General features: G+C 42.3%; 6 protein-coding genes across 6 annotated transcripts; 4 read left to right on the forward strand and 2 right to left on the reverse strand.

Annotated features, from left to right (window-relative positions):
- Positions 1-8,137: 8,137 nt before the first annotated feature.
- Positions 8,138-22,633, forward strand: LOC138625597 (putative helicase mov-10-B.2). Its single transcript, XM_069706616.1, has 21 exons — positions 8,138-8,141; positions 10,446-10,571; positions 12,723-12,933; positions 13,302-13,388; positions 14,114-14,276; positions 14,392-14,540; positions 15,068-15,235; positions 15,407-15,516; positions 15,620-15,819; positions 16,118-16,221; positions 16,842-16,939; positions 17,026-17,124; positions 17,579-17,684; positions 18,175-18,289; positions 18,376-18,567; positions 18,988-19,056; positions 19,147-19,272; positions 19,497-19,585; positions 19,695-19,793; positions 21,988-22,056; positions 22,544-22,633. The coding sequence occupies exons 1-20, from the start codon at positions 8,138-8,140 to the stop codon at positions 22,013-22,015; spliced, it is 2,343 nt and encodes a 780-aa protein (XP_069562717.1). The 3' UTR covers positions 22,016-22,056; positions 22,544-22,633.
- A 1,400-nt stretch (positions 22,634-24,033) lies between these two features.
- LOC138624151 (syntaxin-2-like) lies at positions 24,034-26,495 on the forward strand. The gene is made up of 4 exons (XM_069704122.1): positions 24,034-24,356; positions 25,320-25,393; positions 25,501-25,638; positions 25,737-26,495. Exons 1-4 carry the CDS (start codon positions 24,281-24,283, stop codon positions 25,941-25,943), a joined length of 495 nt encoding a protein of 164 aa, XP_069560223.1. The 5' UTR covers positions 24,034-24,280; the 3' UTR covers positions 25,944-26,495.
- Positions 26,496-27,756: 1,261 nt separating this feature from the next.
- On the reverse strand, positions 27,757-29,737 carry pgam2 (phosphoglycerate mutase 2 (muscle)). Its single transcript, XM_069704110.1, has 3 exons — positions 29,191-29,737; positions 28,797-28,977; positions 27,757-28,241 (listed from the first exon to the last, which is right to left on the reverse strand). Exons 1-3 carry the CDS (start codon positions 29,608-29,610, stop codon positions 28,072-28,074), a joined length of 771 nt encoding a protein of 256 aa, XP_069560211.1. The 5' UTR covers positions 29,611-29,737; the 3' UTR covers positions 27,757-28,071.
- Positions 29,738-34,235: 4,498 nt separating this feature from the next.
- LOC138624160 (neurofilament light polypeptide-like) lies at positions 34,236-37,239 on the forward strand. The gene is made up of 3 exons (XM_069704134.1): positions 34,236-35,493; positions 35,662-35,786; positions 36,329-37,239. The coding sequence occupies exons 1-3, from the start codon at positions 34,450-34,452 to the stop codon at positions 36,801-36,803; spliced, it is 1,644 nt and encodes a 547-aa protein (XP_069560235.1). The 5' UTR covers positions 34,236-34,449; the 3' UTR covers positions 36,804-37,239.
- Positions 36,810-37,239, forward strand: LOC138624167 (nucleolar protein 58-like). The gene has a single exon (XM_069704149.1). It carries the CDS (start codon positions 36,822-36,824, stop codon positions 37,227-37,229), a length of 408 nt encoding a protein of 135 aa, XP_069560250.1. The 5' UTR covers positions 36,810-36,821; the 3' UTR covers positions 37,230-37,239.
- A 4,557-nt stretch (positions 37,240-41,796) lies between these two features.
- On the reverse strand, positions 41,797-45,905 carry nefma (neurofilament medium chain a). The gene is made up of 3 exons (XM_069704159.1): positions 44,698-45,905; positions 43,719-43,843; positions 41,797-43,622 (listed from the first exon to the last, which is right to left on the reverse strand). The coding sequence occupies exons 1-3, from the start codon at positions 45,754-45,756 to the stop codon at positions 41,825-41,827; spliced, it is 2,982 nt and encodes a 993-aa protein (XP_069560260.1). The 5' UTR covers positions 45,757-45,905; the 3' UTR covers positions 41,797-41,824.
- Positions 45,906-60,948: the final 15,043 nt, after the last annotated feature.

Raw genomic sequence — 60,948 nt, forward strand, 5'->3', positions numbered from 1 at the left:
GGGAGGCGAGAATGGGCTGCAGTAAATAACAGCAAATTGTGGATGCACGTCATGCAGTCAGTCAAGAAATCTGAAATTGAAAAGAAGCAGGCTTCTACAACAAAAATATGATCCAAACTCCACCATAGACCACTTCAAGAAACGCAAGCTGATGAAATCTGTGAGTAGAGTTTAAAAGTGGTGCGGCTGTAAAACAGTCGAAAATATCACACAGCTTCAAGTAATTTGGGGAGAATGGGTGAAAATTCTGAAAACAAGAATAGAAAGGGCTTTTAGCTGGCTCCACAAAGCAGTTGCATCAGCCAAAGTCATTAATAAGTACTGACTCAGTAGGGTTCCCAAATGTTTGCACATCCCACAGTTACTGTATTTATACTTTCTTAAATTTCTAGTATAATAACCTATAAGACTTTATATATTTCATTTATTTTTATTGCAGGGGTGTATTTACTTCTCTTTTGTATTTTAAGCTTCCGTCCACTTCCGTTTCTCACATCCAGTCCTTCTTACTCCCCTCTCTGCGCTGTCATGGTTGTGATCAGTGATGCTTCCAGGAGTCGGTGAGGTTCATCTGCTCCAAACTTATCTTGTCAGTGTCCCATCAGTCTTGAATACCACAGGAGCCTTGATCCACACTTCATGGCTTTCTGTAATCATTTGCCTCAGCTGAAAATGTTAGACTGCGCTTAAAGCCAACGGTCACTCCTGGAGCAACTGAAAGAATGACTAAGCATAAAGACAGGAAGTTGTCGATTTATTGTTGTCAATTATCAAATTAGGGCACAATATATCTCACAGGGCTGCCATTATAATTAATATATTTTGGGTGGACATCCCTCCACCAATATTCACCAATATATGTCTTTATTTCATTACTTAGTAACTTCATAACTACAAATGTATAAAAAAAAAAAAAATGGGAAAACTGGAAAGTAATGTGTTAAGTGTAGACTCTTCTAACATTGATTGTGGTCATTTTTGTAAAGAGATATATTAAAATAATAATTGAATGAATCGTCTCGTAGCAAATTCCTGACTGAACTTTTGCTAGGTAGCATAAGAGGGTGAATCAATAAATTCCAAGACTGCTCCTGTTGAGCGTGAACGGAATGCAACATCATGAAATACACAGAACAGAGAGAAGAGGTACCCTTTGTGAGTAAGTACTCCAAGTTTCGTCTCTTGACCAAAATCAGAACCTGAGTTACACATGCCACTGTCAGTGGTCCGGGTGCGTCGGGGATATGTTGATCCTTGAGCAGAGAGTGCACATCAAAGTTGTTGTGCGTTTCAATTCGCTGTTAACAGGTGCATTGTCATGTTGGAGAATCAAAGTGCCATCGCGCCACCGTTCAGGTCATTTGCTACGAATGTTTTCCCTCAGACGTTGACAGTCTGACTCTGAGGGACAAATTCACGGTACACCGTTTGCATTTTTCCAGAGTTTGACAAAATGTGCGCTCTCTGGTCATGTCCACAGAGAAATCGATGTGCACATAGGTGAGCGCTCACAAAAACGTGTGTAACTCGGGAGCTGATGATGATCAAGTAACAACATTTTCAACAGTTCCTCATTAGGGTTATAATTTCCTCCTGTTCTGTGCACGTCACAGTGCTGTGCATCGTTCATGGGCAATAGGAGCATTCTCTCTTATTTATCCTCCCTCGTACATTTCACACAATAGTAAACTGTCCGTATATTATGGCATTTTCCACTAGCCAGCTTTGCGTAAAATTAGCTTCCATTAATGTACCCATCAGTTGTTGATGGGCCATTTAGTATTCACCGTGCCAATAACACTTCACTTCACACCCCGCAGGAGATTTGGTACCCAGCAATATTCACTCCATGGCTTGATTTCTCATAATCAGAGACTTACTTTGAATGATAAGATTTAAGGTCAGAATGTCCTGAGAGGGTTCATCAGCTAGAAGTTTAAGTCTTCAGAGTGTGTTAGTCTGTCAGGCAGCGATTTAAAACTTAAATCTGTTCATGTATAATTAATTTGTGAACAATGTTTTTTCTGCAAAAGCAGCTTAACAGCTGCTGTTCATTACCAGCTCTTTTTTTTACACTCCCCATGTTCAGATTGAGAGGGTTTGCTGTCTGTGGGGCTCTTAAACATATTTCAAATGAAATGTGTCCCTTAAAAAAAAATTAAACCGTATTTATTTATTTATATTCATTCAGAATATATAATTTTGACAAACTTTGTGATTCGTTTTATGTCATTGCATAATGTAACACTGCAAACAGCCTACACAATTTTATTTCTAGTTTGAGAGACATGTGATTCTGCAGCTTTTGGGTATACGATATATAGACCAAATCACTTAATTAAAAAGGGGGAAAAAAATGGCAGTTGTTGATTACACTAGTTGTATGATAAGGAATGCAATCTATGGTAACAATAAAATGAGAAAATAAATTGATAAAATGTGTTAGGAATTGCCCCAAAACAAAACTTTTGTAGAACTGGTCTTTGTAAGGTTCTTGTCTGCACCTCTGAATGGCTTTTATTTTTATTTTCACTTTTTCTCCCTGAAGTTCATCTTGTCTTCTTTGAAATTAAGATGTCAGTATCTTGATACGCTTTCAGATTTTTCTTTAACTGAATAAAATTGTAACATCAGCAGAGAAAGTCACATATCAGTGTTTTGTAGCTTTGTGATGGAAAATAACTGAGGTTGCGTCATTCCTCTTCATTTCCTTCCGAATCCTCCTCCTCCAGGTTTCTTCTGCTACGTATATATTCGTCGTTTGGAGGCTTTAACTACAATCTATTCTAATAAATGATGTAATCCATTTATGTTGAGCTCAGATGGTAGAAAAGCAGCTGCATCGTCCCCTGTTTGTCCCTCTGAAACTAAAGTGAAGCACAGAAATTCTGCAGTTTTGTGCTAAATATGAAATACCCTCCATTTACATGAATGGCATTCGCAGCTCTTTATAAAAGGTAATGGAAGTGTGAACGCCAGATTGACTCAGAGAAAACACTAAATGTTAGAAGCAGCTTTCAGAAACAAAGCCGTAGTGATCCAACGCGCCTCTCTCTTGTGATGCGTGCAACAACTTCTCGCAGCCAAGAACATTTCAGAATATTTTTTTAATTACTAATCATAAATAAATTATAAAGTAGATTGCAACACATGTAAGACAAGCATGGTTGTTTTAATCAGTGATTTATTTGCTGATATTTTTTGTGGTTAATTGTGACTAAACATTCATTTATTCTCTAAAAATTAAAGAAAAAATTATCAACTGATGCTGTCAACAGTTACAGACAGTAAAATAGATGGAGAGGCCACTAACAGCCATCATCTCCTTCTGACAGGTAAACATCAAGGCTGTCGTTATCTGCCTTTGCCCTCCAGCGTGGCTGCGAGACTCTGACCAACATAACATTTTACTGATTTATTTGCCTGTGTACAGCATCACGGGGTAGATTTGGCCCCATGCTTGCAGCCAGACTCCATTGACATTCACATCACATTCTGATAGAGCAGATAGAAAGCAGAGACTTTGTGATGTGGCCATGCTTTGGCAATCTAGACTGTATATCTCCTTTAACAGGAAGTGATTAAGGACAAGAGCTTAGGCTTCAGTTGCATGTCATTAAGGTGGTTGGTTAGTTATCTTGCATCCGAAACCCACATAGAGTAAGTCGATCTTACATGTAAGATCTCAGACTGGTTTCCTTTTTTCAACAGGCTGTACAGTCTGAAGATAACTGCATGAGCTGCAGTGCTTTATATTCAGCATGACAAGGTTTTTATTTATGGGGAGGAGTTTTGAGAAATATTCATCTCAAATTTGAGGACTTAAAAATAAAAGGCAGACTGGAGTTTAACAAGAATGTCTTTTTAAACCAGAGTAACTGTTATTTTCACTTTTTTTTTTAATGTGTCTGGAACAAAAGCTTCACGCTTTATGTCTGCCTGTGTCTCTACAACCTTAATTTCCTGTGTGTCAGTTATTTTGTGCCCCACAGTGCATGCAATTTAATCCACAAAACACACAATTACAGCAGCGACAAGAGAAGTTAATGAACTGCGTTGTGCTCTTGGGACTCCCAGGGGTAGATCCTTTAAGTGTTCACAGCAGTTACAGTTTTGTCTATCTATGCCATCAAGAGACAATTAATGTGTGGGTAAATGTGGCTCACGTGGGAGAAACAGTTTGACAGTCCGGTTCATACCACGGTTGTGGTCATGGTTTTTGGTTCGGTTTTACATTTTTGGTAAAGTCTGTTTCCCTTTTCTTGGCAAAACAAGTTAACAACTGTTTTCCCGAACAAAATTCAGGCTAAGAACATGAGGAACATAAATATTTTTTATTATCAAATATCAATCAAAAATAGTAGTGCAAACACAAAATACAACGCTGTTCTCTTTAGATAAAGTGGCCACATTAAAGACATAAAGGCCAGAGCCTGAACTTTATTCATGCTGCACAGAAGCAAACTGTGCACCTAAAATGCTCATATGTTTGATATTGACAGTCATTGGAAATCAATCCATTGTTTTGTTTCGGTATGTGGATGTGTTGATTTTTAAGTAACAAGCACAGCACTGATTACTGAGCATGTGAAAAGTCCTAACTGGTTCTGTTGAGTGAAAACAGCCTCTAAACGCTTCACATGACCAGGCCAGCAGATTAGCTTCTGTGCAAAATGTGCAAGTGTAGATGGGTTAAAGTAATTATCTGTAAGAATGTGATCAGACAACATGTCTCCCTCTTCCCTCCTTCACAAACTAACTAAGTTTATATTTAAAATTTGTAATGTAGGCAAAATCAAGATTTAAAAAAAAGTCCATCTGATGACTATTTATGCTATTAATTGCTATTTAAGTATCACAGATTAACAATTACACATTTAAAATTGTTTTATATTGAATTAATGATCTTAGACAATGAAAACATATAATCATTTTCATTACCTGTGCCATTTAGCAATTATTTTCCTTTTGTCTGATTTAAGAAGACTGGATTTATTTATTCTTGAAAAATAACCAAATTATTACTTTTATTACTAATTATTATTATTTGTCTTTTGGCAGCATATTTTTTTCTGTATAGAAGATCAAATCGTATGCCTTGCTCATTGTTTCCTGTTACATTGCTGATATTTAATGGTCACACAGTGAGAAATTCCCTCATAAAGGAAAAATATATTCAGTCCTCCATCTCTAATCCATTACGTCTGTAAAAGGTTGTGTTTAGGGGCGTGACATGCTTTATCTTAACTGGAAATGATCACTCTTACGTCTGGGCATGTTCTGATGTCAATAACTGAGGAAGAAGTAGAAAATGAATAAAAAAATAAAAAATACACATATATTTCCCACCTATACTCTGGACATCCTTGATTTATCATATTTACCAGTAGAAGACACACCCTGGACTTTTTCATTTCCAGTACAGCCTTGGAGGAGTGTGTGCTTTTGGATCGGGGACTCGCTGCAACTCACTCAGGCAGTGTTGTTGCTGCAGTCCACCAACTGAGCATTGCATGATTATATCAGATTCAGCTTTTAATCATCAAAATGAAAACAATTAAGATTGATTGCACCGAACACAAACCTCGACACCTGCCTGGTTAATTAGATGGTTCATGTGCAGGGGCTTAAATTCACTGACTGTAAACTCCCACCTCGGACAAAATCACCATGTACGGTTTGTCTTGTGATGGTGTTTGAAATGATAATGCAATTTCTAATTTAAAAATAGCAAAGCGGAGACAGGAGGCGCCAGGAGTGTGAGCAGCAGAGGTGTGGATATATTAAATTATGTAAGCATGTGTATGTGTGAAAGAGAGCGAGCGAGTGAGCAATTATAGATAATTATTTTATATTTACTTATTATATTTTCATGCCAGGTGATAGTCACACCCAATCCATGTATTTTAATTCTAGTCATCGCTGCTTTGACAAGATTACACAAAGGGGTAGCCTGACACATATTACAGCTGGACTTTTCCTCACTGGTTTCCTGCTGCTGCTTTCACCAGGGACTCATCATCAGCGATGTAGCAAAATTGCTTCCCAGCTGCCTGCCTGCCTACTCCTGGGTGTACTAGTCCGCGAAATCACTGCTAAGCACTACTGAGCCTGCCAGCAAGCATGCATTATTGATTTACATTGAAAACTGTTAACAAGAAAAAGTGTGGGCCTGTATCGCTCCGCCGGCAGATCATGGCATCAAAACTATCAGGTTTGGGTGGTATGATCCCTCGGGGGTCACTGCTGGTTAATAACAACAATAAAAGTACCTGATTTTCAGTGAGCGACTGTTCAGGTTACACCATTAATAGGCAGAATACCGTGTACATTTTTTTCTAATTAAAAGCCTTCTAGCGTTTTGTACACGTTCAAGTCATATACAAGGTTTTGACCAAGTCCAGTTAAACTGTAAATTACAACTCAAATCAACTCCTCCACTGATGTGTAAACAGTTCACGAGTTCTTGATAGTAACCTACTGTCTAACATAGTTGCAATGTGTGAACAAATCTTACAGCATTTACATATTAACTTTTATAAACAAATGATATGATGTTTATCGAGGAGTTATAGTTTTTGAGAGATGCAGTGCATTGAAAATCACTCAATAATATAATATACATCTGCATGTAATTACATTGTACGATGTTGTGTTGGGAGTAAATAAGCATTTGATTGTGACTTCATTCCTCTTTTTGAGAAGTCCACCTACCTTTTTCAGCGACTACACTGTCTCTGCTTGCCGAAACAAGCATACAACCACTCCGCTTACTGAGCTAATTCAGTGTGACACTACTAAGGTCTCTGCGAAGGAGTCCCAGCAGCCGCAGCAACAATGGCATGTTACAACATCTTAAGCTCCATCACTGTTATCCCACAGAGCCATACTGTCTTCGATGTAGAGGCTGGGAGGAGAATGTTGGCAGACCGAGTTGCCTGGTACATCTATTTTAGCTTTGCAATGGGCAGACTGCTAATTAGTAATTACCAGCTCATTATTGCCTCAGCAGGACACTCGCTAAAAACAACAGAATTAACTATGCAAGGCATTGCAGGTGTTGCCAGGGATTGTAGGAGAATGCGTCCAGTGGCCATGAAAACCCCATTTATGATCCTTTCTTCATGTAATTTGTTCTTCTAAACTGGGTGTCCCTTGCTGACTCAAAACACAAAATAAATTGCACCTTGATTTGCCACCATCAGATGTTTTATCTATGCCTGAGTTGGGTCTGCTAAAAATGAGAAAAAAAAGAAAAGAAAAAAAAAGAATTGCTATTTGTAGTGAAATGTGGATTCAGGACTTGGAAGACACGATTATGGTGAGGAGCTAATTCAAGCATCATTTCTCACGCTTTGAGGCCAAAGAGAAAAAGTACTTTCCATCTTTAGATTGTTATGCTGAAGCTACCTCTAGTGGTCAAAAGACATAGTAAAACAACATTAACTTGAATTAATATCAAAACTATATCATATCCTATCAATACCACAGTGGATACAATGCTGCTGAACAAAAAATGTTTCCAGGTCTCTCCAAAGGACAAATCTGATTTATAAAATATAGTCTGAAGGGCAGCAGCAGTGACTGAAGGTTGTTGTTTTTTTATGTTGAATTCCTGCATGCAAGCCCATATGAGCATGAATATTCTCCCTTTATTTGGACAGAAATATGTTGTAGTCTGTCCTAAATAATATAAGAGTAATAGGCACTTACAAGTTCAATAATATACTGTGTAAATTAAAGGACAGATTTTCATATTTGCTACAAATAGAAGCTGCAGCATAACTGGAATTGACCCACTAAATTATGGCTTTATGTTTTTGTTTTGTCTGTTGTTTTAGATATTGAAATGCTTTAATTTTATTTTTTATTTTTAAAAGAACAAACAAATGTTTCTTATTAAAATATTAAACTAATGAAATAACTACATGTTTTGAGACATTTTAGTCTTTCCTGAAATCACATCACTTTTTTTGGTCCAAGTTTGGATCATTTTTACAACTTTATGAGCTGGATAATTAAGAAAGGGAATATTGACTTTGAACAGGTGTTTGACAACGAGATACTGATGAGCAAACATCCCTTTCCCAACTTTATTAGTGCAATGGGACATACTGTAGGATGTAGTACGAGACACATGGGTGAGACAAAAAAAACCCAGTAACAGCCAGAGGTTATGAGTTTCTATTTTTTGTTTAGCTTAGTTATGTTGATGGGTATCTCATACTTTCTGTGTTCATGTATGGAAACGTGTCACCAGGGTTTGTTGCAAATATGTGCAAGTAAAACTAATATAATTTTTTTTTTTTATGGATAGTTAAAAGTAAGTGACTTTCAGACTTTGCAGCAAGACACCTGCCCTGATGACCTTTGGTAAAATGATGGAAAATATTCCACCAAGAAATTAAGCAGCCCGTCAGTATTCACGAGCACTTGCCGCACTTCTGGTTGGTGACAGAAGCTTTTCACTGTGTGCCGCTTACATGAACAGGTCAGCCTGTAGGTCTCTGAAGCAGGGTTTTGTCTGAAGTGGCAGATATTGCCATTGTCTCATTTCCCCAAGGGTCTTCGTGAAAGGACAGAACAAGGCTCGGGTCATGTTCAGTCACTGTTTTGAACAGAAACTGCAGCAGAAGATACTACCATAGAAAAAAATGTACGGCTTTGATCTGTGATTCATTGGCCAAGCATTAACAATGGGTAGGATTTCCAGTGCATGCAAATTTTTACGCCACAGTCAAGTGTATTTTATTGGCTGCAGCTGTCCCCCCCCTGCTGTGATAAAGGGTTTGCAGAATGCATCGTGACACGGAAGTGTAGGAATGGTACATTTAATGAGTCAGCGTGTAGAAAGCAAACCTGCTTGCCTTCATTTTGGCAGAATGTGGTTGTTTTTTGTCAATGCACGTGAAATTTCAGGGCAATGTAATTAACTTTGAATTGGACCTGGAGAAAGTCTGATTCCTTTAGCAATTTTCCTCCCTATATTTGATATTGCAATTGGCATATTGTAAACCAGCCGCATAGAGTGCGGTTGAGCTCTACCATCATGTTAATTAAAAGTGTCAGTCTTGCCGTTGGGCATATAAAATTAGAATATACACAACAGGCACTCCAATAAATTTCTAGTACATCATATGTGAAAGTGCTGTTGTTATAAAGCTGCACCTGTGCAGACTGAGTTATAAGAGCGCTGCAGTTACAGCTCAGGCAACAGCAGTGCACGAAGGACTGTTTGACTTGGATGTTTACCATTAAACAAACAGTATAAATAAGGGCTGGGAGAGCCTTTGGTTGCCACTAGTGCAGTTATTATCATAGAGGTGTGGAGGGCGGGGGGGATAAAAAAGGAGAGATAATTACTGTTGAGGTAAAATGTGTTGAAGTCTAAAAATATACTCCAGAAAAACCCAACCCTCTGAGGTTTTGATTTAGTGTACTTTAATTTGATATATATATATATACTTTTTTTTTTTTTTTCAGGGACATTTCCAACTGATCAATTGAAAGCTCTGCTCACAACCAGAAGCTGAACTATTGTCGGGGATCCGCCTTTTAAACATGAACGAGCACTAAATGCATCAACTTGTCACATCGTCTCTAGTTCCCGCAGTATCTGAGTGTTACAGCCGACATGGACCAACACACCGCCGGAGAAGGAAAGTAACGGGACGGAACGCAAAAGTCGTCCTGAAATAAATAAAAAAAACAAAACAACCTTCGTTTGAGCCATTCGAGCTTCCGTACATTAGTTGCCAGGATGTTGGGAATTTTCAAATCAAAACTCAACGATGAATTCACCTTGTCGAGCTCGTTTTTCCATCTGTAACGTAAGTATATCTGAAATAAATAGATTAGATTAAAAAAATAATAATAATAATAATTAAATAGGTGTCACATGACTGCTGTTTGTTGTGGTGGTTAAGATTTGTTGAGATGACGTGTAGCGACGGGCCGGCGTCTTTGGCTAGTTAGCAAAGCTAGCACGTATTCAGAAGCATCGTTTGGTAGATTGTTGTAAATAAAACACAGACTGAACATTTAGTCTCCGACCGGCTGGTTGGATTTGTTTTTATTTGCGCAGTTAGTTTAAAAAAAAAGTAAATAAATAATGCAAAATGTTTTACTTTTTTTTTTTTTCCTGCCAAGTTCAAATGCAACTCAATTGAAGCTAACGAGCTAACGAGCCTCCCAGCGGATAAAATGATAATAAATCTTTTAAGATGATCAAATCAAATAAAAAAAAAAAAACAGATGACTGCACCCTGAAAGTTAATTCTGATAAGGCTGTGATAGAAATGATATAAAGTTCAGTCATCTCGTGTTCAAGATTCAGTGAACTCGGGCCTCTTTTTATTTTTGATTGAATCTTTCACCTGAAATTAAATCCGAGTGTTTTTTTTGTTTTTTTTTAATATAAAAATCTGTTGTCCAATGTGTTTCAGTTCTGTCGGGTCCAGATGAGCTCACCACAGAGATGGAGGCCTCAGATGTCGCCTGCAGCGGAGTCTGTCCCAAAGAGAGGAGCGGGAACATCTGGCTGCATGAATGGGCCACAAAACACACCCACCGTGAAAATACGGGTGGCTCAACACGCCCACACAAACATTCAAGCCCGTCTGAAGATGGCAAATTTATTTCAGCAATACAAGTAAGAGAGCTCTGAAACCGGACGAGTGCAATCAGACGTAACGCGCCGTGACATTCAAGCACTCTAAACCAGGGGTGTCAAACTCATCTGAGTTAAGGGGCCACATACGGCCCACTTTGATCTCAAGTGGGCCAGACCAGTAAAATCACAGCATAATAACGCATACGTAACGACAATATTTCTCTATGTTTAAATCATTGGTGAAGGTTTTTGGACGATAAACCCCTATTTTAAGGTCTTTCTACGATAAACTAGAAACATAAAGAGCAAAAACTCAGACATCAGCCCGCTGTTTATCTGCCTGGGCTCTCCTCGGCAGATTCCCTCGCAGCGAGCGCTTCTTCCTCCGAAGCAGACGTCGCATTTACGCTGTTTTTGAAGCAATTACTGGATCGATTAAAAAAATTACAAAACGTTTGTACTCATAAACCTCCATATTCTCGTAGAAATGCAATTTACGTCTTTCTGTAATTTTCACACTTCGCAAAGTCATTCGGCGGGCCGAGCTGGACCCCCTGGCGGGCCGGATCCGGCCCATGTTTGACACCCCTGCTCTACGGCGTAGACTGAGTATGAGTATATAGATATATATAGATATATACTGTACTGTATATACTGTGCATTTTATATTTTTTACTGCTATTTTATTGCTTTCTATTATTCTATTATTATCTTATTGCTTCCTGTATGCTGCTGTAGCGGAAAAAAAAATTCCCCTCGGGGATTAATAAAGTAACTACCTAACCTAACCTAAATAACCTCTTAGAAAATATATCAAATGAACTCGCAGGCTGAACTTCACAACACTGAAACCTGATTGATTGAAATCTTTTTAAAAAATCTCTTCAGTTTATGAGCCTTGATGGAAACATGAATACGAGTAGAAGTGGTATAACCTCAGCTTTGCAACTGAAGTGATGCTTTTGTTTGGCAGTGCATTTGAAATCATTTTAAGCAAATTTTGTTTTGTTACTTGTCATCCAAAAACACAGGGCTCAGTTAATCCCCAATAAACATGGTGTCACTGTAACATCAGTCCCTGCCTCGATAGAAGAGAAGATCTGCCTCACTGTCAATGAAAAGAAGGTGAGACAGACTGTGACGACTGCTAATTCATGCTTTTTAAATGACCAAGGTGAGAAACCTATGAGATTATTAAGTAATAATCCTGATGTTCTATTTGCATTACATCTGAATACAAGCGTATAGTGTTGGTTAAATTAATGTTGGTCAAGTTTCACCATTGCAAATGCGAGCGCATACTGACGTAAGATCTTGTCTGAGTTCACAAATACTCTGCCGTGCTACACAGGCCCGGTGTTCTGAAATTAATTTACTGTGATGAAAACACACCATCTATGGTCTTAACTCTTTTTTTCAGTTTTTTTTTTCCCGTGTATGTGTATATCCGTTTCCCAATCACTGCTGTGATAATTCTGACATTTTACATTTAACTCGTTTCCACCCCCCAACAGATAGTTGTGCCGTTTACAGTGAAAAACTCTGGTATCAGAACAGTTTCTTTAACTTTTGAGGCTTCAGACCTCGTAAAGGACATTTTCACTGTCAGAAACTGCTGTGGAAACATTATCAGGAGTATCAGGCAACATACTCTTGGCCCAGGTATGAAGAATACACACAAAGCTGCCAGTTGGTTCTTGGATGTTGACGTAGTGACAAATTTGCAGTTTACAGCACCGTTCTTAATTATAGATTCAAATAGACAAAAGAATTACAAACACCGCAGGTAGCAGTTGTGCATCGTCTACCTGGACCTAGTAAAACCAAAATGTGCAAAATTGATTAAGGATGTGATAGGGAAGTACTTTTTGCCATTTGTATAATTAAAATTTAGTATGTGTCGATTCTGTCCAGCTCATAACCCTTTTATAGGCTTTGCACAGATGTTACAACACACAGTAGGTGGTTGGACTATGAAAACACTGAAACTAACAGAAAACATGAACTGTTTTTGTGATTCCATGTGGTGTAAAATACTGTTTAATTTACATGTCACGGTAACATCCTCCCACGTATTCCTCATTTCTTCACCTCTCTGTGTTGTTCCTAGGAGAAGTCTATAGATTCAAGGTCCATTTTGACTCTGACCATGCAGGCTTCTACGAACAGCTACTAATCTTTAAGTTTGAAACAAGCCAGCAGTCCTCGGATAAGTTTGAGATCATGCGCCTCTTGGAAGTCATTCATCGGACATCCTGTAATGAGGAGCACCTCCCGCCATCCACGGACTCTTCATGTATCCTCGACAAACTTGCTAACAGGTATATTATTATATACAATTAAGCGCATAACATCTACCCACTTTGTTGCAAAAAAAGAAAAAAAAAGACTACAAGCCTGGGATCATTCTGTTCCCTGGACTCTTATTTAGTACAACAGAAGTAAGTGACTAGTGTTGCTGTGGTATAGGTATCTTAACATGCTGTGCTTTCAAGCGATGTATAATTTGATTCAGAATGAGCCTGTGTCATTCAAAATATATGGCAGAATGTTCACTCTGCCTGACAGTCTCCAATCACTCAGACAACATCCACATGTACGTACTGCAGACTTCAACATATATTGATTACTAAGTGTTATGAGTCATTTGAGTAATGGTTGTTCTGTTTTCCTTTTTTCACTTCCACAGGGGTGGAGAGGTGTTGCTGGAGGATGTGGTGTCTTTGAAGATGTATTCAATTCCCAACAACATGGAAAACCTCCGTAAACCAGAAACGTATGTCTTTTGTTTATTTATTTATATTTGTTTGATTCCGCGGGGCTTATTTTCAGAGTCTGTTCTGTTGTTTTATTGCTTTCCTGAACCTATAATGCTGCTGTAGCGGAAAAAATGTCCCCTTGTGGGATTAATAAAGTAACTCTATCTATCTCTAGGGAGGCTGTAGCTCAGTCGGTAGAGTGGGTTGCACACTAATCAGAAGGCTGGTGGCTCAATCCCCAGCTCCTCCTGTCCACATGCCTAAGCGTCCTTGAGCAAGACACTGAACCCTAAAATTGCTCCCGATGTTGTACCACCGGTGTGTTGTAAGTCGCTTTGGATAAAAGCGTCAGCTAAATGTAATGTAATCTATCGATCTACACCAGTTCAGATTTTGGGGCAGATGTATGTTTCAGCTTCATAAAGACCCAAACAAATGTCAATGCAGAATATTACAGAAAACTTTACAGGAAAGGAAAATGAATCTGTCATTTAATCAGGACTCATCTTTGAAACAGTCTCGCTCGAGTCGACCCCGAAAAATGAGCTGTTTATCACAAAACATTGAGCGAAACCTCTCAAGCTAATCTGACATGCTGTAGTGAGTTGCGTGTTTGTTTTGCTCTCGGTGTAAAGGGAACTCGTATGTAGGTTGCACGCAAGATTGGAGCTGTATTCTTTCAGGGCAGAAAACAGTGTTTGTTGGGGCGAGTGCTTCTTTCACATCTCCGGTGTCTCTGTAGGAGCCTGCTGTGGAGACCTCTGAACTGGAACAACTACGACAAGAAATTCCACTTACTGCTTCATGTCGAGGAGCTCTATTGGAAGACAGAGATTGACAAATACAACCAGGATAATGCGGCAATGTTCAGACACAAGAGCAGCAAAGACATTCTCATTCTGAAGGTGACACGTCTCGTACAGACGCAACAAAACATGAAACCTGACAGCAGAACCTGACGCACTTCAACAACTCGGAATGAAACCACAAGTTACGCAGAAATGTTTTTTTTGTCATCAGATTCCAGGTATCGCCGGCATCTCGCCGTTGATGCTGGCCGGGAACCAGGTGAAAGTGACTCCCTTAAACCAGGCAGAAGAAGATAAATTGTACCACGGCTGGGTTCTTCATGTGGACGTGGAGCAAGTCTACTTAAGATTCAAAGAAAAGTAAGAACAAAAGATTTTAACACAGCACCAGTTTTGTTGTTTGGTAATTGTTCATTTGGATTAAATCTGTCTGCACCATCATCTGTATTGCTGCAGAATAAAATCATCTGCGAGGTCTATAAAGAGACCTATTTAATTGCATGTTGCTCCACGGGATGACATGAAGGAATATTTTTACAGCCACAAAAGAGTTTAATTTCCAACTACATAATACAGTACTATGGAAACTAAGCAGAGAGGAATCCAGCATGAAGGAAGAAGCTACTTTGCGTCGGGGTTCTGTGGTTAGACTGACTTTGTAGACAAATGGAAGACAATGACACCAACGATGCCCATGATTATTGGGTCTCTTCAAAAGCATCATTTGAAAAATGGAAAAAATGTTGTGGTCCTATTTTTTTTTTTTTTTTGTGCTACATTGACAGGGCATTAAAGTCATTTTTGTTTTCCGGGTTACTTTTATTTTTCGTTTGTCGAATTTGTTCAGTGTGCGCTACGACTCCTGCGTCTGTGACTTGAATTTGCAGTTTCCCGAGACATTTCAGGAAGGACACGAAGTTCCGTGTAAACTTCGGTATCAACCGCACGCCCCTGCGTATGCAGCACAGAGCAGCTGAGCTGGCGTACAAGTACAGGCTAAAGGAGGTGCTGTTCCCGACCGGGCAGTTTTCATCCCACCATTCACATCTGCACAGGTCAGACTTCCCTTAAGGTCACAACTCCAGGAAAACCAATCAAAATGTGAAATGCAGACGGGGTCATACTTACTGATGCGGTCCACCTGTCTCTACAAATTTAAATATACTTTGACTGACTTAAATGTAACTTACCTCTGATATTCATTTGCACCTCTGTGTCTCTATTAGTAGGATGCCAGACCTTGAGAATAACCCGGAGCAGTGCAAGGCCGTTCAACATATTGTAGCTTCTACTGCCAAACCTGCCCCGTACCTGGTATTTGGACCACCTGGCACCGGTACTGTACAAGCATGTCTGTGTCAATGCCCTCTAATGGTGAATTGTTTTTATGATTCTTTTTTTACATCTGAAATAATGACTTTTACTTGTATTTTGTTCAGGCAAAACAATGACTTTGGTGGAAGCCATCAAGCGCATTGTGAAAACTCAAAGTGCGTGCAACGTCCTGGTTTGCGCTCCTTCCAACAGCGCAACTGATCACCTATGTGAGAAGATCCTGGAAGGAAAGATCGACAGCAACAAAGTGTATCGCTTCTACGCCTTAAACTTCCCTGTGGCAAATATTCCCCAAAATCTAAAGGTCTGTTTTCTTCTTTATTTGGACCCAAACACAATATGAACATTTATGAACTCGCATAAACCACAATTTCTTACAAGGATTATGAGCACGTAGTACATTAGTGAGTAGATCCAGACCATATTAAGTCCTGCTCTCACATCCGTGCGTCAGCAGGGAATCAAATTAGCGAAGCAGGACGTTTTATTCTGAATGACGTATTCATTCGCTCTGTTTAGCGCTATCGAACTTCATTCTGTTCTTTGCATGTTAACTGCACTGTATGTTTTTATGTTTATATGTGCTTTGTCCTTATTCATAGTCTTGCTGCAACCTGAACAGGGAAACAAACACACTTGAAATCCCCCCTAAAGAGGAGCTGATGACTTATCAGATCATGGCCGCCACCCTCATAACTGTGGGCAGGTACGGTGGTCTTACTGTTTGAATTTGATGTAATGTTATTAAATCTACAGGGGAAATTTGTCTTTTCACCTTTAGTTTTTACTCTTGCCTATGAGCATTTTTCAAAAGTAACACATTTGACTTATTTTGACATGCCACAGCAGGAAAAAGGCAGATGTGTATTATTAACAATATAATTAATGGTTGCATTCCAATTAGGTGTGCCAGCGGCAGGTATTGTGGTAACATGCATATCAGGTCAATAGCTGAGAATCATCTAATGACAGACACAGTGTTCTTTATATGATCCCCTGGCTAACACAAGCAGACACCGAGCTATAGCCGGGCGTAGTTTACAGTAACACTCTTCCTCTGTCCTTCGATGTGGACTCTCACAATCTCCACTTGTGCACTTATTATCAGAGCACCTTGTTTTGGGTCTTATCTGCAGATTCATACACCCACATAACACTCATACAGTCAGTAAGTAGGTACAAAAAGTTGCACTTTAACCTTCGGAGTTTTTAAATTAATTGAGAAATGAATTACAAACAGTTATTACCACAATTGCAATTTCTTTATGACACTGAGTGAATAATACTGAACACAAAGATGAGCTCTCTCTCTCTCTGTCGCGTCAGGCTGGTGAGCGGAGGGATTCCTCCAGGTCATTACACATATATCTTTTTGGATGAGGCAGGCCAGGCTACAGAAACGGAGTCTATAATCCCTATAGCAGGTGACGACAACACTCGGCTCGTTTGACAAACAGTATTTGATATCCCGCTTGTATGTTGCTTTAATGTTTCTGCGGTTGCTCGGCAGGTTTACTGAGACCGCAGACGTGCCAGGTGGTGCTGGCTGGAGATCCTAAACAACTCGGCCCGTCCATCACATCGAGGATAGCAGAGAAACATGGCTTGGGTGAGCACCGCGTATACATATAGGGACACACTCTATGTATCAATATACAGCATGTGTACAGATGTACATATATATATTTGTATGTATGTATGCTGTATGCATGTGTACAGGCTTCTAAACGACCAATACGTTTTCTACTTCTCAAGTGTTTGATGTATCAAAACTTTATCGAATGCAACGTGTGAAAGTAATGACGAAAGCTGAAGATCTGTTCAGCTACTAATTCATCATCATTTCCTATATCTCATAAGTATTTGTAAATTTGTTCATGTCGTATGCACTTTTTTTTTTGTCTTTCTCTACGCTGCTGTGACGAATAAATTCCCCCCACCGCGTGATTAATAAAGTGAAAATCTAATCCGATCTAAATCTAAAGAGATCATGAGTTTACTGTTCAAATGCTGTTTATTAATGCCCGTACCAGAGGAGGTTTGAAGCAGTTGACTCTGTGCAGGTGTGTCCTTGTTGGAGAGACTCATGAGGGATATCAGCCTGTACAAGTACCATGAGACGTACGGGTTCAACAACCGCTTCGTCACCAAACTGCTGAAGAACTACAGGTCTGCTATTGCTTTTCTTTGTTGCTTTATCCTGTTACGATGTTATTTCTAAACCAGTTTTTGAAATGTCTATTTAGCCACGCCCATGTGGCTGAACTTGTCCAGCGTTTTCCATACGTTTGTGGAAAACATTAGTGCACCTGTCTGGTGGGGGATTTTTCAACAAAAAATATACAATTTCACATTTTGATTATGATTTCCATTTTTGGATCAAATTTCCCCCCAAATTTGGAAAAGTTAAATAAAGATATTAAACAAACAGCAACCAAAGAGCCTAACTATACAACTCGCTTAAGAGAGTCATAAATACAAACATTGAATCTGATGAAAATAATTTAGCTTGTTTTGATGCTCTCCAAAATAATTCAGATAAAGTGATGCCCAAAATGGCGTGGGTGCCACGCCGAAGCCTTATACTTGTTGGGAGAACCCTGTTGTCCCTGCGTCACGTTTTTTCGGTGGTCTTCTTCTCCTCTTCGTTCCCTCTCAGGTCCCATCCCGCGATCCTGAAAATTCCCAACGAGCTCTTCTACAGAGGAGAACTTCAGCCTTGTGCCCATCAAAAGAAAAGTTTATACAGAAAATGGGAACTCCTGCCCAACAAAGTAATGTAGACACACATACACGTTATGCACTTTTTCTCCGTCTCTCTCTCTCCACCCCTGTTCTCATTTCTCTCTCCGGGTCTCAGGGTTTTCCAATGATCTTCCATGGAGTGGCAGGAACGTATGAACGTGAACCCGATAGCCCGTCTGGTTACAACATGGCAGAGGTGGAGGTATTGAAGGAATACTTAAAATCCCTCATTGACACCCTTCACAAAAAGGGTGTGGACACAATTGAAACAGGAGAGATTGGCATCATTGCCCCCTACAGGAAACAAGTGAGTATGTTAATATGATATTCTGTGACAGACCTGAATGACATTTCTGCCATTTCTACCCAGTAGCCAAGCACCATTCAACACAGTAACTCAGAGTAAGAGATGCTAGACAGACAAATTTTGTCATATGTGCTGGGTGAGGAACTAACATTGGACTGAATGGGTGTCATCTTGAAGTCCAGCATTTAGTTCCACTAAATAAATATCCATATAATGCTTCCCTTCAGCAATACTGTTTTTACTAAAGTAAAAATCTCTTTAGGAAAATGATTTTGCTACGATGTAAGTTATAGACAAAGGAGTACGTGTTTTTGTAAACACTGCAATGCCCAACAATAATAATGATTATTATAATTATCACAAAAGCACACGTGAAAAGGGTAATTCTGTTCACATCGTCCTGTTTTTGCGTGCCGACAGGTTGAGAAAATCCAAACAGCCCTTCAGACGGACAAAGATCTCATTAAGGAGAACTTGAAGAACATAACTGTATGAAGACAGACAGTGACTGTACATTTGTCATAAAACATGTTTGAGAAAGATTTTGTAATATTATATTTGCATTTATTTTTTTTGCAGGTCGGCACAGTAGAGAAATTTCAGGGAAAAGAGTTCAATGTGATCTTGGTGTCTGCAGTGCGCAGCAATCCCAAACTGACTGAACATGATCAACGATTCACTCTCGGCTTCGTTAGTGATGAGAAGGTGAGAAAAACGACTCAAAAAATGATAATAATTTGGGCTAGACAGCCGCAGTAAATGTCATAAGCCTTCGAGAGTTTCAAGTATATTTTTTGCCAATATTTGCATATTCATGAGGATGAATTGGATTTCTATAAAACTACTGCTGGCAAATGTGGTAGCACTAATTGACCACGTCCCAATCACACATGAATACTTGCACGCTAACTGAAACTAAACGGTTTTAGAGATTCAACGTGGCAATAACTCGAGCCCGAGCTCTACTGATTGTGGTGGGAGATCCGAGGGTCTTGAAAATTAACCAAACCTGGAACAAGTAAGGCTCTTCATCAGACGACATCAGTTTAATTCTCTTTCTGTGGAGGAGAACGGGTGAGATAAATATATAACTCCGACATGCCCGATAAGCTGACCTTTTCTTTTAGGTTTATCGACTACTGCTCAAAAGAAGGAGGTTACCGTGGCATTACAGTCTCTGATGCAGAGGAAGATACACTGACTACTGTCTACTCACCAGCCCTCTGGTAATAAAGACATTCACACATACTCACGCAATTTGGCACTGTATGTCTTTCTAATGTCTAAAGATGGCCTTGACGACTGTCCTATTCATCTGTCCACCTTTGTGCTACACCCCGCAGAGAAGAGGGATCCTGCAACAGTTGGAGCCTGTTGGAGGAAATCACACACTCATCTTTCGCTCCAGTAATTGACATCAAAATAAATGACTTAACCAACATATCACATTTTTTAATTCTATCATTTTTGTACAGGTTAAATAACAACTGTCACCATCTGCTGCTAGCTGCAGATTTGAGGTGTGTGATAACGTTGTGCAGCTCTTCACCATTCAGACGTTATAATTTCTACAGGAAATCCTTAACATGAATTAACATCTTTGTCTTTTTTTACTATCAACTTATAAATGTTTTAATGAAAAATGCATTTACATAATCCTTTCAAAAAAAAAAAAAAAATCAACTTTAGAAAAGTATTTGACATAAAATCAATGGTTTTAATCTGTAACATCCTCATCACTTGAATCAAGCCAGAGCTAGACTGCATTATCTTACTTCATTTCCTATAGACTCAGTGGAGTGCAGTAAGACACCCCCTGCATCTTCTACACAATGAGTTCAAGATGCTTCCATCAGGGTGGAGGTTTAACCTCCGCAGTTGCAATGATTGGCACATGAGGGAGTTTATGCCGTAATCAGCATCAGAAGATCCCCGGGGGACCTGTGCCATGAATCAAGTTTAACTTAGTATGGTTCTCTTGGGGTTCACAGGGTTGTCCTAGATAATCAGTATCACCAAGCTGGCCATCCAACTGGCTCTGGAAACTCTGGGTTCACTTACAATTATAAGCAACATTGTCAGAACCACGAGTGTACATAATATTATACGAGATGCAGCAGTGATACCTGCATGTATAATCGATTATACTGACAGTAAGAAGCGATTGTCCACCAGATCATATGTAAACCATATAATCACACAACTAGAATTGAATAAGAAACTGTTGAAACCCCAGAAATATAATGAAAGTAAATATTTAAGACTAATGATGAACTGTATGAGTCTTCAGACTGTTTGACCACAATATTGCATTTATAATAATAGGGAACATTTTACAGTGTGTGGATTATTTTTCAAACAAAAGCAAAAGAGTTTTTAAAAAAATATATACATTTTCTAATTATCGCCCCTTTTTTTCCTCGCGCAGTCACAGTTACAGCTATTATTACAATTACGTTGTAAATGAATGCGGTAAACAATCCCTCAGTTTATTCGATTTCGTTTCTAAAACCAGTGACAGACGGAAAACTCGTTGAACGGAAACTCTTTTGTCCCTGACGGGATCCAGTAAGAATGACGACTTGTGTTCCCGGTGATCTGATTGGTCAGTTAGTTTGTAGCTTATTTGTTGCCCTCGGAAATCAGCTGCGAGCACGTGTTACCATGGTGATTTATACCGGTTCCAAGCGTGCTAAATTTTGAGGGACAGCTGTCGACGTAAGTGAGTAAAAGCTACATAACCCGCTCGTGTCGCTCCGTTGAACAGGCCGTAAGGGTTGTTGTTGTTGTTGTTGTTGTTTTTTTTATTGCTCGGAGCAGGTTCATTTCCTGCTTTTGAGTTATTGCGTAAATAACACGAAACATTTTCCAAATTAGCTGCCGGGCTCTTATTACCTACCCATTATATTGTTAACAGAATATGAAGTCAAAGTAAGGTTGAGTTAACTCGCTTTAAGTCGCCCCAGGTGTGTCGGCGTACCTGCGCCGCCGCTCTTCCGTTTGGTCCGTGAAGGCGGCGCGCCTGCGTGCACGCGCTCTTTATTCCACAGGTGCTCGGCGGACAAGAAGACGCAGACTGCAGGTAAAGTCGAGCGTCATAGCGAAAGTAACCGCGATATAAAGCACGTCTTCTTTTTTTTTGTCTTTGCTGGGACGGATAACGGGCACGTGGTAGACGCAAGACTGCATCATTAACAGCGATTAAAAATTAAAAAGACTGAAAATAGCCAATACATCCAGCTGGTTTTACTTCACGGCAGATGCGGTGCATGAAAGCGGCGTTTTACTTTTTGAATAGGCGATGTTAAAGCCAAAAAAAACAACACAAAAAAAAACGTTCAAGAGACTTTATCTGGAGTGACGAGTGTAATTTTGTAAAGTAGGGTGATTATTTCCCTCTTATTTTTTTCCCCCCAGCAGCAGCAGCAGCAGCAGCAGGGTAATATGACAGCAGAGAGCACAGTCAACATGGAGGACTTGTTCAAAACGGTAATCACCACGGATGCGTTAAGGAGCAAGGGACGTGTGTAAACACGAATCACCTGGAGCAGTAAAAACCCACTGCTGTGCTCACCTGCTGCACCTGTTGCTCAGTCTAAAACCATGTCCCGCATCCTGTCCCGTCTCCTACACTCCTCTATAGATCGCTGTTTCTGATGCTTCACTACAAACAACTCAAATTTGTATTATTTAATTCATTCAAATTTTTGTTTTTACCTTTTGTGTGCTTGCAAAGGTAACGCTATAAATTGTACAGTTACAGTTAACGGTGTCACTTCATTTAATTTTGGATGCCAGAAACAAAGTGCCTGCTTGAAGAACTCGTGTTCAGTTTGCAGAAAATGCACAAGGTACAGAAACAAGTGTTTGTGACGTCGAACCAGTTCCCACCACAGCTTTACCGCAAGCAGATGCTGTTTATTGTCATTTTGTCATTTCAAGCTCCCCTTATGCGAATACTTTTATCCATGCGTAGGTGGGGGAGGTGAGAAGCCTCATTGAAAACATCTCCTGTCAAGCAGAGGAGGTGAAGAGGAGACATGGCGCCGTCCTCTCCGGTCCAAACCAGGACAAGAGTAAGTGAGGGTTTTTTTTTATAATTAAAAGTGCAGTTTATTGGAGGTAGGGAAAAACTTGATCTTGTCACTGTTATGCAGATGCTTTGAGGCGTCTGTCAACTCCTTAAGGGCAAGTGACACCAGGTAAACAAACAGAACAACACAAAGGGTAAACAGATTTGACAAACACCTTCATCAGTTTGTAGAGGAATGCACAGCAACAGAAATGTTTCAGCAGTTTAGGACTAAAATGAACGTTTAACTTCGTGTCGAGACACAGACATGGCTACAGAATCTGAATACACATACACGCTCCCAGATAATACGTTTCACATCCACTTCACACCATGTTATTAAGATATGTTGGACTTGATTTCCTAACTTCTACCTAAGTGGTCTGCCATATTTTGATGTCAAATAATATTGATGGGATTAGCAAATTATCACAAGACTAAATTTGTTAAATATATAAATTAGAGACACATGAAAAAAAAAAAATGAAAAAAAAACACATTTTTGTAACAATCATTTTATTTAATGGAGTGTCAACAAAAATGTTCAGATACAACACGAATGAAAATGTCCCTTCATATTTGAGTATTTTCACGCTACAGCCCTCCTCCCCAACGCTCTTCCAGTGATGATAAATACCTGGATGTTAATGTCACTTTTAACAATTAAATGCAAACGCGATTTGTGCCAGACCTTAAAGTTGAACACTGTATGATCCAAACAAGATGTATCCAGTTATCTCCTAAAAAAAAAAAAACTCGGAACAATCCTTCTTGAGGTCACATTAATCTTTCACAGCACGCAGCTTAATGAAACTCACCACAACGTAAGCTGAAATTCTTCTGTGATGTGAACTTGTATTTTTCTCAGGAAACAAAGATGAACTGGAGTTGCTGAACAATGAGACCAAGAAGAACGCCAACTTGGTGCGAGCCAAGTTAAAATGTAGGTGCAGACAATAGTTTTTTTTTTTTTTTTTTTTTTTTATCCTTGCAAAATGGGCTCTTTTTTTTTTGTCAGTTATTGAAATGAAATGACGGGGAGGAGGAACAGTGCAGCATGTCAGACTTCCTCAAATACTGAAATGGGTCATAACACAGGATTGGACTTGCAAATAGATAAATGAGGAAGTGTAGTTTATATCCCACTCTACTGCTCCTCATCAGTTGAGCGCTGTCAGCTTAAGACCAGACTTTATACTGTAAATGGAGAAAAGGGTCATAACAGTCAGCAACACACTTTATGTAGTTTTAACAGAGTTTCTAACTTGATCCTTTGTTTGTATTTATATTAGCGCTGTCTCGTGTTTTTTCAGCGATGCAGACGAACTGGCCTGTGGATGAGGACAGTACGAGTGCCTCAGTGATCCAACGTATTCAGAAGAACCAGGTCTGGATGTACTTTTGTTGTGTGTAATAAGCCAGGTGCGTAATGATGCTCGGCTGCGAGAGGATTGCGTCGTTAGACATCTCAAAGAAGCCTCGGTCTATACACACCTGACAAAATGACTCTCCACAATGGTTTCTTGATAGGAGTGATGTCTTTATCGATTTATTTTCATCTCTGGCTCAATAATCTGATTTTAAGTCCTGCTGCCTCCCTGTCACCAGAACTCATACCTCACTCGGTGCTTTGCTGAAGTAATGCGGGACCACCATAAGGCCCAAATCTCCTTCAGGGAGAAATGCAAAGCACAAATTCAGAGACAGCTGGAGATTGGTGAGTTGCCACTGCGAGGCAGAATATTAGCTCTTGCTTCTCCCCCCCCACACTCATGTTGGTGTTGTTGTAAATGGATTTCATTTCAAACAGCAGGTTCATATTATATCAGCACAGTTACTGTAGTTCATGGAGGATGAAGCTTCTGCCAACTATTTACTTGCAAGACAACTTGCAGTGGTCTGAACACCTGTGTTTTTATAGAAATGGAACTTCAGATAATCTGATAGTGTATAGTTGGGATGGTAATATTATTTCTTCTTTTCATTTACATCAGTACCTTGAGTAAGGAGCTAAGGATTACATGTTGTTGAGCCATTTTAAAACAGATTGTCCCTCATCTGTGTTTTAGGGTCTTTGTTTTGTTTCCCATACCTGACCACAATTTGATCAACTTATCATATTTGATATAACAACCAACATAATTGACGGTTCTCCTTTGTTTTCCTTGTGTATTATAGAGTCATAATCTTAATCGTTTAAAACGGCACAGGTCAATTAATACCTAACTATCATTTCAAGTCGGAGCTGCTATTGAACTGTGTTCATGTGTCCTTTGTAAATTGTGTGTGTGATTGTTTTGATTCTTTCCAGTCCCTTAAATAGATTGGTGTAGCGCTTTACCAACTTCTCTTCATCTTCTTCACACATTGTGGTTTAAATGTACAGTATACTATCAGTTTCGGAGACCGTTGCTTGTCATGGAGCAGCAGAGAGGAGGAGAGTTGCAATTGCGCCATCCTGTGGTTAACATCTAAAGCTGCACGTAATCTCAGTTTTAGCAGAATAAAAATACTGACTTTGTAATTTATGACATCTGAAAATGGTTCTGCCACAGTCACCTGATATATGTATGCATTTGTCTATTATCTGATGTGGTAACTAATGCCTGTGCACTTTATGGTGTTTTTGAGACGAACGATGTTAAACATCTTTAATCTTTTTCCCTTTTGTCTCTTTCAGTGGATAAAGCGGCGACAGATGAGGAGTTGGAGGAGATGCTGCATCTGGACAATATTGCCATCTTCATATCTAATGTCAATAGAGTTTCTTTTCTGTGCCACAATACATAGTTTTTTAATAGTCGGTAACATCTGCTAGAGTTTGTTTTTTTGTTGTTGATCACTGATATTTTCTTTCACAGATCAACTCTGAGGCTAAGATTTCTAGCCAGGCTCTGACTGAGATTGAATGTCGTCATCAGGACATCATCTGCCTCGAGTCCAGCATTAAAGAGCTGCACGAGATATTCGCTGACACTGCCATGCTGTTGGAGATTCAGGTAAAATTTCACATGGAAATGCTTTCTGAAGACGGCTACGAAGGAATATACTCGTGGGTGAAACCTGACCGCTGTCAATCGTGTTTTTCATCTAACAGGGGGAGTTAATCAACAACATAGAAAAGAATGTGACAAGTGCTGCAGAGTATGTAGATGTGTCCAAAGCAGAAACCAGTAAGGCAGTCGCGTACAAGAAAAATCCTCACAAGATAGCATCTCTCCCAAACTTTTTAAAGCCCTTCAAGAGACAAACCGCAGCCCAAACTACTACTGATCAAAACACCTCCGACTTGCATCACAACTGAGCTCCTCCACCTGTTTGAACTTTTGACTGCCCCAAATCTCCTGATCAGGATCAAAGCCTTTACCCGACAGAAAACACTTTCATCTGATTTCTGTTGCCTGTCTGCTCCTCAGACTCTGTTCTACAGGATATTGATGAAGCTGTTTTTTTTTTTTTTTTTTAAACCGTAATAGTGAATTTGAGCTTTTGCGGAAATTACACGTCAAAAATTATATTGAAACTGTATTATGGCAAAATCGTTCAATTTGCAGTACAGTAGCTAAATTGGATAAAACAATAATGCCTGAGTTAATTTGTTCATCCGTTCCCTCAGTCAGATAGCCAGTAGGGGGCACTGTAACATTACTGTAGCTTTGACTCCAACCAGGAAATACCTTCCCTCCTCTCTGCAGTCCTGTTCAACTCTGCTGTGTTTATGTCTGTGATACTCAGTGTTGTCTTTTTTTTTTTTTTACCAATTCAATATAATGTAATGTGACATTGTGTTAAACTAAGTTAAGTAATGTCTGTCTGAAGTTGATGCCTTTCCTAAATAAACCTGTAATGAATGTTACAGCACATTTATTGGTGCTTTATTGCAACACGAATGAAAAAGGAGAAAGGATTGCTGGGACAGTGGAAGATAGACGACACGTACTAGAATCATAATGATGATATATGACGAACAAGAAGACGTCTAAAAGTCTTTTGTTTTTGAAGATGTACTTTTTCTTTAATGTTCGTAGTAAATGAAAGCGGTGTTCACACATTAGCATAGCTGTGTGTGTAAATCCAGCCTCCGAGAGTTTCTAGGGAGGGTTTAAACTTTAAAATGTATGTATTTCAGTTTGTATTTAAAAGTTGTGGGTTCATGCCTAAAAAAAAAAAAAAAAAAAAAAGACATTTTTAGGATTTGACACGTGTCTTAGGCTTGTCAGTTTTTAAGGAAATTTCTCTGACTGAGTGCCACACAAAAGCCCTTCAAGTCCTGGGAAGGCATGTTGACGTACGCACAGGCAGATGACCAAAGTGTCTGAATGCGTCAAGTCACCAGAACGATCTCTGCAGGGATGGGAATATCTCATTTGGGGTTTTGATGTTGATAGTGGAGAGGTTCGACATCTCCCCGTGGTGTTAAACTGTGCAGAGATCTGGTGACTGGAAAAAAAAATATATATATATATATATAATGGACAGCACACTTAAACTCACCAAAATGTTGGGTGATCCTCTTTAGATGGAGGCATTATCATCCTGGAAGATGTCGCTCCCATCAGACAAGATTAAGGCAATTACTCAGAATAAATTTACACCCTTCTGTAGCGACACTTTGTTTTCCAGGACGAGCGCACCCACACCGTGCCAGAAAAGAAACGCCACCTGCATGGAAGCATCTGCATTCTCCACGTTTGTCACCCGTCTGTCGGCCCGAACAGACGTGGATCGGCTGCTGCTCCCGTCATGTGTGATTGTAGCTGTTTAAAATGAGTCTGTCTGCATGTTTCTGATGGTTTGGGTGATTCTGGAGTGGAGGATAGGAAAGCTTTTTCCTGCATCGTTGGAGTGCTGCCAAGATGAACCCATTGATTTATCTCTTACACTGTGTTTCACCGGCCCCGCTCCCCTCCTCCTCCTCCTCCTCCCATCTCTCTCTACCTCCCGGATTAGATTTCACACCACCTTTGCACTTCGCTGAAACCACGGATTTCCAAATGGAAACTGAGGAAGAATTAGTGTAAGAGATCAGATGACAATGTAATCTGAGCACAGGAAAAGGGAGGGGAAAGACACGTGAGCGGATAAGGAGGAAAGTTAAACAAGACAAAAAGCCTACATAAAAACATGGTTTCTTTATTGGTTGTGCCAGGGTGGGTGGGACCCTCAAAATAGGGCTTGACCACAATTTAAAAGGGCCGAGTGGCGATTGGCTGCATAAATGTGGGGCCCGACTGTCTCCTTGGATTGGCAGGTCATCCGTCTGTCTGTCATTTTAAGCAAACGGGAGGCTAAATGTGCTGAAAGTGGCCCGTCTCCAAAAGAACCATTAAACATTTCCCCAGTTGGAATGGACTACGAGGATGATGGGACGAACAGGTCGAAGGGGTAGCAGTCTCTGATTTTGCCTCCTCGTGGAGCCCCCCCCCCGTAGCTTACTTCTTGGCTTTGCCCTGGGCAGCCACAGCCTCCATGGCCTTCTTCACAGTTTCCTCATCGCCCAGGAAAGACATGGGCTTCACGGGCTTCAGGTCTGCGTCCAGCTCGTACACGATCGGGATTCCTGTGGGAAGGTTCAGCTCCATGATGGCTGCATCGGACATCCCTTGAAAGACAGAGCGACAGATACGGAGTTCGGGTGACGCAACAGAGGAAATGTTATTGATGCAACATACGGCTGTCTGGAGTCCAGCTACTTGGGAGTGGAAGGACAATGGCCTCGCATAATAAAAGTAGAAAGCGGAGCAGGACTTCATAATCTCAGATACTTGATCTGCCTTTCCGCCCACCACTTGTATGTGACATTTACTTTCGCCTTTCTAAAACTCCCTCATCCGTGTGTCCGGCCGCTCCTCGAAAAAGTACAACCTTTCTACGTAAAGGTCGTGACTGTAACGGGATCCGAGCTCACGACCCTCTACCCTGTCCCCGAGCTCCGGAGTGAGAGTCCCTGCATGCTATTTATATGCAGTGTGTGTGTGTGTAAAGATAACTGTCTGACTGACTATTCAAATGCAGTGAAAGCTTCTTCTTTTTTTTCAAACCAAAATCTTTGTGTAATTTGTTGGATTTTTTTTTTTGTTGCCGTTTTGCAATGTTGAATTCGATATCTGCATTCACCTCTATCCATTGTATCTTCTGGTTATTGTGTAACGCTCACCCTCTAAGTGCTTGACGATGCCACGGAGGCTGTTGCCGTGGGCGGCGATGATAACGTTCTTCCCAGCCTTGATTTGAGGGGCGATGACGTCGTTCCAGAAAGGCAGGGCGCGGGCGATGGTGTCCTTCAGTGACTCGCATGTGGGCAGCTCACCAGCCTTCAGGTCCTTGTAGCGCCGAGACTGGAGGTAGAAAGAACAGCAGAAGGTACTTTACTCCCACAAAACTGTTGAGAAAACACTGGAGATCTTTTGAAGTGAATTTGTGCCGGTTGCCGCGTCATGAGTTCCGTGGAAGTTGCATTTAAGGAATGATTCGTAGGTAAGAAAAGTCATCGCGTCTCGCTTCTCCCAGATGAACCGCCATCTCTCCTTCCCGACTGCCGGCCGTCTTACCTCACTGATGAGTTTGTGGTAAGGGTGGTCCTTCTCCATGGGTGGAGGCGGGGTGTCGAAGGAGCGACGCCAGATCTTCACCTGCTCCTCGCCGTGCTTTTCCGCCGTCTCGGCCTTGTTGAGCCCGGTGAGGCCTCTGTAGTGACGCTCGTTCAGACGCCAGGTACGAATCACGGGCAGCCACATCTGGTCTGTGCCCTCCGTGATGGTCCACAGGGTCTTGACTGCACGTTTCAGCACAGAGGTGTAACACACGTCGAACTTCAGGCCCGCGTCCTTGACGGCCTGAGCCCCGCGCTTGGCCTCCTCCAAACCCTTCTCACTGAGGTCGGCGTCGAACCAGCCGCAGAAGCGGTTCTCCTGGTTCCAGGAGCTCTCACCGTGGCGGACGATAACCAAACGATGGGCGGCGGCGGCCATGTTTAACAGTGTTTCTCCTGGGTTTACCTTAAACCAGACACAGTATCCTCAGCCCCTCTAAGTTGCAGACACACACACACACACACACGCACACACACACTGGCTGACCAACAGTGAGCCCAAGCCAGCATACCACACTCTTTTTATAGCAACTTGGATAGTGGCAGTGCACAGCAGGCGGGTCCTCTTTAGTTTCCACCTGTGAGAGGCTTTCATGCTCTGATGGACACGCAAGGCAGACCAATAGAAGCAGACCTTTGCTGGGCTGGGGGGGGGGACATGTGGTGGCTGGGAAGGCCAAAGGTCAGATAATAGGCCAAAATAGCAACATGACTTTTAAACTGAGATCAGTGGAACAAAAGTGTAAAGATCAGAGTTGGCTGCAGAGAGGCGCCTCAAGCTGAGGCTGACATCAGGAACACAGAACATATTTCTACGGAGAAGAGTTCATATGTTCTGTAAATATGTTGTTATTATTATAATAATAATATCGTGCACAGGGCATTTGATGTGTGGTATAACAATGGAAATACAGGTCCACTCAGTAACACTGTGGTCCAGGGATATGACACAGTCAGCATGTTGCTTAAGAGCTGCATGCAATCTGAAGTGGTGCATCTTTCTTAATGTAAAATGATGCAGCTGACTGTCAACAATGCATCTACTATTACTGCTACAATGATAATTACTGAGGTAAAAAATTAAGAACAAGGTGAAGTGGCAGAAACAACAAAAAAGTGTTAAAGGAGAGTACAAATGTCTGACAGTTAAAGGAACATGTTGTACATGTACTCAACCTGGTCCATCATGAAACAATCATAAAGTTCATGTTAACTCTTAAACATATAAAGTGTTATGTGTATCCATCACCTGTAGGAGCTGCTCTCGTATCGAGTAAATGAGTCACTTTTTAATGCAATGTTCCACGCTGCGGTCCATGACACCGATTCAACTTGTATTTATGAGATAAAAACACCTAGAAAATGCATTTTTAAACTTTGAGTGAGCAAATTATGACATAATGACTTAATGTCATAAGTCTTTACATTAGTACATATAGTACAGATACGGTGAACTGAAAACACAAGATCAAATAACTGCCTTTGATTAAAAAATTTTTTTTTAAAAATGGGCACTATCACTACAACATATTTGCATTAAACGTAGTTATTCTTTGTTCTTAGCCTTGGGATGAAAAACGGCATGTATTCCACCCAGGTGGAAATATAATACAAAAAAAAAGACCACCAGGACACACAATTGAAGCCAGATATTCTGCTTTTTTGAAAATGTAATGCTGGGAAGCAGAAATTCATTTGAACTTACAGGACAAAGAAGAAAGAGCTGATGAAGCCTGGAAACTGAGACACTGAGGGAAAGCAGAGCTGTCAGGCAAAGTGGGAGTTTAATTCCCCTCAGAATCAAATTCTGATCCATGGGAAATACAATAGTCCAAAAATATAATATTAATGAGATTCCTGCTGCAACGCCGGCCTGCATCATGTGATCAGGACACTGGGTAGTTGTACTGAACAGAGTAGGGACTGATGCTAAGGATGCTCGAGGAGAAAAAAATGTCCTCTCACTTGATAGTGATGATAAACCATGTCCCTGCAAAAATATATTCCGATAAACTAGTTGTCTGCTGACCGCCCAGCACCGAACAGCTGTTGAACAAGCTGCTGTCACACATTTAACAGCTCAAGCGCAGAGTTAGCTGACACAAAATCAAAGCTTAAATTAATTACCGTGAAAACTGGACTCTTACTCACCAAATGCACAAAATCACAAGTGATAGTGAGTGCTAAGTTTGTTGTGTCTGATGGTGGCTGTGCATCGGTTTATGTGCTTTTTTTGGGGGGGGTTCTCAGAAATGGATTAATGCATCTTCATACATTCTATTTACGAAGCAAAATATGTAACCTTACCACTTTTGCCACCAAGAGAGGAAATCCCAGAGTAAAGTTCAAATGCAATACAAAACTGCTATTTTGAAAGGACGGTGATACCGTCATTAGTTTATTCCCAGTGGCGCAAACGTGGCTTTAGGTGCCGTACCACTGAAGGTCATTAAGGGCAGACTCCAAAAACTCTCTGGCTCCGATAGAGTCACATTTAAGAAGCGTCGACTTCTCTCACAAAATACAAATTCAGTAGGTTTTTTTGCACAAGTCATTATTATGTGTTTATCTTAATTCACTCCTTCTGATCAGTGTTCTGGTGGATTTAACAAGAAATAATTCAACAATAAATGAGATAATACGCATTAAAGAGAGGTATGTTTGATGGACATTTCTGGTCTGGTGTGATTGACAAGCCATTAGCGCACGGCAGGCCAGGAGGGTCATTCACTGTTGAACCTGAGTCACACGGACATTGTTTTGATTCAATTATCATATAATGAATGTTATTTTTTGGGGGGTAATTTCTCTGAAGAGTAGGCAATGTATGTTTCACAGATAGTTTTGCTGTTTGTTTGGTCGTTTTAATCTGTATACGGTTTATCAAAATTATGGCTTCTTCGTTTTCAGGTCATTGTAAAAACGGATCCTCGAGAGATTCCACGACGTCGCTTTTTTTTGGTAAGTAAATGTTTTTTTGTTGTTTTTTTTTAATGATTAGTGCACTTTACATGCAGTTTGAGTGATTAGAAGTATGTGTACGAAGCACCTTGCCTGTTGGCTACCATACCGACGATGCTGTATGTGTTTGCTCTGTTCTCCAGTCAGGTTTTACGCGTCACTCAGCTGCGCCACCTGGCCTCCCATACTCGGAAAGTCTTGGCTCCAACCAGAAAAGATGTGCGACTATAAAGCCATTCTCTATGCAAACCAATGGGTGGAGAAGTCATCTTTAGATCCAGTTTTATCGTTTGTACACATGATATTGGAAATTACCAGGAGTGATAACTAATAATTTGATACTTAAGATGAGTTTTATGTTGAAGCTCCGCAGAGAGAACAAGTAACAACCTGGAAATTAGCACTTTCAGTGATTTAATTAGGTCGGGAGGAGAAGTTAACGATCTACTTTTCTCCGTTTCATTTCCCTAGGTCCTGTAAGCATCTTGTCTGCCAAAAATCGCCCTGGTGCAGATTGTTAGACTGCTGTTAGGGTGGGAAAAAGTGTACACGGGGGACTTTGTGTGATCACAACTGTTACGATGACTCAGCCTGCAGCAGACTCCACGCAGCTCCCGGTAAAGCCCCCCACCTCTCACGGCCCGCCTCACTCCTGTTTGGGCACAGCATTGCCTAAAAGTAATAAGGGCCTCTGCTGCAGAGGAATATTACACAAGCGGCACACATTACAGTTAAGTCACATACCCAGAGATGCACACAAATACACATCCTGCACACCTCGCCATACACTTCATTTATGCACAGAGCTGGAACGCAAGACAAATCTTCAAACATAAACTTTGACTGAGCCGCTGCATACACACACACACACACACGCACGCACGCACGCACGCACGCACACACACACACACACACACACACACACACACACACACACACACACACACACACACACACACACACACACACACACACACACACACACACACACACACACACACACACACACACACACACAGACACAGACCCACAGACAGCAGTCACACAAGAAAAGAAAATGCCCATCAGCAGCTAGGTATAATTGACCTTCCAGTATATCTGTGCTGTAGATGAGAGGGACTGTTTGTCTTTTACAGAACTGAAGACAACAATCTGACACTAAACAAGATTACTTTTCTTTCACTGATGAAATTATCTCAAAGATTTCTTGTTTTGAGAAATGGTACAATGTGAACTGTTGGTTTGATGAGCAATGACTTTTTTCTTTGACAAATCACAAGGACAACATCGCATGCAGGTATTCATGAAATGAAAAAAGTTGAAAATGGTAAGTAAACATGAACAAAAAGAGGAATGAAGCAGCATGTACTTACATTTCATAGCAAACATTGGAGATTATTGATATAAATAGATATAACTGGTTCTGTATCATTTGAATTACACACTTTCCTGCCTTGTATTGTGTCTCCAACATGTGATCACATACTGTACCATCTGTTTAGGTGGGAGTTTATCATTGCAGGTCTTTTGATGTCATGGATGTAGTTCTGCTCTCCACCAGAGGGAGAGATGCTGTGTCACGATTGTTAAATCAGGATACCCCCCCTCCCTCCCTCCTTCTTGCAGTGAGAAGATCACAGCAGGTATGTTTGAGCTATGTATTTGCCCTTTATGAAATATTAAGGTTGATATTTGGTTGATACAAATTTTGCAGCATTGCTTTGGGCCACAGGCTGCTGTTGTATGTTGAAACTGGTGGTGTGCTGACTTTTTTGTTGTTTTGCATTTATTTATGTTTCTGCTGCACTGTGATGAATCTGTTTTTATAAATGCAGTTGAATTAAAAACTCGGTTTGCTTGAACATTACTGTCAATGCTAAAAGTCAATACAAAGACAAATAGAAGCATTCGGCTTTTTAACACGTCGTATCTGCAACCTCTTCCTTCCTGTCTGTAGCCCGTCACTCGTTTCCCTCCTACACTTATTCCCATGGTCCCTCTCTCATTTCTGTGCGTTGCAGTGTAAGCCTATCGAGCCTCCCTTGTCAGAGATTGGGGGAAGTGCTGACGTCAGACCCCCATCGTCCTGCTATAAAAGCACAGGCTGCTGCAGCAGCAAGCAGTCGTGGCTTAAACCTGAGCCCTTGGTGTACCTCCACACACACACACACACACACACACACACACACACACACACATATATATATATACACACAAAGAGGAGAAGGGGAGCAGCCAATCCTCCCAGAACTCAGCCATGAGTAGCATCGGATATGACCCCTACTACTCCACCTCGTCATACAGACGCTGGTATGCCGAGGCCCCCCCTCGTCCGGTGGTGACCAGAGGGAGGACCCACTCCGCCTATTCCTCCCACGCATCCCCGCTGTCCTCCTCCCGTCTGCAGTACTCCTCTCCCGGTCGGGTGCTGTTCTCCTCTTCCTCTCCGGCCTCTTCCCTGGAGCTGGAGCTCAGCCAGGCGGCCCAGATCAGCTCTGAGTTCCGAGCCGTGCGCACACAGGAGCGCAGCCAGCTGCAGGGTCTCAACGACCGCTTCGCTGGCTTCATCGAGAGAGTGCGTGAGCTGGAGCAGCAGAACCGAGCTCTGGAGGCAGAACTGCTGCTGCTGAGGCAGAGGTACACCGAGCCGTCCCGCCTGAGAGCACTGTACGAGCAAGAGGCCCGGGCCCTGAGGGCGGCCGTGGATGAAGCCAGGGCAGAACAGCAGGCTGTCCTGGGCCAGAGAGAGCGGCTGGAACAGACCCTGAGCGCCCTGCAGGGTCGATATGAGGAAGAAGTGTTGGCTCGTGAAGAAGCTGAGGGCCGGCTGATGGAGGCCCGTCGCGAGGGCGACCAGGCTGCCCTGTCGAAGGCGGAGCTGGAGAAAAGTATTGAAACTCTGCTGGAGGAGCTGGCCTTCCTCAAGAGGATTCACGAGGGCGAGGTGGCCGAGCTGCAGGCCCAGGTCCAGCTGGGTGTCCAGGTGGCTGTAGAGTCCGAAGCCGCCACTCCGGATCTCTCGGGGGCCCTCAGGGACATTCGGTCCCAGTACGAGAGGCTGGCAGCGAGGAACATGCAGGCAGCCGAGGAGTGGTTCAGAGGGAAGGTGGGCTCCCTCACTGAAACCGTGGCCCAGCGCAGCGACGCCGTGAGAAGCTCCAAGGACGAAGCAGGGGAGTACCGACGCCAGCTGCAGTCCCGCATACTGGAGATCGATGCCTGCAGAGGCCTCAATGAATCCCTGCAGAAACAGCTGCACGAGATGGACGAGAAGCAGAGCGCTGAGATCGCCGCTATGCAGGTCAGTAGAGGGGATGGAGCTCTCGCTATTCATTTATAATGTGCTTTTACTTATTCACTATGTTCATCTTTAAATATATTACTTAGTTTTATTTTTATCATGTCACATATTATATGTCCTTATGTCTTGCAAAAAAAAAACAACAACTTGACTTTGGCTTCTATTTAGGACACTATTTCAGAGTTGGAGAATGAGCTGGGGGGCACCAAACAGGAGATGGCACGCTACCTGAAGGAGTACCAGGACCTTCTGAATGTCAAGATGGCTCTTGACATCGAAATTGCTGCATACAGGTGAGAGGTCAAATCAGAAAGGCTGAGAGATCAGTCAACAGACAAAAGACATTATATTTATTTACTTATTAGTGATGATTTTAGCAGGTGGTAGAGGTACATAACACTTGATTGGAGGCAACAGAGGAACACAAGACATATTTTTAAGTAATTTAGGTTTAAAATAAGTCAGGCGGACTGGCCAGTTCAAAAAGCTCTGTTGTATTTCTCGTTTTCGTTTGGTAAAAAAATAATGATGATTATTCGTTAATCAGGATTTTAATTGATTTAACCTGCATGCAATATGAAAGTTGCATGAAAATGCTCTTGTGACCGGATAGAAAAGAAGAAGACTTCAATCTGCCAATTTCATTTGGGCTTCATCAGGTAAACATTTTGGCATAAATAAATCCATAAATTCATAATTCGAATAAACGTGTTTCGCTTTCTGCACATTTTCTCGCACACTGTAGTCCCGAGCGTAAAATAAATGACCACTAATTAAAAACCTGCACTTTTAAATCTACCGTTGTCCTCATCGCTTGTGTTTTTCCCGGGTGCAGGAAGCTTTTGGAAGGGGAGGAGTCTCGCTTCAGCGTGGGAGTGCCGGGGGGAGTGTCCTCTCTGTACAGCCACAGTTTCTCAGCGCCCTCCTACTCCCGGCCCGTCTTCTCCAGCCTGAGCTCCGGCACCTCCTACATGATGACATCACGCCTGCTCAGCTCCAGCGCCAGCACCACGGAGGGGATCATCTCTGCCAGCCATGCCCAACAAGCAGAGGCCAGCCCGCCCAGGGAGGAGGTGGAGGCAGAAGAGGAGGTAGAAGAGGAAGAGGAGGGAGGAGAGGATAAAGAGGAGAAAAAGGAAGAGGGGGATGTGGAGGAGAAGGAGGAGGAAGAGGGAGGGGAGGAAGAGGGAGGAGAACAAGAGGGAGATGAAGAGAAAGAAGATGAAGCTAAGGAAGTAGATGAAGAGGAGAAAAAGGGAGAAGAGGGTTGGTGCATTTTTTTGAATCATATTCTGCAATTGCTAAGATAAACATCAGTTATTAAGGTTATGATTTGTAATATAACAAAGCTCTCATCTATCGATACAGGTGGTGAGGAGGAGGAGGAGGAGGAGGAAAAAGCGGAGGCCGAGGCTGCTGAAACTGTGGAGAAGAAGGAGGACAAAGGTGAAAGTGAGGCTCAAGAAGAAGCACAAGAGGAGGAAAAAACCGAAGGAGATGATGCCAAAGGTGAGGGTGCAAAAGATGACGAAAAGGAGGAAGAGGAGGAGGAAGCTAAGAAGAGCGAAGAGAAGGAGGATAAAGCTGACGCCAAGAAAGAAGACCAAGCCGACGACAAAGACGTCAAAGCTGCTCCGAAAGAAGGAGACAAAGCCGAGGCAAAAAAGGAGAAAGAGGACGAAAAAGCAGCCAAACCCGAACCTGCTGAGGAGAAGAGCACAAAGGAGAAAAAGTAAGCTGGTGGCCTCAACAGAGTTCGGTGAAGACTGTTCAAACCGCAGCTCAATAACCAGAGGAGGCATCAGCGCTGTCCTCTCCAATCTGCTTGTTAACATGGTGCTCAATCAAACCGTCCAACAGCCATTTACAGCAACAAATCAAGGTTAACTGCTACATTACATTACTCTGCCGATATCCAGAGTAATCCATAAAGGCCTGGCTGCACACTTCCTTGCGAGTGAAATACAGGAAAATGCTAAATGTACACATTAGCGCGTAAGTTTTTGTTGGTCTAAATAAATGATTCTCAAAGCCATGTGTGTCTCACTGATTGTGAGTTCTGGTTTAAAATTGATCCCTAAAAAGTAGAAGAAGAATACAGATTTACAACGTGGCCCCCCCCGAGAGCTTGCAAACTGTCTTGGACACCTGCTGCTCTCCAATCGTCTCAGCGGTGAGTTTGTGAGGAAGTAAAACACGGCAGATTAATTTACTTCACTCGATTTTACAGCGACCGTGACATTCCCGCCTTTGCGATTGTAAAGTGATTTCTTCTACTGCTGCAATTACAGCAGGCAGCCTGTCACAATACATCCCGGTGTATTAAGGATTTGTTTTAAACATTTAAAGTGAGGCTGACTTTTAAAGTTAGAAATAGCAATATCATTCTCCGACAAATTAAAAACAGAATTTATGAGCAATAAAACGCGCCCGACACCCAGGAGGTGTTTGGTTGACATTACTTATTTGAGCTTCTAGCTATGTTATGTTAGCTAATGATGGCAAACTTAAAATAGACATCGCTGTTTAACTCAACCCCATTTGTGCTATATTTAGACTGCAGTCTAGCATTGCGTCACAAAGGTTTTTATCACAACATTTACACCACAAACTGCAGCTTATCAGGAGAACTCAATGTGTCAATTTGCTGTGATTTCAGCCAAAGGTCACCGAGGCCGCTATTAAGTAAACGTTGCAGCCTACGAAAGAGTAAGTTGATTGATGTATTCAGCATTGCACTATAAACCCCGGTCAGAGTTCAACAAGGTCGTAGTGCAATGGTGCAAAAGAACAGTGTTCTCTTTTTTTGGAAAAAAAAACCAAACAACGACGCGTGCCTTTATTGCGAACTTGCTGCTTTGTACACGTCATACATGTTGGTTCACTGTGTTGACTTTCTGGGATACTTGGAACTCATTAATAAACCTGTGCGTTACGGACAAACTTGTGAGCTTCTGGTTACAACATGGGAAGTCGTGTACACTGTAACGCTCGGCGTGGACGGCATCTAGAAGCCTCCGTCGTGGGCTATTATCTAAGCGATGAAGACAAACTGGACACGACTAAAATCACAATATATTAGATTAACATCCAAAGGGGAAAAAAATGAATTTCCATGGCCTCTGCTCTTTCCGTACACGTCAGCAGACACGTCACAACTCGTAAACTAGAGGCTCATAGAAAATCTTCAGTTCCAACGATGTGTGCGTACGACCCCGTTTGAACGCAGCGTGTGACAAGTCAAAATGTCTGCCATGAAAACGATCCGTACTGAGCTACCTCAAATAAGTCCAGCAGCAACCACAGTGTGTGTGTGTGTGTGTGTGTGTGTGTGTGTGTGTGTGTGTGTGTGTGTGTGTGTCAAACAACGCCCCCTGTAGCCACCAGCGGGAATTACAGGTTTCACGTTTCAATACTTTTTGCAATTTCTTATTTGTTTGAATTTGCTTTGGCGACAAAACCTCACTACGTTGGGGCTTAAAAGAAGCAATTGCAAATGCTCAGTTATTGTAAGAGTTTAGACAAGAATGGATTCACGACTGAAGTTACACCGCAACGTCAATTAGACACAAATTTATCCGAAATGGGCTAATATTAGCTCGCTGACATAAGATAGTCATAAACTGTTCTTGCGGTTTCTAAAGTGTCTAAACCAGGGGTGTCAAATTCATTTGAGTTAAGGGGCCACATACTGCCCACTTTGATCTCAAGTGGGCCAGACCAGTAAAATCACAGCATAATAACGCATACATAACGACAATATTTCTCTATGTTTAAATCATTGGTGAAGGTTTTTGGTTGATAAACCCCTATTTTAAGGTCTTTCTACAATAAACTAGAAACATAAAGAGCAAAAACTCAGACATCAGCCCACTGTTTATCTGCCTGGGCTCTCCTCAGCAGATTCCCTCGCAGCGAGCGCTTCTTCCTCCGGAGCAGACGTCGCATTTACGTTGTTTTTGAAGCAATATACTGGATCGATTTTTTTTTTAAATTACAAAACGTTTTCACTCGTAAACTTCCATATTCTCATAGAAATGCAATTTATGTCTTTCTGTAATTTTCACTTAGCAAAGTCATCCGGCGGGCCGAGCTGGAACCCCTGGCGGGCCGTATGTTTGACACCTCTGGTCTAAACTGAAGTCAAAGCTCTACATACCTGCTTTTACTGACAAACATAATGATGATAATGTCCCTCCAGGGGCACCTATTGAAATAATTTTGGCAAAGGATTTTGATACAATATGGCCCACGACATTGTTTTAACCTCAAATGGCTACTTTTACAGACAGTTTACAGTCTTCTGTCTTTTTCACAAATAACATTTTCCGTGTGAATTCATCAACACACTCGGACGCCTGACAGCTGCTCTATTATCTCACTGCCTTGACATATACATTACTTGCAGGCATGGACATTCACAGCACTGGTTGTGTCTTTTTTTGAAAAGATTGAACACTTCAGTCATTGATACAGCTCTGTTGGCACTTAACCCTCGTGTTGTCCTCGTGTGTTCAACCAAGTTCTATTTTATTTCTATATTTTTATATTTTTTTGGGATCATTGGTCATCATTCTTTAAAGAAACCCTCACAGCCTCCTTGTCACCAACGATCCCAAAAAATATGAAAATAAAATAGAAATTGGTTGAACACAGCTGCGGGTCATTTTGACCCGAGGACAACACGAGGGTTAAATCGGCCCTCAATCTCTGCATTTATGTTGCTTTGGACTGAAAACCATGGCTCACATTTGAAGCATCTTGCCAAACTAACATGGAGCAAACTGAGAATAGAAATATATTAACAGAGAAGCAGAGAAATACATTTTGCCACCCCCCCCCCCCCCCCTCTGCATCACATTTTAGAAATATCCAATAAAAATGTCATTAAAATGATCAGTGGATATCATCCAATTAAAGGAAATCCATGAACATCATAAACTATAAGGGATAAAAGACTCATTTGCCTCAGTTTAATTTTTTTTTTCCTACAAGTAACATTGTGAGAGCTGCAGTAAGAAACATTTTAAAAGATAAATACACGTTTCTTGCACTAAATTAAAATAATAGATTTTTTTTTTTTTTACTTTGTCTGGTTAAGTGTGAACTCCAAATGATACAGGACGGTCATTAATACATTCTAACGTTAATTTAGAGTTTCAGTTACAGTAGTTGACCATAATATTCAGTATTTTCAAGCTCTTTGCAGCTAACGACATTCAAATACTACAAAATATATCATTGTTGATATCTATATATACCATTGCGAACCATATTTCAATGTTAATAATAATAGAGTCATAAAAATAAAATGACAAGAGACAAAACTTTTTTTTAACATCTTTATGACATTTATTGAGCAAATGCTGCTGGGAAAATCGTTCATGATGAGTAAAGTCATGGGATTGCAAACAGTAGCACCTCATTATTTCTGTATTTAAATTCAAGTCCATCCTATGCATACAACAATGCATGTATCTACGCATTTACAGTTATGTATATATATATATATATATATATATATTTCTTTTTTTTTTTTCAGTTGCTCTCAGGTAAACATAACAGACACTGATAAAAAGCATGTTTAAGGCTAAGAGTTTCTTCAGGTTTGTTAAGCGTTCACTGGATGTAGATGATCGTGTGTTTATCATAATCGCTGCCCATGTCTTTCTTCGCAGCACGTTGTGTATTTATTGTTCGTTTCTTTTTGGCTCAGTTGGTATCTTCACGTCAAGTAAGGCTTCTTCAGTGGAGTAGGTGTCTGCGTCAAGGACCCTCCCCACCTGCCTGCCTGCCCCCCCTCCCCCCTTTTTTTTTTTTTTTTTTTTTTAAAATTTTGTTGTACTTAAACTCAAAAATCCTCCTTAACATTAATGATATTTCTTTCACTCTCCCGCCCACATTTCATTTACTCCTTTGACATATTCACTCTTTTAACAGTGTATTTCTTACCAGACATACAGATAAGAGAGGAAGGTGCTCCCCTCCCCTGAGCTAGCATGCAGAGCTCCCTCCCTCCCGCCCTCCCTCCCTCGAGCTCCCCTCAGTGAATTGCAGACAGAAAGAAAAAAAAAAGGAGGATAAAATGTCTCGGTCGCTTTGCTCCCGACTGCATCTGCAGCGAAGCCCCTTTAAAGCTTTCTCTCAACATGCAATTTTGAAATTCGTAGCGTTTTAAGTTTTGGCTTCTCTCTATGATTTGTTTTGTATGCTTGAGAGTGGTTATCTTTACATTACATCGCTCTAGCTGTATGATGTTCTTGTTAATGTTAGTTCTGGGTTGATTGCAAGTCATGTTCTCTCCTCATGTTCCACGATTCGCCGACGTTGCCTAGTCTCCCTCCGTCACCTGCTTGATGGACTGGCTGGAGTGCTTCTCCGTCTTCTTGGTGGAGACCAGCTTCTCCTCCACCACCTCCTCCACCTCCTTCACCGTTTCTGTCACGGTGATGGACTTGGTGACGTGCTGGGAGCCGTCCTCCCCGGTGGTGATGGTCTCCACCGTCTTGGTGATCACCACCTTCTGGCTGCCGTCGTCCTTCACGGGGCTCTCGTCGACGCCGTTCGCGATCACGTCCACGTCCTTCCCCTCGTCCTTCTTCTCCTCCGGGCTGCTCTTGTCCACGTCGCCGTTCATGGCAACATCCTTCTTTTCTGCCTTCTCGTCTGTGGAGTCGCTCTTTTTCTCGGGTTTGTCTTCGGTGGCCTTGGGAGCCTCGGGCTTGGCGATCTCGGTCATCGGGGATTCGGCTTTGGGGGAGCTAGGTTTTGGGGATCCGGCCTTTGGTGAGCCTTCTTTGGGAGATTCAGATTTAGGAAACTCTGGTTTAGGCGATTCAGACTTGGGGGAGACAGGCTTTGGGGATTCAGACTTGGGGGAGCCAAGCTTTGGGGATTCAGACTTGGGGGAGCCAGGCTTTGGGGATTCAGACTTGGGGGAGACAGGCTTTGGGGATTCAGACTTGGGAGAGCCAAGCTTTGGGGATTCAGACTTGGGGGAGACAGGCTTTGGGGATTCAGACTTGGGGGAGCCAAGCTTTGGGGATTCAGACTTGGGGGAGACAGGCTTTGGGGATTCAGACTTGGGGGAGCCAAGTTTTGGGGATTCAGACTTGGGGGAGCCAAGCTTTGGGGATTCAGACTTGGGGGAGCCAAGCTTTGGGGATTCAGACTTGGGAGAGCCAAGTTTTGGGGATTCAGACTTGGGGGAGCCAGGCTTTGGGGATTCAGACTGGGGGGAATCAGATTTTGATGCCTCTGTTTTGGGGGCCTCTTCCTTTTTGGCTTCAGGCTTTGCAGCTTCTGTCTTTGGAGCTTCTGACTTGGCTACAACTTTTTCTGATTGGTCATCTGCTTTCTCGTCTTTCACCTTCTTTTCGTCTTCCTTTTTGCCCTTGTCAGCATCTTCTTTTTCGTCTTTCTCATCTCCACTTTTGGATGCTTTGTCGCTAGCTGCGTCTTCATCCTGTTCGCCACCCTCCTCTTCGGCACCAGCCTCCTCCTCGTCCCCTGCGCTGCCCTCCTTGTCTCCAGCCTTCTCTTTGACAGGAGAGGCTTTGGACTCTGGAGTTTTGGAGCACAACACTGTCTCCTCGACTTCCTCTTCCTCTCCTCCTTCCTCTCCATCTTCATCTCCTCCCTCTGCATCATCCCCCTTGTCCCCCTCGTCCTCTCCCTCACCTTCTTCCTCCTTCTCTCCCTCCTCACCACCTTCTCCCTCCCCCTCTTCTCCCTCCTCATCACCTTCCTTCTCGTCCTCTTCCTCCTTAGTAGGTGCGCTAGAGCTAACTTTGGCTTCAGAGGCGGCTACCACCTCCTCCTCTCCACCCTCTTCCTCTTCCGCCCCCTCGGTTTCCTCTCCCTCTCCACCTTCCTCCCCCTCTTCCTCCTCTCCCTCCTCTCCTCCCTCTGCCTGTGCGGCGGACAGCTCTTGGGCTATCTCTGCCAGGTCCTCGTCGATGTCGCCCTTGTCGTCCTCCACCCTTGTCTCCTCAATGATCTCCTCCACGAACTTGTGTTGCACCTTAAGCTTGGAGGCGTCTGATTTAGGCTTGGAGATTTTGGTGGAGGTGAATGCCTGGCGATAAGGGAAAGTGCTGAAGTGGGTCTCCTCACCCTCCAGGAGTTTCCTTGTGGGAAGATAAATGTAAACATTACGCATTCAAAACTGACTTTTCAAGAAACTACCACTCCTTTTCAAATGTCAAAGGCGCATTAATGTGTACCTGTATGCAGCAATCTCAATGTCCAAGGCCATCTTGACATTGAGCAGGTCCTGGTACTCGCGCAGGTGACGAGCCATCTCCCACTTGGTGCTCTTGAGCTCATTATCCAGCTGGTGAATTGTCTCCTGAGGAAACACGCAGCAAACGCACGATATGCTTGATTAAGCACAACAGAGCTACATGCAGGACAAAGCTATTTTCTCTCTTTTGTTGTTCAATCGGAGTCGTGGCAACAATTTTGGAAAAAGTGTAATATTTTCTTTCTCGCTAAGCCACTGCAATCTGTGTATATTTTGTAAACTCAATGCACCAAGGTTGTTGCTTTAATATATTCTGACGCAATCCGTTTTTTTTTTTTAAATGTTGAACGCCTCTGTTTCAAGGGCAGCCTCCACGCAATACACCCCCCCCCCCAAAAAAAACCTCAGTGGTGTGATGTAAGGGCAGAGCCAATGAAGGCATCGACCCCTGCCTCTGACTCAGCAAGACAGAGGGAGAGAGAGAGAGAGAGAGAGAGAGAGTTTCTACTGCAGCGTCTCTCTTTAATCATTTCTTAGCACTTGGAAATCTCTCCAGCTTGTAAAGAAAGTCACCTCCGTGTACTTTATGCGCTCAGTGGTGCGTTCATAACGGTCTTGGCGCAACTGACAATGTTGTAACATAAAGCTTTGAATCATGACAAAAACAAATATGGTCCTTTTAAAGGCAAGTTCGTTATTTCTTATCTGAAATAAAACTGCGTCATTAAGACAAAAATAGAATACAATAAACAGATGGATTTAACCAATTTGTTGTTGCAGTAGCCCCCCCCCCCCGTCCCCTCCCTCCCTCCCTCCCTTACTTTTTAAACATAGATTTGTTTATACATTTTTCAGATCATAGACTATTTCTAATATGTAAAAAAGTTTTTCAAACGGTTCCGCGTGTCTTTAGATCTCTTTATGTACGGTCGTGGTTGCCTTTTGGGGTGTTTCCCTACCTGCAGGCTGGCCAGGTCGCTGTTGTGGCGGTCCTCGATGTCGTTCAGCTGCCTCTCCAGTGATTCTCTCGTCCCGCGGACGGACTCCAACTCCACCGTCTTGGACTGCAGCTGGCGGCGGTAGTCGGCTATCTCATCCCGGGCGGACTTTATGGCGTCCTTGTTCTGCTCTGCAGCCTCGGTGAGCTTAGCGTAGCGACACATGAACCAGTTCTCCACCTGCTGCAGGTTCTGGTTGGAGTGGCCCTCCAACTCGCAGCGGATCTCCCGGAGAGCCTCGGTGATGTCCGTCTTCTGCAGGTCTTTCCTCTCCATGGTCACCTGAGACTCCTGGATCTGGGCGATGAGGTCGCTCACCTCTTCCTCGTGGTTGTTGCGGATGAAGGCGATCTCATCCTGCAGCGACTGAACTTTCTTCTCCAACTCAGACTTCACCAACTCCGAGTCGCTCATGTCCTTCTTCAGGACGCGGATTATTGCCTCCGTCTCCTCGCGGATGCGAGCCTCTTCGTCAAAGCGGTCCCTGAGCCGCTGGATGTCCTCCTCGATATGGTCGGTGTCGAGCTGAATTTGCGCCTTTTCATGGTGGATCTGCTCCAGCATGGAGCGCAGCTCCTGCAGCTCCTGGTCATAGACGTCGTCCAGCTGGGAGCGTGACACCTGCTTCTGCCGCAGTGCCTGGATCTCTGCCTCGATCTGCTGGTTCTGCTGCTCCAGGTAGTGCACCTTGTCAATGTAATTAACAAACCGGTCATTGAGCCCTTGAAGTTGCTCTTTCTCATTAGATCGCTTGTAGTCTCCGTTCAGGATGGAGTTTTGACTATAATCAACGCTGTCGGCGGAGCTGAGCACCGTTGAGCTGTATGCTCGGGATACCGGCATATTCGCGCTCCTCTTGTAGGATGAGGTCATGGTGGAGCCGGGGCTTGCCCGGGACCAGGACTGGGAGCGAAAGCCGCTGGATGGGGTGCCGCTGGAGCGGCTGTAGCCGTAGTTGGTCGTTCTGGTATCCATAGCTCTCCTGAAGGGACTCCCTATAGTGTCCACCGGGTAGCTCATCCGGTCAGACTACCGTGGGGGAGATGTGTGCAGGAATGACGCGGCACGGTGCAGGAGGTGGAGGCGTGTATGTGGGTGTATATGTGTAATGTGTGTGTGTGTGTGTGTGTGTGTGCAGGTGAGGGGTGTATGGCTCTCAGCGACTGAAACCTTCTCTGCCTGCTCCTTATATATGAGGCGCTGCCGCTTACGAGGCAAGTCGATGATGGAAGGGAGGGGAGGGCGCATCCCCCTCAGGCAGTCTGCTAATGGTCCAGGGTCCCGTTCACTCTGAACCACGTGGGCTGGAGGAGCTTCGTGGGTGTCCAATTTAAAGTAAACAGACACATAGATAGATAGATAGATAGATAGATAGATAGATAGATAGATAGATAGATAGATAGATAGATAGATAGATAGATAGATAGATAGATAGATAGATAGATAGATAGATAGATAGATAGATAGATAGATAGATAGATAGATAGATAGATAGATAGATAGATAGATAGATAGATCTTTTGAAATAATCATTGAAGTGGGCCTGTCTTTTCAGCACCACGGACAGCGACGGACAGTCAGTTGTTTCCTTGGCTGAAAAACTCTGATAAAAGGACAGCAGACCTTTTTTTCCCCCCCACAGATTATTGAATTGAACAATGAATGCAACACCACTCTATGACAACACTGCTGACACAAAGTCTCAGAAATGTGAAGACTGTCGTGCTTGTCTTTTCATTTCAAAGGGAGGCTACAGATACACAGCTTGTTAATAGTGTGCTTGTTGTCTCTAAATAACCAAGCCTGTATTTGGTAGTTGGCTATATTGATGAACACACAGCACAAGTAGTATTTCCTACTTTTCCTTTGATCAAACTAACATAAAAGGACCAGGAAGTACAGCAAGTTAGTCATATTTGTGTTTAATTAAAATTGACAGTAATTCGAAATGAGTGTTATTGCATTTATATTTTGTCCATAGTCGTTCTGCTTGGATCACTCAAGTGTTTAGTTCCAGTTATAAAATGAAATGATGTACATTTAAAAAAAATATTACTAGTGACATACAGATCATTTACAACTTTAAATCTAAATGTATTCCTGTTTATTGATCCACTAATTGATTGATTGGGACGAGCTCGGTCTGTCTTCATGATCAGACTAATAATGAAAGATTAGGCTGGTGTTTAGATGCTTTGTGAAACACAAAATGTATGGTGAGTGTTATATGTTTTTGTTTTATTTAGTTGGATGCGTAGAAATTAAATGGTAATTCATCCATTATAGATAATAACAGTAAAACTGAAAAGCCTGCAAAATGCCACTATATAATCTTTTCAAACATCTGGACTTTAAAGCACTAAAGCACAACTATAAATATAATACAGTCTAAAAAAAAAAACACAGCAGATGTAAGGACACGTTGAGATCTAGATGTAGACGTTTTCAACTGCCAAGTTACACATCCAAAAACATGCACCTCAGGTCAGGTTACCTGGCGCCGCACTAGTGGCAGCCTGTTGCAGCAGCTTCCCCCTGAGAGCCCCCCTGCTGTAGTGAAGAAATTTACCCTCGGGGATTAATAAAGTGAAATAAATAAATAAATATATATATATATCTCCCTGCTGGCTTCACTGTATGGTGTTATCACTTGTATCCCACACACATGCACATGCATACACTTCCCCTCTGTGAGAGTGTCTCTACAACTATTTGTAGGATCTTCACTCTAGCAAAGCTTCATGGGAATTGTGAGTTATCCGTGCATTTGATGAGACCGTTCCCCCGCCGACCAGTGCAGCCTCAGAGTGTGGGCCGCCTGCCTGGTGGCCCCGCCTCACCAACAGGCTATTGATTCCTCTATCAACCTTGATGCATCATGCAAATATCAGGTCACTTCATTCTATGTCAAACGATTACCAATTGTCAGAGGTAATGCACCAAAAACAGCTGCATCAGTTTTTTTTTTTTTTTTTTTTAAAGTGAGGTGCTCACCTGACAAACCCCAGAGAGATACCGCACATCTCACATCGTTTGTGTGGGCTTGTACCCGCTTAGCGAAAGCCTGTGTCTGTGTGAGTCAGTCTGTGTAGTCCTATTAAGGTAGCACAGGGAGACAGTACAGTACAGGTAGAGGTAGTGGGACAGGGAGTGAGTGGGATCAGTCGACCCTCTGCAGGTGCAGCCACAGTGAAAATCTTGCAAAAAAAAACGTGTGCTGCATTGCTTGTGGTTATTCAACTGGCTATTGATGCACCCTGAACCAAATTCCTCCCAAAGAATAATAGTCACTTATCAACACTTTCCTGTCCTCCCTCATTGGCTTTCCATTGCGAGCTTCAGTCAAGCCGAACTAATGCATCAAGCATGGCCAATTTTAGATTGCTCCAGAGACAGGAAGGCAGACAGAGAGAGAAACAGAGAGAGCGAGACAGAGAGGGAGGGAGAGACGGTCACAATGACTTTCTCATCCTGTGCGTCCTGTCTGTCTATTTTAAGCACTAACATGTATTGTAAATGATTAAACTCCAGGAGCCACGCCCATACTCCCCTCGCTTGCTGAGTCCTTGACCACTGTCGTTATGACCTTTCTCTGTTCAGGCCCTGCAGGCTGTCCCACGTGTATATCTTACTGCCGGGTTCACTGACATCCTTGAGGTAATTTTGGCTGCTCTACGAGGGCGGTGGTGGTGGTGTGATGCACACGCTGGCGTGAGGGTGTGTGGGTTGGGCGAAAACAGGGGAGTCATTCAACATCAGTTCTGGGATCCAGCGCACTGCAGAAGGGTTGGAGTGTTTTCAAATGGCACTGCAGCAGAAAGAGGCTTTAACAAGCAGACGAGCCCATCCCAGTTAGTCCCAATCGGTCCCCGGCTGCAACCTGCAGAGACCCAACCACAGAGCTGGAGTGGATAAACAGTGCACTCCCCTTGAATGGGGTCAAAGCACAGCTACCTTCATTGCAAAGGCATGTTGTTATACAGTCTGCTGCAAGGTCAGTATGACCTTTTATTCAGCTGTTGAGTGGAATAAATATATAAATGTAGTACAGAGGGTATTTTTCAAAAGTATCCTTCGATAATTTAATTAGTGAAAAGAAAGTCACGAGGGTCAAGACCAGTGAAAAAGTTTAAATGTTTCTGGTTGTTTTTAGTCTTTGTAGAGGTTGCAGGTGGCTAAACCTCCCAAATCCTCAAAAAAAACAACAACCTGAACTTAAATAGCAAAACTTAATAAGTTTTGTGAACTGGCAGCCAGGGTGATCATAAGTAATAACTATAGAATAATGGTAAGTTTTAAACATAATGTAATTGTAGAACATTTAAAAATTCCTCCAAAAGACTTACTGACTCAATAATACAAGTTACACAGTCACAGTAAAAAACTAATCAAGGCCACCTTAGGCTCTTCTCTACACAGAGTAGAACCATTCATCAGCAAGAGGAACATTTTATTATTTCCTCCTTCACAAAACATACATTTCCACTTTAAAGTTTATTATGAGAGTTATTGGGTTAGTTTCTGGACTCCAGGAGTCTCTCTTAAGACTCGTAAGCTTGACTTTATTAATCTATGTGATGCAGTATTGGAATGTAAATTTTCTCAACCACTGTAATTTAGTTCAGTCTAGAGGTATTGGTTCTCTGTAAAGTACTCACAACATCTCAGAAGGAAATATTTACTATGTATACTATACATGGGGAGGTGCAGTGGTTAGCATTGTCACCTCACACCAAAAAGGTTCCAGGTTCGAACCTGGTCCTGGGCCTTTCTGTACAGAGTTTGCATGTTCTCCCCGTGCCTGCGTGGGTTCTCTCCGGGTACTCCGGCTTCCTCCCACCATCCAAAAACATGCACCTCAGGTTAATCGGTGGTTCTAGAAATTGCCCATAGGTGTGAATGAGAGCGTGGATGGTCTTTGTTTCCGTCTGTCTCTACGTGTTGGCCCTGTGATAGGCTGGCGACCTGTCCAGGGTGTACCCTGCCTTCGCCCAATGTGAGCTGGGATAGGCTCCAGCCCCCCCATGACCCTGTTCAGGATAAAGTGGGTATAGATAATGGATGGATATACTACACATCTTAACAACTACAGTTATGATTTTTTTTTGTGTGTGTGTGTGCAGAAAGATTGGAACATAAAGAACATTTCATCTTTTTTTTTTTTAAATTTTTTTATATAAAATATGAAGCATTGTCAAACAATTTTTATTTACATTAAAGATTTTAATGCAGGACTTGTAATGGAGTATTGAGTTACCACAGCTGAAGTAAAGGATCTGAATACCTCTTTCACAACAGCTGTGTATGCCACGCAATCAACATGGCGGCCAGTTGCACTTGCGTGCCTAAAATATTCATGAGGAGAGTCGTGAGCCAGTGGGGAGGAAAAGTGACTCTGAGATTAAGAAGGAAACAAACGCAGGGTATCGTGAATTAAGATTTAAGTTGATGGTTCATTGCTGCAGCGGGACCTCACAAGTGTACGACTTGTGTGTGTGTGTGTGTGTGTGTGTGTGTGTGTGTGTGTGTGTGTGTGTGTGTGTGTGTGTGTGTGTGTGTGTGTGTGTGTGTGAGGCCAGAGCATTAAATGGGTGACGTCACTGTTATGAAGGCATCACCTCCAACATGGCTCTCTGACAATATACACAGAAGCACTTTCAGCTGAAATGAAGACTGCGTTGTTTTTAGTGTATAAATGAATGTCAAACGTTTGTATTTGAAGTGAGTCAGGTGGCGGATGAAGTTGTGGCTTCTGTGTAGGCCGGACGTGCTCCAAACCAAAGTATGAAACCCACATCACGTCCTGTTCTTGCCATCTGCTCCCCTCTTCTCTGCTCCGCTGTCTCCCTCCCGCCTCCTCTCCGTCTCTCCCTCCATCACTGTGTCTGGCTCGCACCCTCCCCCGTCCCCGTAACGGTCGCTTTCTTTTGTTCGCCGTGATAACATTGTTGCTTTTCCACCCTCCACAACGTTATCATCCATCTGCTATATCCGGCATCAGTTACCAGCGAGCAGTTTTTTACTCAGGTGTCCTTCGCAGCGTAGAGACCGTAAACACGTCAAGGTCATAACTGTGTTTTGATGCATTGTTGCACCCGAGGCAGATGTGTGCTTTATGTTCTGTAATGATGCATTAAAGAATGACCGTGTCGTTTCAAAAATTCATCGCATTTTCTTCCGGTTTTACTCCATCGCATATTTTCTTCATGTGCGTCAGTGAGCATGTGTGCACTTCACAGACACATGGAGTGTCACTAGTGGATTTACATGAATGCATGTTCAGCTCCTTTTGGAGGCTCGTTGTATATTGATTAACATTTTCTCCCTGAGGTTTTCACAGCTTTGCTGATGCGCATATTGTCCAGGAAAATCTATATGTGGGTTGTCTTTTGGGTTGATAGAAAATAATTTTGTAAAACAGCACACCGAACCTGCAGGGATTTAAGCACAGTGATTGTTTATGTGTATATATTGCTTTTAAATATGGACATTTAGGTATCCAGGCATGTTCTGCTGGTGAGATCAATTTAATTCACCCGTTTAAGTCATCAAAGCTCACTGACCTGTTGGGGGTGAGTCGTTACAAACGAGTGCTGTGCAAAACGTATTAATATGTCCAACTGAATTGGGGGAAATGTTTGGACACAAACAATTTATGGTTTCCTTGTTGACATTTTCCTCCAAAATTTGGGCACTCAAGTTTTTAGCAACCATTACTCAAACTGGAGTAAATGGTGTATTTCCTTCATTCGCTTTCTGTATGGCAGCAAGATAGTGTTATTACAGGACAGCGGGACTGACTGCTAAAGTATACTGGTGCCCCTGTTCATTGTAATAAAGGAGCATGTCTCTCAAACCAAAATGGCGACAAGGACGGCAAGATAGCTACAAATAAAAATCATGTGTATAAATGGTATTTTATTTAAAAGTTACAACGCCTACGTCGTCCATGTAAAACTAATTAATACAATTTAAAAAAAACTAAGTGCTGTGGCTCACGGATATGCTGTAACTATCTACATTTACTCAATTACTGCATTTCCATATTATGCTACTTTATACTTCTAATCTTCGGGCAACCATGTGGTTATTTTGGAACCCCAACTATGTGTTTTTGCTAAAAGTTAAATTTTCCTGTAAATCACACGGCTCTAAGCATGCAGTAGGTTTCATTTTCTGTCCACTACAGAAAAACGGGTAAATGTCACACAGACAGGCAAAGCGTGGCTATCTCACGTTTGCTGTAGTGGACCGGCGTGACTATTTGCTGTGATACCAGGTTGCAATCTCATAGGCTTACAAAGTAGCTCAAAGTAGCTCCACCTAAAGTAACGCTTACTTGATAATGTATTTTTCATAATATTCCACTATTGCTTTTAATTATGCTTTTTTTTTTACCAAAGTAAAATTTGGAATGAAATATTTGTACTTGTAACAGAGTGAATCTAAAGTATAGAATCTGATCCGTGGTCACAAACAACCTGTTTTAGAAGTATGACGAAGCATTGAGTGTAACATGCACTTTTAACACACTTGTCTTATATGTGTCTTTGGCAGAAAGTACAGCAATTCATTGTGGAACTTCAGACTTGAGACTGCAGCATTCTGGAAAGGTCAAAGCTCCACTGGCTCCCAAGATGCATGGGGGAGAGTTGGAAGGGTAAGAGGATCAGATGTTGAGGTAAGCAGGGTGGGACAGGTTGTAGATAGCTGTATGGGGTTGGTGGGAGGTATGGAGGCAGTGATGTCAGTGGCGGAGCAAGACAAGAAAAAAGGGTGGAGGTGTGTGTGGGGGTTGCATAGAAGAATAGAAAGGGAGGGGTTACACTAGGATCTGCAGTTTATCTGCAATGCATCAGTAGCTCCCTCTCTCTGTCTCTCTCTCTCTCTCTCGCTCTCTCTCCCTCTCAGTGTATAGATGCAGCGTCTTTTCTTATAGGTGATCCTCTGTGGACGGCTAAGTAGCTACAGAAATAAAACTGATCCACATTCTCCTCACACGGGGGAAATGGCTGGCGAAAACCCAAGAAATACGTATGTCACCACGCGCGCACACACACACACACACACACACACACACACACACACACACACACACACACACACACACACACACACACACACACACACACACACATTCATTACAGCACAAACGCAAGAAGAAGCTCACAGATTGGACTTGTGGGCATCTCAGGCATCAGCAGTGGAAATGCTAATAAGTTGCCCTTAAGAGTTATAGCCGTTAATCAATAAAGCTCATGTGCGCCAATCAATAATGGTAATAACTGGGAAAACAAGACCTAGATTGAAGAAGCAGCAACGCGCAAATTGCTTTAATGTTTCAGAAGGAACCTAAGCAGTTATATTTTTCAGTATTTTAGCAGAAGAGACATCAAACTTTTAATAAAAATGTTTCAATCTCTCGCTGTCTAATGAAGTTACGCAGCAAAATATATGACACACAAAGTGGGGAGAGGACTATAAATCTGTCAGCTTGCTGAGTTAATGCAAAACCAACGTGATGCACACACACACACACACACACACACACACACACACACACACACACACACACACACACACACACACACACACACACACACACACACACACACACACACACACACACACACACACACACACACACACACACGTTATAGTCCACTAAATTTGTTTCCTCATGTCCCTGGGATGAAAGCAAAAACTCATTTAGTGTTGCTTAGGCAGTGATTTATATTGTTGTTGTTTGCACTTTATGCAACATTTGGTGCTGCAGATAAATGATTTACAGTCTACCCTGATAATTAGACTGCTTATTCACGCTGCGTATTGTGATGATATTCCCTCTGACCTCCAGTCAGACCACCATCAGTTACCCTGATTGCTTTGTATATGCCTGATATACAGTAAAATAAAAATCTTTATGATCAAACAACAGGATGATCAGCATGACATTGAACTTTCTTCCTATTCTTAGTCGCAATTCTATTCATTTTGTTCACTAGATCATAGAATTTAAGTGTCACAGACATTCCAATTAGTTGGGAAAGCCATAATAAACAATATGTGGCTGTTATTTGGTCCATTGTGTCATCCTAACATTAAAGAACTCTGTCTTGGTTACAGCCAGAGACATAAAGAACTATTTTTAGCGATTAGAAAAACAAGGAGTCCTGCAACAGATGTGACCCCCACAGAGCTGTGATGTCAACATAAGGGAGTCAGTTATCATTACACAGCCGAGTGAGACAGCCTGAATCTGCAGTTGAAATGTAGCGACTGCTTTAAGATGTTTGGAACGATCTACTCGTGGATCTTGAAAAACTTTGTGCATGAGTTGTTCTTAGGAGAGCTATAGCTGTTTTAAAGGCAGGTAGTTAAACCAAATCCTGATTTGATTGAGATTTGATTCTGTTTACTGTACGACTGTGAAATCAACTGATTCATGGCTTTTTTTTTTTTTTTTAAAGCATCCTTATTCCACATTTAGTGCCTAAAATTCGGCACAGTCTGTGATTGTATGTTGTCTCAAAACCAAAAAACAACAAGCAAGCATGTGTCGCAGAAAAAATGGTTTGAATTTGGCCATCACGTAAGTCCTCATATGCCAAAAAAAAAAAAAATCTCAAAAACTTTAAATAAACTGTCAATTTTGATGGATTATCTGTCTCAAGAAAGTTTGGAATCAGTTAAAATACACACGGTATGCTTTGAAAATTGGTTGACATTAAAGTCAATGTAAATAACTTTTACTTTTGAATGCCCTTCAAGGTTATCACCTGATGAAATTATCACATTCACCCATTTCATTTAGTTTTTCAGCGGATCTGTGGGGTTGCTGGAAGGAGATGGAATAGCAGAACAGTAAAAGTACAAACAATCTGATTTTATTCATGAACATATTGAAAATAATGTGCTCCTGTTTACGTTAGTATGGTGCATTCGTAGTGCTCTGACAACATAGAAACAATGCTTTCAGTACATATGGAGTATTTACTGTATATGCGTGAGGCACATCCTCCCGCCCTCAGCAGTGTCCTCCCATCCCCAGCTACGTGAGCCCCTGTTGTCCCTGAACCACGTGTGTCAGCATGTATTGTGTGCAGGTTGTCGATACGTCCCTGCACCAAAGTCATCGAGACAAATGCGTTTACACATGTTGTCATTTGCAAATCGGTGCAGAGCATCCCCCACAGACCTGACATATGTGGGAGGATGCAGTTTCTCAGGGTCGAGACAGACACGCGGTACTGAGAAGACCGCCGCGCTTCTGTCTTTTTCCGTCTCTCGTCCTCACACATGCTGACAAGGTCCTGCCTCGCGATGAGTCTTAAAGTCTTCAGAGCTGAAGTCAGCAGCTTTGCTCATGTGGAAGTGAACGATCAGCTGAAGCGAGGCAGAATAAACTGAATTACCCCAGTGAGGCTGACCACTCTGAGACCCCTGTGTAATTATTTCATCAGTGTCGAACGTTTCCTCTGTTTTATCTGTCTCGTTTTCCTTCACCGAATCAGGCTGAGTTCATCATGTAAGAGAATTATTACTTAAAAACTCCTCGACCTGACACTTTCGAACGCTTGTATACAAATAAACATGCGTGAGAGAGAACAAGTTGGTAACCAGATGGGTTAGCCCCGGGGTGCCAAGTACCTGAGTCATGCCCGTGATCAGTAGGATCATCAGTAGGATTTGAGGAACTCAGTAAAGTAAACACATCATTTCATAAAGAAATACTGTACATTTTTTATCACTGGTTAGCAGCATTACCACCTGACTTCTGTCTATCAATCTTGAAATATCCTAGTTCATTTCCAGTTCTCTGGCATCATTTTTTTTAATCTGCAGAGTCACTCATCGCCCTCCGTCTCTGCAACCCTCCTCCCTCCTCTGCCGTCTCCACCTACACAGAAGCAGATTCACTGTCTCTCTTTTTATGTCTCTTCACACAGCCATCATTTTTTTTCTTCAAGACATTTTAATGCGAATGCCCTCTGTGGATCGTCTATTTGCGACCTGTGCTTCAGGATATTAACTCAATGCGTCTTTTCCGTTGCACCAGGCAAAGGAAGGAAACCAGACAGATGTGGACACATTTTAATGACATTTGAATGTGACATAGACTTAGTTAGGCACTATTTATTCAAGGAAATCTCATTAAGATCAACGCCTCTATTCCAAGAGAGACCTGAGAACAAATTAGTGTCTGTTTAACTTCAAACTGTGTTGCAGCTCAGTCCAATAGCACTGGAAACCACTCCCCCCCAGAGCTGATATGAAGACCTTTAAAAGCCGGTCTCTCCTGTGATCTGGCTATTAGCTCTGAACTCAGCTAAAGACAGTCGAGACTAAAGGCCACACAACCTTTCCATTGAAGTAAGAGTAATAAATTGAGTGGCGCTGCAGTCGACAGCATCCAGACAGCAGCACAAGGATACAAGATAGTTTCATAATCCAGTTGAGGCAGTATACTGGATTGTAAAGTGTCTTTTCAGATTTTTCTGGTAAACTCAAAGGTGTAGAGAGTTTGGAGACTCGGGCGGAGTCTCTCTGATCCTTTGCTCTGGTCTCCGAGGTAGTTAAGAAGCTCTGAATGAGACTGTGATTGCCTTAAGTTGCTGGCGGCTCTAGATGTTCCTGGAATGTACTGGTCTTTTTAATGTTACACGGTGTAGCAGACGACCGTGGTGGCTAACATTTTTAAAGCTGGACGTACAGATTTCCCCCCGGTCGTAGAACACTCAGTCAGATCGTCTTTGCTGGTGTGTTGTGCACCCAAGCACTGAAAACAGGTCTCACTAACAATTGCCAATCAAACCAGACCCTTCATTAATGAATGAGATGCATGAAATAGATCATAATATAGCCAACACTTGTCACATGCTGAGCCATGTCATTGTAAGCACTTAGTTTATCACATTGGTAAACTTCCTTCACTAATGAGTTGTATTGTTTTGGACAAAATCTGTCAGCACAAAGTTAAATGAAACCCTGAAATGTTGGAGGTGTGATGTCACTGCGAAGGAGAAAGATACTGTTAATACTATTCAGGTCCTCTCTGTTTCACTTGAATGACTCACCTACATCCAAGTGATGAGTCAGTAGCTGTTGTACAACACCTGTGTGTGTGTGTGTGTGTGTGTGTGTGTGTGTGTGTGTGTGTGTGTGTGTGTGTGTGTGTGTGTGTGTGTGTGTGTGCGCGTGTGTGTGTGTGTGTGTGTCTCCTCGTCTTGTTTCTCTTCACTTCCTCGTGTCCTCCCGCTGTTTCGATTGACTTCCCCTGACGTGATTGTCTCCACCTTGTTCAATTATCTCTTGTGTATAAAGTTGGTCTTCCAGTTCAGTCTGTTGTCGATGGACACACCCAGGTGCTTGTAATCCTCCACCATGTCCACCTCCTCTCCCAGAACTCTCAGCGGTTGTGGAGCCGTCGTCTTCCTGCTGAAGTCGACCACCATCTCTCTGGTCTTGGCCACGTTCAGGAGCAGGTGATTTCTACCAGCCCACTCCACAAAGCCTAATAACAGCTATTGGATGAATTGACATAAGATTTGATTGATACATTCATGAACTCCACGGTACGAGAGCACTTCACAGCTTTAAAATTGCACTTTGGATAACATTGTCTGACTCATGATGAAAATGTTTTCACGTCAAAACGTGGCCTACATCACCCACCGTGGGAGTTGCAGTCGAGTCGCTGTAGCTAGTCAGTCAAATTCTAGAGATATTTATTTTTGTCAGCCTTCACAACACAATTGTGTTCTTCATTTTGAAGTCTTTTGTGGCTGCAACATGAATTAGTAGAATAATGCTGTTTTTATTTTGTGATTGCGGCGGCTCCATGTAAAGAATACAGACAAACAGAGGTCAGTTTCTCCGTAAGCCGCTGGTTCTCAACCTTTTTGAGTTGCGGCCATCTGTATCTTGCATTTCTCAGTTGATGGTGCTGCTGATGGATTTTCATGTGACCCACCTTGAGACTCCTCCTGCTGACCAGGGTCTTGAGACGTAATCATTTTTTCCCCTTCCATTAATGTTTAATACACAGTTCAGCCTTAAGCTAGAAATTCGGCAACCCCAGAAAGGATCTTGGTTGAGAACCAGTTCTCTAAACAAGAGATGTAGGAAGAATGTCTGTATTGTTTACACAGTGCTGCAGAACGTTACCAGCTCCAGTGGAACAGCTGTATATTGTCTCATTATATCAGACTGTGTGTGCAAGAGCATCTTTAAAATGGCTAATGACTACATCAAGAGGGAATAAACTGTCTGTGCTGCTTTATGTACCACTTAGTGTGTTGTCTGTGGCGTGTCTGTTTACAGAAGTGTGTAAGGTAAAATCTTCCACAGTATATGAGTGTGTGTGTGTGTGTGTGTGGGGGGGGGGGGGCTATAGGGCTGCCTCCAGTTATTTTAAGCCCTTCCAGTATTTCTCTTGGACTTGTCAACAAATTGCCACTGAGGCAGACTGGGATGCAGAGAGGAAAGTGGAGTCATGCTGCAGAGGTTGAGCTGCAGAATCACGATACAGCTGAAACGGGTGAGAGAGAGTGTGAACAGAGGGACTGAGGCTTAGAAAGGTGGGCTTGTGTGTGTGTGTGTGTGTGTGTGTGTGTGTGTGTGTGTGTGTGTGTGTGTGTGTGTGTGTGTGCGCATGTGCGTGCGTACGTGCGTGCGTGCGTGCTAACTATCCATTCGAAACTCATTACGTAACCGTATCTGTTGCTGCAGCACAGAAGATGACTGTTGCAGTGAAGGGGATGGTCTCTGTCTATGCAGTCGAACCGTTGCACTCAGCACGGCATCTTCTTTTAAACATTTGTCCCGACCTCGTAAACAACTCGTGAGGCCGTTTTCTGATCTGCCCCCTCTTAGTTAGTGGCTGGTTAAATTTAGGTGTCGGTAAATCTCTGATGAGGGTTAGGGAAAAATCAAGGTCATCAAATCAAATCAGCATTTGGCTGTAGGAGACATGGTGTAACCTTTACGTCCGGTCATCCAATGAGGGAATAGGGTTCCACAAACCAAACGTGGGAGACAATGTTCATTATCCTGGTAATTTGCAGGAAATGTCCGGGTTTGCAGATTAAAATTGTTCTCAATGAGATTCAAAACTAAAAGATGTTTTGACACGGTCAGGTAAATTTTTGTCCGCCCCGGAGTCCTGTTGCCAGGATACTGTTGGTAATATCTTACATGTCCTTGACTTGGTGGAGTTGAGGTGCAACGTGTGTTAACTGAGAAAACGTGGCTAGTGTTCCTTCAGCTATTTAATCACACCTGCTCGGACGCCAGTGTGTGTGTGTTGGTCCTTGAATACACCATGACGCTGCCATTCTGTTTCTTTGCTTTCGTTTGTTGTTTTTGACCTTACAACGTGCGCCTCACATTTGCTACTAATATTCACGCACCCACATGCACCACTTACTGCCACACCTTATCTGTAAATCTAATTTGCAACGTTATTTGATCAATTTAATTTTATTATTGCACAACCTGGCATGCATTTCTGCCTTTTGTTGCAGCCTGGGAGGTGGTCGTAACTAATTTTACCTGTTTTTTTTTTTTTTTGGCAGCATTTAAATGGCTACATTTTGGCATGTTATTTAAATATGCAATAATATATTTTGTGGCACCTATTTGTCATATAATCAACATGTAAAGCATTAAAGTTGTTGCTTGTTTACACATTAAGCCATCTTAGTGAGTCAGGTTTGGTTCCATTTAAAGTTTTGACATCTTTTTTCTTTTTTCCCCACCGACTCCTGGGAAAGATATCCGGGCCTTTATCTGCTCGGTGCTCCACTATGTTGAGTGTACCAAAACAGCGTCTCGGTTTCAATCGTATTTTTGGGCCTTTTGGATTAAAGTAAATATGATTCAGAGAATGGCTGGGGGTGAATTAGGCTACTGGTACATGTATTTACCGACATTAATCGGTTCAGGAACCTGGCACCAGTGTGCGGGGCCTGTAGCCAATCTTTCTAAGCACCATTTATTATTCTGAGACAGTATGTAATCCTGCGCGTCACTGTGACTGCCAGCAGAAAGTGTGAGTGTGTACACTTGTGTGTCAACTCTACAATTACACTTGAGTTTGTGGATAAAATACGTCATACACAGCAGCTTTCGCCGTATGCTTCGAGTCAGTGGATGGACACCGTGGATTGGAAGCTGCCACCAGTGGAGATAGCGTCATACTTTTCTCCACCTTTTATTTTAGAGAGTGAGATTATGATGCTTAATGGTCGGGGGAGAACTTGCAGACATATGCTGCATTCAAATGGAACTCGTGAGCTTTTGATTTCTTGCTGGGAAGTTGTGTCCACAGTATGCTTGTTGTTGAAGTTGTTAAATCGTAAAAACATAGTTGTTGGGCAATGGCAATGCAGACGGCGTCTAGAAGCCACAGTGAGGAAAAATGAGGCCTTTAGGGAATTTCAACATTTTCTTCAGACATAGGCTACTGTCTAAGTTATGAAGACAAACTCTACATGACTACAATTACAACATTGTGGTGGTGGGGCGTGGTTTGGCTCAGCTGCAGGAGGGACTGACTGGGGGAGTGGTTCAGGGAACGGTGCCTGGAAGAGGCTTAATTGGCACAGCTGCAGGCAATCACTGATTGGGTCTCTCTCCACATAAAAGGACTAGCAGGTCACCAGACGGGTCCGCACTCCTGAGGACACGGAGCAGCAGGCCGGCTGCGGACAGGACGTGTGGCGTACGCTCTAATGCTCGGCAGGAGAGCACAAGTAAAGGAGAACATTATTTATGTGGAATAAACACGGTTACAAATTGTACTGGGCTTGGTGCCGGAAGAACCCACACTGACGGCAACGTGTCTGTCACAAACATATTAGCGTAACATCCAACTAAAAATGAGCTTTCAGGGCCTCAACAGCAAACACGTCACAACTTGAGAATGTGAGGCTTATAAAATATTTTGAGTTCTGACGTCTTTGAGTACCACGAGGTGGTCGTTCATGTGGACTCTTCTCATGTCCACGGTAAATATAACCCCATTCGAACGCAGCAACACAAACAAGTATATGTGTTTGCATGCATCTGTGTAAGAATGACAGTTTGTTCCCTCCTCAAATGGCTGTTTGGGGGCTAAAAGTTTTTAGTTTAATAGTCAAGGTTGCTGATAGGGAAAGCTTCCTGTCAATGGGTTCAAAGGTGTGTGACAGTTTTTCTCATGGCTACGGA

Source organism: Brachyistius frenatus, unplaced genomic scaffold (genome assembly GCF_029030835.1).
Source record: "Brachyistius frenatus isolate BFR_SWC_R1_liver_20210118 unplaced genomic scaffold, ASM2903083v1 Contig_3, whole genome shotgun sequence".
In the NCBI taxonomy this organism is placed as follows: Eukaryota; Metazoa; Chordata; class Actinopteri; family Embiotocidae; genus Brachyistius; species Brachyistius frenatus.

Excerpts from the sequence above, each read along its gene's own strand:
- LOC138625597 (XM_069706616.1), top strand. Across the intron at positions 16,222-16,841 it reads ACCCTCATAACTGTGGGCAG|GCTGGTGAGCGGAGGGATTC; the intron begins GTACGGTGGTCT and ends CTGTCGCGTCAG. Across the intron at positions 18,568-18,987 it reads TTGCCCCCTACAGGAAACAA|GTTGAGAAAATCCAAACAGC; the intron begins GTGAGTATGTTA and ends GCGTGCCGACAG.
- LOC138624151 (XM_069704122.1), top strand. The coding sequence starts at position 24,281 with ATGCGGGACCACCATAAGGCCCAAATCTCCTTCAGGGAGAAATGCAAA. Across the intron at positions 25,394-25,500 it reads TTGCCATCTTCATATCTAAT|ATCAACTCTGAGGCTAAGAT; the intron begins GTCAATAGAGTT and ends TTTCTTTCACAG. Across the intron at positions 25,639-25,736 it reads CCATGCTGTTGGAGATTCAG|GGGGAGTTAATCAACAACAT; the intron begins GTAAAATTTCAC and ends TTCATCTAACAG.
- pgam2 (XM_069704110.1), bottom strand. The coding sequence starts at position 29,610 with ATGGCCGCCGCCGCCCATCGTTTGGTTATCGTCCGCCACGGTGAGAGC. Across the intron at positions 28,978-29,190 it reads ACCACAAACTCATCAGTGAG|TCTCGGCGCTACAAGGACCT; the intron begins GTAAGACGGCCG and ends TTCTACCTCCAG. Across the intron at positions 28,242-28,796 it reads CATCGTCAAGCACTTAGAGG|GGATGTCCGATGCAGCCATC; the intron begins GTGAGCGTTACA and ends CTGTCTTTCAAG.
- LOC138624160 (XM_069704134.1), top strand. The coding sequence starts at position 34,450 with ATGAGTAGCATCGGATATGACCCCTACTACTCCACCTCGTCATACAGA. Across the intron at positions 35,494-35,661 it reads CTGAGATCGCCGCTATGCAG|GACACTATTTCAGAGTTGGA; the intron begins GTCAGTAGAGGG and ends GCTTCTATTTAG. Across the intron at positions 35,787-36,328 it reads ATCGAAATTGCTGCATACAG|GAAGCTTTTGGAAGGGGAGG; the intron begins GTGAGAGGTCAA and ends TCCCGGGTGCAG.
- LOC138624167 (XM_069704149.1), top strand. The coding sequence starts at position 36,822 with ATGATTTGTAATATAACAAAGCTCTCATCTATCGATACAGGTGGTGAG.
- nefma (XM_069704159.1), bottom strand. The coding sequence starts at position 45,756 with ATGAGCTACCCGGTGGACACTATAGGGAGTCCCTTCAGGAGAGCTATG. Across the intron at positions 43,844-44,697 it reads GCGACCTGGCCAGCCTGCAG|GAGACAATTCACCAGCTGGA; the intron begins GTAGGGAAACAC and ends GTGTTTCCTCAG. Across the intron at positions 43,623-43,718 it reads ATTGAGATTGCTGCATACAG|GAAACTCCTGGAGGGTGAGG; the intron begins GTACACATTAAT and ends TCTTCCCACAAG.